At 51.0% G+C, this 70,212-nt stretch overlaps 1 protein-coding gene and 1 long non-coding RNA gene across 4 annotated transcripts; one reads left to right on the top strand and one right to left on the bottom strand.

The window, feature by feature from the left end:
* Positions 1 to 23,362: 23,362 nt before the first annotated feature.
* LOC112449375 (uncharacterized) lies at positions 23,363 to 24,750 on the bottom strand. Its single transcript, XR_003037951.2, has 3 exons — positions 24,659 to 24,750; positions 23,897 to 24,067; positions 23,363 to 23,520 (listed from the first exon to the last, which is right to left on the bottom strand). It is a non-coding gene; the product is annotated as an uncharacterized lncRNA (long non-coding RNA).
* ACSS1 (acyl-CoA synthetase short chain family member 1) lies at positions 24,407 to 69,415 on the top strand. 3 transcript variants are annotated; one of them, NM_174746.2, is given in 14 exon segments: positions 24,440 to 24,731; positions 33,552 to 33,648; positions 48,327 to 48,526; positions 54,189 to 54,364; positions 54,732 to 54,884; positions 58,669 to 58,816; positions 59,774 to 59,911; positions 62,121 to 62,213; positions 63,092 to 63,204; positions 63,412 to 63,538; positions 64,076 to 64,203; positions 64,279 to 64,342; positions 66,567 to 66,685; positions 67,948 to 68,681. In NM_174746.2, coding segments are annotated over 14 exon segments (2,028 nt in total). In that variant the 3' UTR covers positions 68,128 to 68,681.
* The last annotated feature ends 797 nt before the right edge of the window (positions 69,416 to 70,212 follow it).

The raw sequence follows: 70,212 nt of genomic DNA, 5'->3' as shown, positions 1-70,212 counted from the left end.
TGTATCCATTCTCCCCCAAAGTCCCCTCCCATCCAGGCTGCCATGTAACATTGAGCAGAGTTTCCTGTGCCATAGAGTAGGACCTTGTTGGTTATCCATTTTTAAATATAGCAGTGTGTACATGTTGATCTCAATCCACCTGCAATGCAGGAGACCACCTGCAATGCAGAGACACAGGTTTGATCCCTGGGTGGGGAAGATCCCTTGGAGAAGGAACTGGCACCCCACTCCAGTATTCTTGCCTGGGAAATCCGGTGGAGAGAGGGGGTCGCAAGAGTTGGACACAACTTAATGACTAAACTACCTTCACCACATGTCAATCTCAAATTCCTTAACTATCCCCTTCCCTCCAGTCCTTTCTGAGTTCAGAGTCCAGAGAGAGCTTGCAGCTCACTGATGGGGAAGCTGAAGGGGAAAACGTGCCCCCCAGCCCCCCGAAGAGGCAGAGAGGAAGGAGGGTGGGGACCTTCTACAGATGACTTCCCCCCAGGAATGGGTGCAGCACCCCTCAGGCTGGACATGGCTCTTTAGTCTCTGCAGATGAGAAAACAGAGCCTCTTCCCTGTGGCCTCTTTTCTCATGCTGAGCTTCTCCCAGACTACTGTGGAAATTAAATGTCACCTATCCTTATGGTCGCAGCAGCAAACCACAAGCACCACTTTCTCTCATTCATTCTGGCACCTGGAGATCTCGCTTGAAGCCTGGGCCTGATGGTGGGAGGGCTGATGTGAGGAGAATCTGGAAGTTGATTTCTCTGCCTCCCACTGGACTCACAGAGCAGGCCCCAAGTGACACGGCCACACTTAATCCATTCCGTCTCCTGCCTCCAGCCAGCTCTCGGATTCTTGCCTCCATCTCCTCCTAGTTATCCAGAATTGAGTTTGAGGGAGAGAGCTAGTAACCTGTGCAATTTATATATATCCCACTCATAAAATATTATGCAGCCACTAAAAATAATAACAAGGCATATTTCTGTGGAAACATGTTCATGAAATGTTACTGAGTGGAAAAACTCCTAAATGAATCCCCCAAAGGATACAAGTAGAAAAAAATAGGTAAAGCAGAATAAAAATGCAATAAAGAAACTTAACTGGCATAAAAACGATACAGATAGTAGACAAATTTCTAGGCAAAATTACCTAAAGGAGGAGAAGGCAGGTAGAAGCAAAAGAGAAAGGTCCTAGAGACAGTAATAGAGGCCATTTAAAAAGTATATAAGAACACCGGTGTCGCAGTTTTTTTCAGTCATGGAATGGGAATCATAATAGAACACCCTCGTTCCCGAAGAGAACGGAAAGATGTGAATAAAGTGCGTACCTCCATTTCCAGCATGGCAGAGAAAGAGAAAAATAAATATTGACTATTGTTGCCACTGTTACTGGCACTCCTCTTAGTCTTCAAGGCTCAAGGAAAATACTTGTCATCATCATTAGGTAACAACATGGGACCCAATAAATAAATAATTGGGATACAGGTCAGAGCACCGTGCAAACAGCTGTTTAAGAGCCCCAGGGGCAACGGCTTAACTCCACTCAGTGTCTGCGGGCGCAGGAGAGGGACGTGCCCAACACGGAGAAACGTGCCTTGCCTGGTGAACTTGAACCTGGGCTGGGCCTTCCAGCAGCTGGAGGACGCAGGCACGGTCTGTCCTGACTCCTTCGCCTTTCCTCCTGGCTTGCCCCCCTCCAGAAAGCCACCGGGCACTCCGCAGGCCTCCTCACTTCCCATTGGTCAGAATTACTGTCACTCTTAGGTCTAAACCAATCGTGAGTCAAAGGGACAGAATTCCTTCTTTGGCTTAGGCCAGAAATTCACTGCTGGAGAAGGACATGGCAACTCACTCTAGTACTCTTGCCTGGAAAATCCCATGGACGGAGGGGCCTGGTAGGCTGCAGTCCATGGGGTCGCGAAGAGCCGGACACGACTGAGCGACTTCACTTCATTTTTCACTTTCACTTTTCACTTTCATGCATTGGAGCAGGAAATGGCAACCTACTCCAGTATTCTTGCCTGGAGAATCCCAGGGACAGAGGAGCCTGGTGGCTGCTGTCTATGGGGTCGAACAGAGTCGGACACGACTGCAGTGATTTAGCAGCAGCAGCAGAAATTCACTGCAAGGAGATCCAACCAGTCCATCCTAAAGGAAATCAGTCCTGAATATTCACTGGAAGGACTGATGCTGAAGCTGAAGCTCCAATGCTTTGGCCACCTGATGTGAAGAACTGCCTCACTGGAAAAGACCCTGATGCGGGGAATTATTGAAGGTGGGGGAAGAAGGGGACAGAGGATGAGATGGTTGGATGGCATCACTGACTCAATGGACATGAGTTTGAGTAAACTCTGGGAGTTGGTGATAGACAGGGAGGCCTGGTGTGCTGTAGTCCATGGGGTTGCAGAGTCAGACATGACTGAGCAACTGAACTGAACTGAACTGAAAAATTCATCTGTGGTCCCCAGGCTCCTCTTGCCCTGAAACTAAGTATCCTAGGCTTCTCCCAGCAAAGAAGAAAAAGGAGTGGCCACTGACCAGCCAAGGGTCAGGCTGGCCACAGGCAGGATGTGAAATAATGTAAGTGACACTTAAAAAAGAAAGCAGATGAAAATCCTTTGAAATGTTCAGAGCGTTTATCTTTGGATCGTGCGTTAATGGATACTTCTTCTTTTCATATTTTCTATGTTTTGTAAACTTATGTAAAAATAAAACAGTTAAGATGAATAATATTAAAATGCTAATTCCTCTTTCTTGATTTAGGGCTAAGTATACACAGGACAAGAATCTCATTTAAAAAAACAGCGAAAACATTTTATGATACAGAGTCCATATTTTGCCTGCATCTCTTGTTGGGTCGATACAAGTGCCAAGTTAATAGGAAACACATGGTCCCTTTAAACCCTCATTCAAATCATGCAGCCAATGGGAATCTGACCACTGACAGTAGGAAGGAATTGTTCCCAGCTTTCAAAATTGCTTGCCAGCTGAAATTTTGGCTGTAAAAGCCTAAAAAGGAGATTTTAAAAAATTATAATTTTAGCAAGGTCAATTTGGACGGATTCCTACTATGAACCGGTGTCACCCTGGCTGCCTTTTGGTGACAGGAGCAGTCCATCAGTGCATAAGAAATATGTATGACCCCAGGAGATATTTTCAGAAATGACGGAAGAACAAGATATGGCAATCAGCGTTATTTCTGTGGGTTCACCAGTATAAATACAATAAACTATTGTTCTCGGTGGTCTACAAATCATGTCCGTATTGTCTTTTTTGATTCCCACAACAGGTGAGAAACTGAGCTGCAGAAAAATTAAGTGAACTTGCTAAGCTGATTCTCAATTTCTAGGGCTCAGGGACAGAAGAGCTAAGTCACCCTTAAAGCAGACGGAGGTGGTGATTTGCTTAGCCACACATGAGCCCTGCCTGAGGCTGTTTGCTCAAGCCGGAGAGCAGACAGACTGAAGAGCAGGGAGAACAAACGTGTGCAGATACAGAGGTGGCAAGGAAAGCAGTCACTTTATGTTTTAAAATAGTTATTTGGCTACACCAGGTCTCAGTTGTGGCATGTGGGGTCTAGTTCCTTGACCAAGGATTGAAGTTCAGAGTCTTAGCCACTGAACCACCAGGAAAGCCCTGAAAGCGTTTACTTTTTGATACATTATTGGGACAATTGTTTATCCAAACGGGGGAAAAATGAAATGGACCTAAGTTTCATGCCTTATAGGAAAATATGTCCAGATGAATCAGACAAACATGAAAGGCAGAACTATGGAGCTTTTAGAGGTCTGGGTGTAGAAGATGCTTCAGTTGCCCCAAAGCGGTGGTTGAAAACAACAACTTTATTTTGCTCACAGTTTCATGGGTCTTTTTACAGCATGAGGCTTACCAAGCCTCAGCTTCTCTTTCCATCCATCTATCATTTCATCTCTCTGTCCACACATTAGATACATTTTTCTGAACCATTTGAGAGGAAGCTGTTATCTCTGTTTTTCCAGCATTTATTGAGATATAATTGACATATACCATTGTGTAAGTTTGAGGTATACAATATGATGATTTGATACACATGTAACTTGTGAAATGTATTAGTTAAACCATCCACGTGGTTACTATTTTGTTGTTGTTATGAACATTAAACCTCTAGTCTCATAGCATCTTTGAGATATACAACACAACACTGTTACCTATAGTCACTGTGCTATAGTCATTAGAGCCCCAGAATATATTGATCTTGGAACTAAAAGTCTGTAAGCTTTGACTAACATCTTCCTATTTCCCCCATTTCTCTGCCACCTGTCCACTACCATCCTACTCTCCATTTCTGTAAGTTTGATATTTTTAGATTCTGCACAAGCCAAATCATACCTTGTCCCACCTTCTCTGTCTGACTTGTTTCACTTAGCAAAATTCCTTCAAGGTCCATCCATGTTGTTGCAGATAGTAAGATTTCTTTTCTTTCTTTCTTTGGGCTGCAACGAGTGGCACGTGGGATCTTACTTAGTTCCCTGACCAGGGATTGAACCAGAACTCTCTGCAATGGAAGTGTGGAGTGTTAACCACTGGAGGACTGCCAGGGAAGTTCCTGGATTTTCTTACTTTTTAATAGTGACTAGCATTCCACTGCACACACACACACACTACACACACTACATCTTTACCCATTCACCTGCCAGTGGACACTTACATTGTTTTCATACCTTGACTCTTGCGGATGAGGCTGCAGTGAACATGGGAGGTGTGGATAACTTTTCCAGACAGTGAGTTTTATCTCCTTTGGATAAATATCCAGAATTGGAATTGCCTGATCATATGGTAGTTCCATTTTTAATTTTTTTGAAGACCTCCCCATGTTGTTTTCCATAGTGGCTATTCAGTTCAGTTCAGTTCAGTTCAGTTCAATCACTCAGTCATGTCCTAATCTTTTTGACCCCATGGACTGCAGCATGCCAGGCTTCTCTGTCCATTGCCAATTCCTGGAGTTTACTCAAACTCATGTCCATGGAGTTGGTGATGCCTTCCAACCATCTCATCCTCTGTTATCCCCTTTTATTCCTGCCTTCAATCATTCCCAGAATCAGGGTCTTTTCAAATGAGTCAGTTCTTCGCATCAGGTGACCAAAGTATTGGAGTTTCAGCTTTAGCATCAGTCCTTCCAATAAATATTCAGGACTGATCTCCTTTAGGATGGACTGGCTGGATATCCTTGCAGTCCAAGGGACTCTCAAGAGTCTTCTTCAATACCACAGTTCAAAAGCATCAATTCTTCGGAGCTCCGCTTTCTTTGTACCTACCCCTTTATCTCTTGATACTGTGTGTATTTTTTAAGAATAAGGACATTCTCTTACATAACCTGAGTAGTTATCAACTTCAGAAAACTTGAGTACAATACTTGAAATCTCAATACAAAATTCTAAACCTGAGTAGAATACAGTATTCTGAATACAACACTTTTATCCAACACAAATACAGAGTTAATTAGATACAATAACAAATACTGGATTAAATACAGTGCTCTCATTTGAATACGAAGCTATTATTTAGTGCCTTTATCTAGTATTGATTACAATATTCTAAATCTGAATACAAGACTTTTATCCACCTCTTTGCTCACATTCCAGTTCTGCCAACTGACAACAATGGCCTCCACAGATCCTTTCTTTTCCATCCAGGATCCAGTCCGGAGTCTCACATTGCATCTAACCATCATGTCCTTCATGACAAGATGTCCTTCTGCAGCCTTTTTTTGTCTTTTGTGACATAGATATTTTTTAAAAGAGATTATTTATTTGACTGCACCAGGTCTTGGTTGTGGCATGTAAGAACTACTTCTCTGACCATGGATCAAACCCCGGCCCCCTGCATTGGGTTTTTGGAGTCTTAGCTACTGGACCACCAGGGAAGTCCCAGCATTGATATTTTTGAAGAACACGGATCAATTATTTTACAGGATATCCCCTCAATCTAGGTCTGCCTAATGTTCCTTCATGATGAGATTTCAGGTTATCCATTTTTGGTGGGAACAGCACTGAAGTGAGCATCTTCAAGGACTGAAAGGCTGACTCTGAGCAGAGAGTGAGAGACAGGAAGCCAGGGACTCCCAAGTTACCTTCTGGACAGCTTCCCGTGTGATTGAATTTTTAATAGGGACATATCGAGCTTCCCTGCCAATTCAGGAGATGTAAGAGATGCAAGGTCGATCCCTGGATTGGGAAGATCCCCTGGAGGAGGGCATGGCAATCCACTCCAGTATTCTTGCCTGGAGAATCCCATGGACAAAGGAGCCTCCCAGGCTACAGTCCATAGGAACGCAGAGTCAGACATGACTGAAGCAACTTAGCACACATCATCGATGCAGTTTTTTAGCGTAAGAGAAAGGTACTACCGGAGGGCACCTAGCTTGGAGGTAAGTGTTGGGGGCCAGAGTGACTTTACGGGGGGCTGTCCCCCACCACCTCTTTCAGAGAAGGAGTTAACTTAGAGCTCCAGTTAATAATAATTCCTAGGCGTGATAAGAGTGTTTTAACCTACAAACTCCTCTGAAGGTTCTCTAGCCTGCCTGACAGGCTTGTCCGGCCACATGTGATTGCTCACAGCCTCCCAACCGTGAGAGGCACGAGATGCTTTAAACCTTCTAAAAACAGGTTCCTTAGAAAAGTTAGAAAACTATTAGTATAAGTATAATGGGCTGATTAGAAATTGTATTGGTGAAGGGTTTTTCATTTGTTGAGCCAATGTTTGTTGCTAAGTCTCCACATCCCCTGCCCTTACACACATTAATGAATATATAGAAGAAATAAGTATTAACCTTTGATATTAATCACGTTAGACCTTAGGCTAAGTAAATTCTTTCCTTAACTAAAACCCACTACACCCTCACCCTATAGGAATGTAACTTTATTTGAGTGGCGTCTGTTTTAAGAATAATCACCCCTGGAGAAATAAGTGTCCTGGTTGACTGACCGCTGTCACAAGGAGAGGGTCATAAATTGTCAGCAGGCCCCCCCCCCCCCCCGCCAGAAGATGATGTAACACCCCTAAGACCTCTGTATACATTTGTATGAAGCACCTGACTTTAATAAAAGTCAGGACTGCTGTCCCCACGTGACTTTTGTATAACATCTCAGTGTATAAAAACAGACTTTGGAAAATAAAGAATTGGGATCAGTTCCTCGAAATACTGGTCTCCCCATGTCGCTCTCTCTCTCACTCTGGCTGAGTCTCCCTCTGGAGCGCGGAACCCGCCACGCTTACTAATTATGCCTGGGCTTCTAAGATCTGACCGGGGAGGCCTCAGTGTCTCCTCTCCTTCGGGAGAACGGAAGGACGCCTGCGGCCTACGTAAGTGGTGCAAACTTCTTGTCTTGAAGTTTTATTGGTCTCCCGCGTAAACCAAGCTACTCAGCCTCTTTTCTCCACTGAATTTTCCTACTGAGCTATCCTCATCCTATTACTCTTTATATCTTTGATAAAATATTTAAATAAATAGGTCGCCGACGCCGTCCCCGCTTCGAATACCCTGGATCAGCCGGGGCAGGACCCCGGCAGGTGGCGCCCGAGACAGGGACGATTCGAAAGTAGGTCCCCAACACTTTCCCCCAGTGTTGAATTTTAGGGACGGATAGGACCCCACTCAGGGTGCCGTGGACCCCCCTGTAGGATAGACAGGGCGAGTAGGAGTGGGAAGTGTTGAAAGTGTTAAAGAGTTAGAGTTAGAGAGAAAAAATGGTTTCTGAAGTTAAAAGGCCAAAGAAAAGCCTGATCTTTTGAAAGCTAAAAGCTTTATCTTCTATTATATTTAACTTTCTGACATGGATAACACTGAAACTAAGAATGGCAACTCTTTATACAAGTAATCTTGAAACTGTTAAAGAGGCTACTGTTAATTTAGATACTTGGGTGAAGGTAAAAAAAACAACTAAACACTTATCCTATAAAAATGATTAAAAATGTTCTGGATCCTCGTCATGAGGCTGTGGGATAGCCTATGGGAGAGGCTATAGCGGTGGATGGTAGTGGGTCTCCACCTTCTGCGCAGATCATATTTTCTGCCATTGACTAGGAAAAGGAGGGACACTGTGCTCTACCTCCCGAGGAGTGAGAGGGCTTACAGGATGCTGCGGCCGGGCGCCCTGGCGAGCCCCCTCTCCCTCTACACTTTAAAACTTTAAACAACAATTTCTGATTTTAGGCGACTACTCCACCTCCACTTGCATCTCCCAGGGCCTAAGAATTCCCCGGTTTACATCCAAAGCCTCCCAGAACATTGCCTAAGGCTGAAAAAGATAAAAAAAGTTTTATTTTTAAACATAGCAGCTTTTAAAGAATACACAATATACAGAGCCTGCTCCTTGCAGAAAACCCCCTCTGGGGGGGCCTCACCCAAGCAAAAAAAGAGAGAAAAATAAAAAGAAAAAAGAAAAAAAAAGTGAAAAAGAAAAAAGGAAAGAAAATAGAGAAAGATCTAAAGATAGAAAAAGAACTAAAGAGTGAAAAGGAGAGAGGAACGGAGGAGGAAGGAAGCAGGGAATGCAGCAAGATAGAAAAAGGAAAAAAGGAAGTTAGAAAAAGAGACACAGAGAGAAAGAGAGGGAGGAGGAAAGAAAAAGAGAGAAAGAGGGTAAAGGAAAAGAAACGAAAGAAAGAGAAGACAGTAAGAAGGAAGAAGGGAGAATGAAAGAGGGAAACAAGAAGGAAATGATAGAAAGTAAAAGAGAAGAGGAAGGAAAAAAGATAGAGTGAGGGAAAGAAAACCTGAGAAAGATTTAAAGAGAAGAAGGAAGAAAAAATCAGCAGAGGAGAGAGGAGAGGACTTACAGGACACTGTGGCCAGACGCCCTGGCGAGCTACCTCCCCCTCTGCGCAAACTTTAAAAAAAAACTTATCCACCACTTTCTGATTTAAGACGATTGCTGCCGCCTCCTTTTGCGCCTTCCAGGGCCCAGGAGTTCCCCACTTTGCCCTCAAAGCCTCTCAAAGTGTTGCCAAAGCCTGAAAAAGATAAAAAGTTTTTTAAACAGTGGAGCTTTTAAAACAGACTGCGTACACAATATGCAGAGCATGCTCCTTGGAGAAAACCCCCTCAGGGGGGTCTCACCCAGGCTAAGAGAAAAACAAAATGGTAAGGGGATTTAGCAACAATATTAACCCCTGACAAGCCGGTTACTCCAATTCCAACGGGAGTGGCTGGCCCCCTACCTGAGGGCATTGTAGGACTTGTGCTAGGGCGTAGCTCGCTTTCTTAAAAAAAAAAAAAAAAGAAAGAAAAAAAATGAATAAATAAAAAGAAAAAGAAAATTTCGGTGGTGCATGGTGTAGTAGATTCTGATTATGTTGAGAAATTAAAGTTTTGACCTCACTGCCTACTAAAACTGTGCAAATTAATAAAGGTCAAAGAGTAACACAGCTTTTGCTTTTACCTTAGTATCAGACAGGAAAAAACTTGACTTCTTAGGCTAGGAGCCACAGAGTATTTGGATTTAGTGATCTAGCCTTTTGGGTGCAGAAAATTACAGCTCCAAGGCCTTTAAAAGATCTTTTAATTCAAGAAAATAAAATGTCAGGGCTATTAGACACAAGAACAGACGTCTCTTAACATTGCTGGGAAAGACTGGCCCAGTTCCTGGCCCACGCATACTACTGAAAATGAGTTGGTGGGATTAGAGAAAGTGGTATGCGGGGTGGGAATGCTGTGGAGAAAAAGGTAAAGCAAAGTTTAAAACCTTGAAGAGTAGTGAGTTCTCCATTGCTGGAGGTATTCAAGCAAAGATTAGATGGTTGCTTGTCATCTAAAAGGCTATAGACCAGATTTAGGTTACAAAACAATAACTGGAGAAGCTTATAAAGATGTTGTGCAACACCTCTTTACTTGCTTCTCATATTTAGGTGCCAAAAGTTTTGAAAACTGACAATGCCCCTTTGAAGCTGCGGAGAGATTGTTTACTAACTTTAAATGATTTCCAAAAATTATTAGGGGACATTAATTGGATATGCCCACATTTAAAACTGACTACTGCAGATTTAAAGCCTTTGTTTGATTGCTTAAAAATTGATCCTAATTCCAGTTCTAAGAGAAAGTTGACTAATGAGACAGAGTTAGCTCTTGTTAAAGTAGATGAGACTTTAAATGATCAGTTAATTAGGATTAATATTACCAAAAGATGAGATTAAATTATTCTTGCCACAAAACATACACCTACAGGGTGCTTGTGACAAAAAGGCCCATTGGTTCCATCTACCAGTGACCCCAAGAAAAATAGTTTTATCTTATCCCAGCTTGGTGGCACAATTAATTATAAAAGGAGGAAAAAAGAAGTGTGGAACTTTTTAGAAAAGAAGTAGCAAACATAGTAATTCCATTCAATAAGGATTGGCAAGTTGCCCTGATAGATTTCAGGGGTCAAATTTTGTTTCATTTGCCCTCAAGCCCCCATAGTAGTTAAAAGTTCAAAAATGTTAGATTGGCAGTTTGAAGATACCTGTGGAACTTTCCAACCCTACATAGTTCCTACGCTCCCCTTTACCCTATGGGGGAGGGACGTGCTGTCTCAAATAGGAGATACTCAGAGAAGGGTTTTCTCAATTTCTTAGTTATCAACAGGCGGTACAATTAACAATACTATATATATTATTATAAATACATAATATAAATATATTTGCCTAATTGCAGTTTGCCTAATTAGATATGGGTATAAATAAAATATAATAAAGGTATACCTAATTCTATTTATAGATCTATACTTAATTAATTTGTATATAATTAATATGTATAGTATATATGCATATTATACATATACTGTATAATTAAATGTATATTGCAGTAATATAATGTGTGTGGCTGATATTAATTGGTATGGTTTGATGTGCTGTGATGATATATGTTCTATATACTGTATAATTATATATGTGTGACATGTATTATTGCAGTACATTGGTTTGTGTTGGTATTGGCTGTGTACGTGTTGTATTGCTGTAATATATATTAATATATTAATTATAAAGATTGATTCAAGTATATTGATTTATATATATTATATGTCAATAAGTTTATACTTGTTGCCATATATAAATACATATATAAATACATTTTGCATTTAGGTATATTTGTTTACCAAAATGAGATAAGGAGGTTATACATTTATTATTTAAATTTATACAGAGACCTAAACTAAACATTAGACCTAAATTAACATATCCCTAAATTTATGTTGTTAAAATGTAAATTTTAAAAATTAAAAAAATTAAATTGACAACTGCTTGACAATTCCTTTGCCATAGAACCCCCATAGGTGTAATTGGGGTAGCCAGACAAAAAATTGGTTTTATGGCAAAACAGCCCCCCATAAATACTGAGAATAAAAATACTGAGGATAAAAAGCGATCTGCCTTTAGTCTTCCGGCAGAAAATCTTAAACAGCCTTATTTATGGTTTCAAAGGAAGGTTTTGCCTCAAGGAATGAAAAATAGCCCACCCTATGTCAAAAGTTCGTTAGTGCTGCTTTAGAAGATGTTAGAAGTAAATATGAACAAGTCTATATGATCCATTATATGGATGACATCTTAATTGCCCACCCTGATAGGGCTCATTTACAAACTGTCCTCCAGGATTTGACCCAGGCATTAACAGACAGAGGCTAAAAAATTGCCCCAGAGAAAATTCAAGTCAATCTGCCCATAACCTACTTAGGACGGGTTATCAGTTCAGAAACTGTAACTCATGTCCCATTAAAATTGAGAAAAGATCACCTTGTTACTTTAAATGATTATCAAAAACTTTTAGGAGATATTAATTGGATCAGACCTTATTTAAAATTAGCCACTGCTGAATTAAAGCCTCTTTTTAATATTTTATGTGGGGATCCTGACCCAACTTCTAAAAGACAATTAACTGCTGAAGCTCAGGAAGCTTTAGACAAAGTAGAAGCAGCCCTATCTGATAGCTATGTAAAAAGAGTTTATTTACAGACAAACTGGTAATTCCTCTGCTTAGCTACTCCAACTGCGCCTACGGGAGTTTTATGGCAAAACATCCCCCTAGAATGGGTCCATCTCCCCACCCAAGCTAAAAAAACAGTGGCTTCTTATCCAGGACTGATACCTATGTTGATATTAAAAGGGAGAAAATGGAGCATTGAATTGTTCGGTAAAGAATCAGCAGAAATTGTAATTCCATGTAATAAAGAACAACTTGATGCTCTTCTAATGTTTGATGAGGACTGGCAGATTGCCGTAGGAAATTATTGTGGTCAAATTCTGCATTATTTACCTTCGCATGTTTTGCTGAATTTTATATCCAGACATCCAGTTATTTTTCCTGTCAGATGTAAACAATCTCCTGTTCCAAATACGCAAATAGTTTTTACTGACGGGTCAACAAATGGTAAAGCCTCCATAGTTACTAAAAATCACCAAAAGGTTTTAGAAACACGGGAAACTTCAGCTCAAAGAGCTGAAATAACAGCAGTCATAGAGGCTTTTGCTATGTTTGCAGATGAGGAATTTAACCTTTATTCTGATTCTCAGTATATTGTCAGGTTGTTTCCACACATTGAAACTGTGGTTTTTGTCTGACAATAAAACTACCGTATTTCATTTGTTAAGTAATTTACAGCAACAAATTTGGAAAAGAAGTAAAATATTTTTCATTGGACACATTCGGGCTCATTCTGGATTGCCTGGCCCTTTAAATGCCTTTAATGATTTGGCTGACTTGTTAACCAGAAATACAGTGGCTACTGTGATTGAGGAGGCCAGAGCCCCTCACTCACTTCATCATCAATATGCTACTGCCTTAAGATATCAATTCCAAATTCCCAGAGAAACTGCTAGGGAGATTGTGCGTTCTTACTTACACTGCCCCACTGTTTATAATAGTCTACCTACGGGAGTTAATCCTCATGGTCTCAAACCTAATGTACTCTGGCAGACGGATGTAACTCATGTCTCTTCATTTGGAAAACTGTCTTTTGTTCATGTAACTATAGATACTTTTTATCACGTTATTATTACAACTGCTCGTACCGGAGAGGCAGTTAAAGATGTGATACAACATCTCTTTACTTGTTTTTCATATTTGGGCCTACCAAAAGCTCTGAAAACTGACAATGCTCCTGCTTACACTTCTAAGTCTTTTCAGGAATTTTGTATAAAGTTTCAAATTAAACATAATACAGGCATCCGTTATAATCCCCGGGGACAAGCCATTGTGGAAAGAGCACATCAAACATTAAAGCTTCAAATTCAAAAATTAAAAGAAGGGGAGTTTAAGTATAGTTCTCCCCATCAAATCTTGCAACATGCTCTTTTCGTAATAAATATTCTAAATACTGATCTGGCTGGAACTACGTCAATGCTTCGTCATTGGTGCCTGGAGCAATTAAATGCAAAACCATTAGTCAAATGGAAGGACCTCCTCTCAGGACAATGGAAGGGTCCTGACCCATTATTAACTAGTGGTCGAGGATGTGCTTGTATTTTTCCACAGGATGCAAATTCTCCAATTTAGATCTGGGACAGGTTGATTCGCCATGTTGCAGACCCCCAGACATCCAGTTCCCCCATTGCTTCGATCACAAAAGAGGAGCCCGCCGGCAGGGGAGACAAGATAAACATCGAGATCCCGGCGAGACTGACAGGGCTGCTGCAGCGTGAACTCCAACCAGAAAATAATTCTACTTATTCTGTTTTAGCTTATCCACCCTCGCCTTATGTTTTCCTTTTTACTAATGACTCCAACAAACTTAATGTAGGCATGAATTATTCAGGTGGACCTAAGGTAGTGACTTGTGAACGATGTATGCTTTCATCTTGTTTAAACCCTCAATGTAATGTTTGCTCCTTTGTAGTGTTACAACGTCCACCTTATTTTATGATGTAACCACTTATTGATATGTTAATTATGGTCTCGCTGTGTTACAACAAGTACAGGATTTAATGTGATCCTGCCGGTTTGTGGGCCTACTTATTTTAGGAATATCAGCTTTGATAGCAACAATTACTTCTGTTACTGTGGCAGCAATATCATTGACTCAACAAGTGCATACTGCCCAATATGTTGATACCATGTCTAAAATTGTTTCTTTAACTCTAGCAACTCAGGAAGCTATAGATAGGAAATTAGAGATGAGAGTAGATGCCTTAGAAGAAGCAGTTATGCATATTGGGACTGAGTTACAGGCTTTAAAGGTAAAGATGGCTTTGACATGCCACGCTGATTACAGGTGGATATGCGTGACATCTTTGAAGGTAAACGAGACAGATTATGAATGGGAAAAGATTAAAAATCATATCTCAGGTGTTTGGAACAGTTCTGATATTGGCCTGGACTTAGGGAAACTTCATAATCAAATACAGACCTTGGAACACTCTCGACTGGATTTTACTGCCACTGGAGAAGCTAATGATTTTTTTAACACCTTCTCTAATTTTATTTCTGGAAAAAATATTCTGTCTAATATCCCTAGTCTCTAATCCTACTTCTCATAATCATTCTTCCTTGTATTGTCAGGATTCTTCAGCAGAGCATTCGGAAGCTCGCGACTGAGCTGCATCCGGCTGTTTTAACAAATAAAAAAGGGGGAGATGTTGGAGGCCAGAGTGAGGTACTCCGCCCGTGGCAAAGGTCATGAGGAAGGAGGCTCGACATACGCAAAGGTGGGATCGAGCCTCAGGAGTCGCCCTGGAACTCCTCGAGCATCTACCCCCATAACCAGAGCCTGCCTACTTTACTACTTTGTGCTCACCTACACCTCTGACTTTACGGGGGGCTGTCCCCCACCACCTCTTTCAGAGAAGGAGTTAACTTAGAGCTCCAGTTAATAATAATTCCTGGGCGTGATAAGAATGTTTTAACCTACAAACTCCTCTGAAGGTTCTCTAGCCTGCCTGACAGGCTTGTCCGGCCTCGTGTGATTGCTCACAGCCTCCCAACCATGAGAGGCACGAGATGCTTTAAACCTTCTAAAAACAGGTTCCTTAGAAAAGTTAGAAAACTATTAGTATAATGGGCTGATTAGAAACTGTATTGGTGAAGGGTTTTTCATTTGTTGAGCCAATGTTTGTTGCTAAGTCTCCACATCCCCTGCCCTTACACACATTAATGAATATATAGAAGAAATAAGTATTAACCTTTGATATTAATCACGTTAGACCTCAGGCTAAGTAAATTCTTTCCTTAACTAAAACCCACTACACCCTCACCCTATAGGAATGTAACTTTATTTGGGTGGCGTCTGTTTTAAGAATAATCACCCCTGGAGAAATAAGTGTCCTGGTTGACTGACCGCTGTCACAAGGAGAGGGTCATAAATTGTCAGCAGGCCCCCCCTGGCCAGAAGATGATGTAACACCCCTAAGACCTCTGTATACATTTGTATGAAGCACCTGACTTTAATAAAAGTCAGGACTGCTGTCCCCACGTGACTTTTGTATAACATCTCAGTGTATAAAAACAGACTTTGGAAAATAAAGAATTGGGATCAGTTTCTCGAAATACTGGTCTCCCCATGTCGCTCTCTCTCTCACTCTGGCTGAGTCTCCATCTGGAGCGCGGAACCCACCACACTTACTAATTATGCCTGGGCTTCTAAGATCTGACCGGGGAGGCCTCAGTGTCTCCTCTCCTTCGGGAGAACGGAAGGACGCCTGCGGCCTACGTAAGTGGTGCAAACTTCTTGTCTTGAAGTTTTATTGGTCTCCCGCATAAACCAAGCTACTCAGCCTCTTTTCTCCACTGAATTTTCCTACTGAGCTATCCTCATCCTATTACTCTTTATATCTTTGATAAAATATTTAAATAAATAGGTCGCCAACGCCGTCCCCGCTTCGAATACCCTGGATCAGCCGGGGCTGGACCCCGGCAGGTAGGCAGGCAGGCTAATCATCTTCTGAATCCTTTGAGTAGGCCAAGACTCAGTATTTAGGAAACCTTCCTTTCTGCCCAGTAGAGAAAGCCACTCTCCTCCCTCACCCCTGGCATTTACAGACTCTTGCAGCTGCTGTCCTGGGAGCCTGCTAAATGCTCAGAAGACCCCAGAAGGTCGAGAGTCCTGCCTTCTGTCTGCTCTGTTTTTCTATATTCCTGCTGGGCATGTAACGGCAGCCAGCAAACCAAGGGCTGTGGATCTGATCTTGCTTTGGGTATTCTTAGGGCCTCACTGTGGAAGCTAAGCTGGGGCTGCAAAGGTTTCAGAATCCTGGGAATGGGCTCAAGGATTTTGTCCTGTGTACAACCCTAGGGTGACCTCTCTCAGAGAATTACTGGGAAACTCTTTGTTTTCCAATCTTAACTTCTGCTTACCCAGACCCTATTCACGGGATTTTATCAGGGAGCCCACCTGGAGAAGGGCACGGCAACCCACTCCAGTATTCTTGCCTGGAGAACACCCATGGGCAGAGGAGGCTGGCCGGCTACAGTCCGAGGAGTCGCAAAGAGTCGAACACGACTTAGGGACTAACACGCACCAGAGCACCCACAGGGTGTTCCAAACCCTGTTTGGGTGAAGATCACCTTCAGCCACACCCTCTAATGCTGTGAAAGTTTTCTCCTCTGGGGAATTTCTCATGCAGCTGTATTCAGCCCAAACAAGCATGCCATGTACTGGTCACCACTCACAGTCCCTGTTAGTGGTCACCCCATGCTCGTGTAGGGCTCCCTGATGACACAAAGAGTGCAACAACTTCCAGAGAGAATGCACTGAAGAGTGTGTTGTGCTCTTTCCCATACCTGTAACCTGGCTGGGGAGAGCAGAACTGCACCCATGACATCCGAGCTCAAGGCCCAGATGCAAGACTTCTCTTCCAGGAGCATCTTACATTAAGGCTTCCTCTGGAGTTATCTTGGAGAAGGCAATGGCACCCCACTCCAGTACTCTTGCCTGGAAAATCCCATGGATGGAGGGGCCTGGTAGGCTGCAGTCCATGGGGTCGCTGGGAGTCAGACACGACTGAGCGACTTCCCTTTCACTTTTTCCCTTTCATGCATTGGAGAAGGAAATGGCAACCCACTCCAGTGTTCTTGCCTGGAGAATCCCAGGGATGGGGGAGCCTGGTGGGCTGCCGTCTCTGGGGTGGCACAGAGTCGGACACGACTGCAGTGACTTAGCACTGGAGTTATCTGTCAACAGGGAACTGTAGGGACCCATGGCTTTGTTCTGACTTCTTTGGACCCTCTCCACTTAAAAATTCATCCAAGGCTGACTGCCTTCTTGCTCTTTCCATCAAAATGAATGGGTAAAGAAATCCTCACAGGAGCTTCCCTGGTGGTCCAGTGGCTAAGACTCCGCACTTCCAACGCAGGGGGCCCGGGTTTGATCCCTACTCAGGGAGCTAGATCCCACATCACGAATAACACGGTGGTGCCACATGTTGGCAGGACTGTGGCTGTGCTTGGGCCTGAGTCGAGAGTCTGACTCCGTTTTGTCAGACAACCCGCTGCCCCCAGCCCACCCTCGGGCTGCACAGTGTAGGAAGGGGGAATCCTAGTTCCCCCAGCCAGGCATCCAAGCAGTGCCTTCTGTGTTGGGACCCCTGTGTTGGGACCACGGAGTCTTAACCCTTGGACTGCTAGGGAAGTCCCACAAGTCTGATCCATCTAAATGCACAGGTTGAACACATCTGTGTAGAGAAATTTCTGTTTTTCTATCCCCTTCCTTCCAACCCACCTACCGCTGTGGGCGTCTCCCTTTTGAAATATCTTCAGTCACATAATTGTCCTGTTAGCCACCTGTTGCTGTGGTTAAGTGCCCAATTTATGGTATTTTGTTATAGGACTCAGACAAAAACCCTCTTCTTTTCTCAATTTATGGTCATTTAAAATAAAGAACCCATCTGCCAATGCAGGAGACATAAGAGACCCGGATTCGATTGCTGGATCAGGAAGATCCCCTGGAGGAGGATATGGCAACCCACTCCAGTATTCTGGCATGGAGAATCTCATGGACACAGGAACCTGGTGGGCTACAGTCCAAAGAGACGGACACGACTGAAGTGACCTAACTGCAATTCCCATTATTCCCTCTGCCCAGTTGGTCTACCACCTTGATCTCTGATGGCTGTGTACAGTAGATCTCTTCCCTCCTTTCCCATTCCCAAGTTCAAGGCTGCCCTGGGCACAGTCAACCTTTGCTGACCAGTTCCTAGAGAGATGAGGACTGTTTAGAAGGCCTTGTTCAGGAGATGCTCCTGGACTTCCTTGATAGAGATGTGGCTTCAAGACCCCTGCTGTGTTCTGCCTGGTCCTGAAGCAGCTTAGTTAAAGGTAGAATCCATCACTTCCCTGGGCTTCCCTGGCATCTCAGACAGTAAAGAATCTGCCTGCAGTTCGAGCCACCTGGGTTCGATCCCTTGGTCCAGAAGATCCCATGGAGGAGGGCATGGCGACCCACTCCAGTATTCTTGCCTAGAGAATCCCCACAGATAGAGGAGCCTGGTGGGCTGCAGTTCATGGGGTCGCAAACAGTCGGACACGATTGAGTGACTAAGCACAGCACACAGAATCCATCGCCAGGTGGCAGTGTTGTCCAGCTTTAAAATTTGTCAAACTCTGCAAGCCTAGAAATGTAAGCTATCCCTCGCCTTCTCATTAAATCGGTCCATAATCTGTCAATCCAGATTCCTAGGGCCCTGACTCAATCCACACATAACCCTCCTGGGTCCTCAGCTGGCACCTGCAGGGTTGGGCTCTGTTTATTCTGGGGCCCCCAGGGGCTGACCCCAGAGGAAGTGATGTTCACGCTAGGAGGTCAGCACAGGTTTGCTGCTGACCCTTCCCTGTTGTGGGCTTTGTCTCCAAGTCATGGTCCTATCGTAAACCTCCACATTTGGGGTGGTTGAGCCGAGAGGCAGGGGAGCCCCAGAGACTGGTGGTGAAGTGGTTTCAGCTACCTTTGCTGTCTTGGACAGGAAAAGGAACTTTACTTCTTAGATCAGCCCAGAGGCTGCTCCCCGGTTTCACTCTGTTCCTCTCATCCCCGTCTTATCCTGAGGAGCCTAGCATCCAGAGTGATCACTGCCAAACAAGCGTCTAAGTAAGGATATCCCCTGGCCTGAGACCTGGAGGGGGCAGGGTGGCCACTGTCATCCCGACCCACCCCTCCCCTTGCCCTTGGCAGTAGAGCCATCCTTCCCCCACCCCACCTGCCTGCTGCTCATGGTTGGGTCTCAAAGGAAACCCCGAGACTCAGCAGAGGGCATCCTCCCCAGTTGCCCAGCCCCTGAATGTTAATTTTAAGCATCTTAAAATACAAACCTTCCTAGCCCAAACTGCAAGCTGCACTTCTCAGAAGCTACTGGACCAAAATCTGTCAGTTGGTCTACCCCTGATTATATTTGAGTTCAGTATGGAGTTGGTTCCAGGGGAACTGACTTCAACAGGAAACTAGAAGTGATGAGTTGGGGGGTGGAAGGGCGTGCTGATATGGCTACTGGAGTCCTGAAGTGGGAAGAGAAACAGCGGCTGCAGACTGGGGGTGGGACAGCACCTCTCGAGCTGGGATGATGGCAGTCTGCTGAGTTGGGAGCCAAAGAAAGACAGGGAAGGGGTAGGGAGGGTGTAAGGTACGCAGAACTGAAGCCCCTCAGCCCTAAAATAAGTCTGTGCAGCCCCCACACCTCAGAAGCTATGATTTTACATAAATCGAAAAAGCCAGCACATCCTTATTGCGAGGAACTCACCACTAGACATCTGAGAGCTGAAGGGTTCAGGATCTCTCTCCCATTCATTCATTTTGCAAATGACAACACTGAGGTGCTTGCCTTACACATGGTGGGCTGGGGGCAGTGAAAAGGCCTGGTGCAGGGCTTTTGGCTCCTCCACAGTGCCCTCTGTCTACCTGGCTTCCTTGAGGTGGGCGGAAAAGGAAGCCAGGGCTTGGTCCACGGTGACAGCGGTCATGGCTCACAGTTGTTAGAGATTGGCCCTGAGCAGGACCTCCTGTGTCCTGTGGTTGCCCCTGGCTTGCTGTCACAGCAAGTGTCCACGCAGAGAGGCAGGGAGAGCCGTGGGTGTGAGGTCCCTGTGGGCCTGGGCAGTGAGAGAACTGGTTCCTTCAGGTACCAGTGACACTTCACAGGCAAAGCCACTGTCTTCTCTGATGATGCTCTTGACCACTGTGGGCTGTAGGGGGTGTCTCCTGGGGGCCACAGAGAACCCCAAGGCCAAAATCCTTTCTGTGCTGTGTGGGTGGTTGACACCCCTGTCTTTCCTGCTCACAGGGGGCTGGAGAGAGTTAAAGGCTTCCAGGGTCTGGTGTTATCGGCATTTAGGGAATTCACTGAGGGAGTTGCTTGAGAACAGACCTACCCGGAGGTCTGGTGGCTCCTCAGATGGGGGTCCCTGGCTCTGGGCAGACACCACTGCCAGCCCTGAGCCACCTGGAGTTCTCTCTGGTTTTCACCTGTGGCCTCTCCCACTCTTTGGTGGTGAACCCTCTCACCCTGGGGCCACTGTGTTCACCCTCCCTCCCGGGGGTCCAGTGTGCATGTTATGGGGCACTGCATGGGGGTCGTGGAGCCCACCACTGCTGAAGCCATGGAGGCATGTCCCCACTCTCCACTGCTGCCACTGAGGTCATGGGGACATTGGGAAATGGGGACTGGAGGGCAGGAAGCCTGACAGCCTTGTGCGGCCAATCCCAGACCTCCAGTGGCTGCGTCCTTTCCTTCCTCCAACACACTTCAAGGCTCTTAGTGTGGATTTTTCTTTTTGGTTTTGCTTTGTGTTTCAGTCATTTGAGCTGGTGCCTGTCTCCCTGCCGCTCCCTCTCCTTGGGCTCAGGGGGTGTGTCTGGTTCATCCTTGTCCAGCTAACAGCCTCCACACTGGCCCATACACACAGCACGGAGGGACTCCTCAAATCCTGTCATTGAAGGGAGCTGGGGGAGTGATAACAAGGGCTGAGGAGCAAGGGGGTCTGGTGACTCAGTGCTGGGGGTTTCCTGGACCCTTATCTACAAAGCTGCTCCTTAGAAGGGCCCAGTGGCACAGCTCTGAGCAACACGGTAGGTGGGGCTTAAGAAGGCAAACACCTCAAGCTGTGAGCGCTGGAGGCTGAGGCTCCCCACTTGCCAGCCATGAGACCTTGGGTGGGCTTCTCCCCTCTCTGCGTTTGCTAAGTGAGGATCAGAGCATCCTTAGGATTGTGAGGGTTGCTGTCTCCGACTTGAACATCGGGGCTGAGATGTAAAGTGAGCCCCATTTCCCTCTCAGGCCTCCCACGTCTGCACCTGCCAATGTGCTACTTTCTGCAGTGGAGGGCTCTGCTTGTGTTTTAAGGGCTGGGGCTTCTGTGATGCGGGCTGCCTGGAGGGCCGACTGTTCTCAGAACAGTCCAGGCCCCATAGGAAGCTGTTCTGTGGACGTGGCCGGGTGTGGCTCCACCTGCTGTAGTTCCCGGAGGAGAGCCGCTTCCAGGAGGCAGTCTTGGCCTTGGCCTCCGTGACCTCACCTTAGGTAACCTGGGCCGCAGGGCATGCAGTTCTGTACCACCTGGTTGGCTCTGCAGTGTTTTCTGTACACACAATAACTTCTCTTTATCCAGCCTGAAGGAAAGCCAGCTTCATACTTCTTGAGAGTCAATTCCATGTACTTTCCCTATTGTTCTTGCAGTAGGGGCGGGCAGGGGGCTGGGCAGGGCTGGCCAGCCGCTCTTATCACTCCGCAGCGGCAGTTAGAGGCCCTGCTGCTCCACCAACAGTCAGCTTGCAGCTGTCCCGGGTGGTACAGAGCACAGTGAGAGGTGGATTGTGGCCTTCTTCCCTGGGCCCTCCTGGCCTTCCAGTCTCGTGGTGGTGGGTTAAGCCTGGGGCCATAGGGACGGACTGAGAACTGTGTCTGGCAGAGTCCTCACCTCGGCTGCCCACCACCGATCCCAGGCTCTAAGCGGCAGCAAACCTCTCCCCCATCCCACCTCCAAGACCTGATGGCAGCAGCTGTCTCCATGGGTCGCCATTTGTGGAACCCCGCCCCACTATGGGTGGCTTGAGGAGCCTGAGTTGCCATCTGGGGCTGGGTGGGATCTAGGGACCAGGCTGTGAGGGGCTGCCTGCTGAGATCTGTCTCTTCAGTACACCATGCACCGATGAGAGGACCCAAACTGGATGCTGGACAATTGCTCCTAGGCAGGGTAACTGGCCTGCACAGGGACCCCTCCTCTTACCAAGGACCTGGGCCTCGCAGGGCAAAAGCTGAGCCTTGGGACCTCGAACCCGTAAAATGAGGGGTAATCATGTTGTTTTGCTTAAGAGGTTTGTTATGTGTTAACAGCTGCAAGGAGGCATGGAGACAGAATTAAATGACTCCCCTTCCCTTTCTGGTCAGAACAGATACTAACGTTTGTTTTGGTGGAGGTTTATAGGAACATCATGACTTGACCATGAGCTGACCTCAAGAACAAAGGCTCTGACAACATGAAGTCTGCAACAGCTACCCCACCCCCCCGTCTACCTTTCCAAGAAAATGGCTTTGCTGAAAAGTTTTGGGGAGTTCAGGGTTTTTAAGGCATGAGCCTCCTCCCTCCTTGCAGGGCCCTGCAATAATCCTTTCTCTGCTCCAGACTCAGGTGTTTTGGTGTTGGTTGGCCTTATGTGGACTTGTGTTTGGTAACATTCTCTGCAGGGGTCTCTAGGGCCTGCCTCTGTGGCCTCTCAGGGCCTGGGCTGAGTTGGAGCAACACTGCTCATCCTCTTGTGGGGAACAGATCCCTCCTCTTGAGGGGGAGCCTCTCACCTATAGAGCAAATGCCTGGGAGTTTTCACCCACTGCTCCAGCATCTGTAGTCATCTTTGAGACCCCCGGCAACACTTAACGGTCTTTCTCTATTTTAGTTTTATTATTTATTCTATTAAAAATGGTGATTCAGGGAATTTCCTGGCAGTCCAGTGGTTAGGAATCTGTGCTCTCACTGCATAGGACCCAGGTTCAATCCCTGATTGGGGAACTAAAATCCTGCTGGCTGTGTGGCGAGGCTTAAAAAAAAAAAAAAGTGATTCAGGCCAAGTGGTGAAGCAGAAATTGAGGTGGGAGTGGGGTTGCTGCCCAGCATGTGTTTATTTCTTAGGGCTCAGCATCCTCATATGTTCCACTTGGGAGCTGAGAGTGGGCAGGACTTGATAGCACCAGATAATTTTTAAATTAAGTAGAAAAATGCAGGTCAAGCACTTGGCACAGAGCAGTGCCCATGTGTAAGTGCTAACTCTTCTCATTGGATCCCAGCCCCCCCAGCCTTAAAAAGCAGGTACCACGTGCAAGCAGGCAAGTGCACGCAGGCGCACAGGAGAGGGGGCACACACACACACACACACACACACACACTGGGGCTAACAGCAGAAGTTCCTCTTACAGCTAATGGGATGGAACTCAACCAACCAACTTTCAGAATTCCCCTTTCCCTTCTGTTTATCTTATTTATTATGTGTTTAGTTTGTGGGTGTTGTGATATTCGAGTCTGGCTGAGGCAAGTTTCTGTGGCTTCCCTTCTATCTTTCCTGGCTTGATAACTGGGACACAGCCTCCATTCCAGGGCTCCCTGGGTACAGCTGGGAGAGACAGATATCATGCGTTTCCCTCCCCCCAGGGCTGCACGAGAATAAATGAGTTGGTGTCTGAAACTTGCAGCCTGCGAGGGACACCCAGGGAGCTCAGTAGCCGGGCTGGTGTAGGCACAGAGACGTTTAAGGAACTCACCGGAGGTCAGAGAGCTAGAAACGCCAGGTTTTGAACCCAGGACACAGAAGCTGCAGCAGCGGGCCAAAAACCCCGGGCGTTTGCTTCGCTGCCACAGGAATGCGGCGGACCCTAGACCACCACCCTGGGTACCCCCACAGCCTCTTGGGCAGAGGATCCCACTTAGTCCACGGAGCGGGGGTGCTGCTTGTGTGTGTATATTTTGGCGGGGGTCCGGTGCAGGCAGACCTGCGGGTTCCTTCTCCAGGGCGCACGAAGAAAAGAATGCCTTCGGCCTCTGAGATGCTGAATGGACCTAACTGGTGGTTCCCCGGCTCTGCGGTCGCTCCCGCGCCCGGGAGAGCCTGCGTCCCCGGGTTCCCAGTCTTTGCGGTTCCCCGCGCCGCGAAGCCGTCGGAGCTGGAAGACGCACCGGTTGAAACGCCGGCAGCCCGCCCCGGGACCCCGTACCCCGGGCTCCGGGAGGCCCCCCTTCCCCAGCTGCTCCCCTTCCCTTGGCGCCCGGCTCTGGAGCCCGAGGGGAGGAATTGGGAGGGGCGGGGCGGGGGCAGGGCCTGAGGGCGGGCCCGGGGCGTTGGCCGGAGGGGCGGGGCGTTGGCGGAGTCAGGGAGGGGCGCGACCGCGCGAGGACCGGGAGCGGGAGCGGGATTGGGCGAGGGCCGGGGCGGTGGCATGGGGGCGGGGCCTTTGGCGGGGCGGGACCGGGGCGGGGCGTGGGCACGCGGGCGCCCGGTTGCCACAGGGCTCTGAGGCGCGGGACTCTGAGGCGCGATGGCGGCGCGCTGCTTGGGCCGCGGCGTCGGGCGGCTACTGGGCGGCCTCCGCGGGGTTGGGGTGCGGGCGCTGGCGGCCCCCCGGCTCTGGAGCAGCGCCTCCGCCTCCGTAGCGCCACCCAGCTCCTACCAAGAGCGAATCGCGCTTGCAGCTCGCGAGCCCGCCGCCTTCTGGGGGCCACTGGCGCGGGACGCTCTCGTGTGGGACACCCCTTACCACACGGTGAGCGACTGCGACTTCCGCAGCGGCAGGATCAGCTGGTTCCTGGGAGGCCAGTTAAACGTGTCTGGTGAGTGGGCCTGGGGACCGGGGCGCCCCAGCTCGCGCGGCCGGGGGACCCCGAGCCCAGCATGCGGTGGCTCCACACGCCCCCTCCTCGGCGCTCCGGCGTCGCTCCCCGGCAAGCGACGCGGCCACCCCGCCCCAACCCCTCCGGCCCGGCCCCGACTCCTCGGTCGTGGCTCGGGCTCCCCGGCGCCCCCCCGAGTCTAACGGTGGCCCCCACTGGCCCTAACACCGAGCGTGCCGCTCGTGGGGTGGAAGGCAAGGGGCGCGCCAGGAGCAGGACTTCCCGCCCGCGGGGCCGGCCGGCGACAGAACCGAAAAGCTTCTGGCCGTTGTCACCGCCAGGTGCCGGCCGGCGACCCGCCTGGGGAGCAGCCCTGCCCGTGTAAACAAACGGAGCCGCGCCGGGTGGCGGGGAGGAGGAAGCCGCGCCGGCAGCCGGAGTCAGCCCGCGGGCGGGCGGGCGGGCGGGAAGGAAGCAGTAGTGGGACCTCCCCTCTCTCAGTTTCACCTTCGCCCCGAAGACCCAGGGGCCCGGTCTTCCGAGGTCTCAGAAGCCAGCTGCATCCCCAGTCTGTCCTCTCTGGCCCCTACTGGAGATTGAATCCCCTACGGTTCTGTCCAGACTTGGGACTGGGGTTCACACTGCCAGCCATGCCCCCGGTCCGCCAGGGGCAGAAGGCCCAGCAACTGAGGGAAGGAGGAGGCAGGCTAGGTCTAGGGTGTGAGCAGCCAGATGGGGCGCGGTCAGAGGGGCTCAAGGAGGAAGGGGGTAATGGGATAGATGGGAGTCTAGGGGCTGTTTAAGGAAAGGTCTTCCTGACCAAGGCCTGAACTGGGTAGCGGGGTCTAAGTCTCCAGGTTCCACTTCTTTACTGGTCCAGTTTTTCTGTTCCTCTGAGTCTCAGCATCCTCCTGTGTAGACTGCTGCTACTGCTGCTGCTGCTAAGTTGCTTCAGTTGTGTCCGACTCTGTGCGACCCCATAGATGGCAGCCCACCAGGCTCCCCCATCCCTGGGATTCTCCAGGCAAGAACACTGGAGTGGGTTGCCATTTCCTTCTCCAATGCATGAAAGTGAAAAGTGAAAGTGAAGTCGCTCAGTCGTGTCCAACTCTTAGCGACCCCATGGACTGCATGCAGCCCACCAGGCTCCTCCGTCCATGGGATTTTCCAGGCAAGAGTACTGGAGTGGGGTGCCATTGCCTTCTCTGCCTGTGTAGACTAGAGGTCGCAATACCCACCTGAGGGGCTGGTTGTGATGACCAGGCACACAGGGTATGGAACAGACCCAGCACTTACTAGTGAGCAATAAGTGGTAGTGATTTTGACTTGTGAAATTTAGAAGTAGCCAGAGTTACAGGTAGTTTCTTGCAGTTATTTTTCAAGCAAAGATATTTAAGGGAACTTTGGACCAGACTTTTTTTTTATATATTGTATATTGCTTTGCTGATTTAATAAAAATGACTCAGTAGATAAGTGTCTTCTTTAGAATTGAGTCAGCAGAAAGTGTCCTTGGATTAGTGGGAGAAAAACTAAACCCTTAGGTTTGCAGGGTTGGTGGAATGCACCCTGGATTGAGAGAGCTGCGTGCAGGGGGAAGGGGTAGAAGGTTGCAGTTCCTTTAGAAGCTGCCTTGGACTTGGGCGACCTGAGGCTGCCAGGGACATTCAAGGTGAACTCGTGCCACCTTTCACTCTCAGATAAGAAGTGGGGAGTGGTGGTGGTGGTGTAATGACAGATCCAGTGCGACGGGCAGCCAGGGCCTTGTGAGCCCTACTCGGTCAGGTTCAAGGTCAGGGTTAGGGTGTGCAACAAGACACTCCTCTGCCTCTTTTTCTTCATTTATTTCTCCTTTATGGTTACCTTAGCCAGAAACTGAACTTCAGAAAACTGCCTTGTAGAAAAACAGCATTTCAGCCACATTCTCTCATCAAATGTGTATGTGACCCACTCATCTGTCAGAAATATCTCTGATGGTCACCAGTGTCTGTAAATCAGAGGTGATCATATGAAAAAGGACCAGACCAAGTCATGGCTATCCTGGGAGCCACTAGAAAAGTTGTGGGCTGGGGTGGGAGGGGGTGTGTTTTGGCATGCTCTGTCTGTGTGATGGTCGTGCGATGATGGCTTATTTCAAAGGAGCGTCACTTAAAACTCAGTTTGCCCCTTCAGGAAGGTCTGTACGTACAGTTTTCAAAGTGTGGTCCCTGGATCAGCAGCATCAGCAAGACCTGTGAACTTTGTAGAAACATCCTAGATGCCAGAGCCAGGAACCTGGGGGTGGATCCTCCAGGTGATCCTGATACACACTTAAGGTTGAGAACCACTGATCTGTGTCCAACCAGGGCAGGTGGGGCACCACTAAATGGGTGGGTTGGGATGAATGCCAATCTGTCTCTCTCAAACAAACAAAGAGTCCTTGGGTGGTACCGTACACTTCAGTGGTGCTGGGTGTGTCTTTGGAATCATCAGATCAGATCAGATCAGTCGCTCAGTCGTGTCCGACTCTGGGTTTGAATCCTTGTTTTCCCCTGACCATTTTTTTTTTCTATCTAAAGTCTTGCCAAGTGCTTAATTTTTTTAAATTCATTTTTTTAGTTGGAGTATAGTTGATTTACAATTGTGTTAGCTACACAGCAAAGTGAGTCAAGTATATATATACATATATCCACTCTTTCAGATTCTATTCCCATATAGGTCATTACAGAGTACTGAATAAAGTTCCCTGTGCTCTACAGTAGGTTCTTATTAGTTTACACTATTTTATGTATAGTAGTGTGTCTGTGTCAATCCCACTCTCCCAATTTACTCCTCCTGCCCTTCCCTGACTGTTCTTTGGTGCGTCTCCTCATTTGTAACGTGAGAACAGTGCGTAACTGAAATTCTGTTCCAGTTCCTATCCGTGCCATTTTCTTAGTCTCTCGGATTCCGTGGGTCAGGACTTTGGACAGGGCCTGACGGGAGTGGCTTGCCTCTGCTCCCCGCTTGTGGGACTCTAGTCATCTACCTTGCTCACTCCCAAGTCTGCGGCCTGGCCTGCAGGCAGGGCTTAGCTGGAGCTGTGGCCCGGAGCACCCACAAGGAGCTTCTCACAAGGTGGTGACTAGACCCAGGGCTGTTGGCTACCAGAGGTCCCAGAGACCAAGGCAGAAGCTGCTAGGCTTCTGACCAGCGGCAGGTGACCTGGGACTGCGTGTTAGCATTGAATGTGAAAATGCTTGTGAAGCACTCTGCACTGTCTTCAGAACATTCCTTGCACCCAATCACTGGCCTTTGTTATTTATTAATGAATCCTGGGAGGAGGCTGTAACCTTGAACCTGCTCTTCTGCCGTGTTGCTTTGCCTCTGAATGGGACCACACAGGTTTTCCATCTGACCAGCCTATTCTGGGAAGCAGGCTGAGGAGGGCACGCAGGTGGCTGACGTGGCTCTGAAAGCCCTCCTGGACCATGGGAGAGCCAGGCCGGTGGGGGGTTGTGGTGTCAGAGGGCCCTGGGAGGGGTGGGGTAGGGGTGGGGAGGTAGACCTGACACCCCCTGCAGTGACTGGTTTGCATGAAACCCGAAGCTCTTTAGAAAGCCACGTTCTGATAAAAACTCCAGCTTTTGAAGTTTGGCTCTTTCCCTCGCAGGGCTCAACAGATGTGTTTGCTCCGTGGGTATAAACTTGAGACATCAGGAAGCTGCAGATGCAGAACTGGAGGGTAGTGACGTGTTGCTTTCAGAATACAAAACGAAACTCTATTTTGAGTCTGAATTTGAAACACACGTATGTGTATTCTTACTTTCAAGCTTGGGGATAGACTGTTTATAACTAGCATTGAACACAGAGATTCCTTGGACACTTTTTGGAACATTCCTTGTAGCAGTGGAAACCATTTCGCTGTAGCTCTCTCCTCTTCATGACATGTCTCAAATAATTCAGACGGCAGAAACGTTGAGATGGCGAGAGCCTGCCTCCGAGGCTGCATTTCCTCCCAGTGGCTGAAGTAGCTCACTCAGGTCTTTCAAGGAACTCTCAGTGAACACATGACCTCAGGTCTTAGGAGGAGGGACCCTCGGAAAGCTCTGAATCCTCCCCAGTTGTTAGAGACATGACTTACTTTAAATAGCAGATGTTTCTGGAAAGTTGGCAAATACAGTTTTTGTGATTGACGTAATACCTCAAATTATGCCAGGGAGGTTTTCTATTTAAAGAAAACCTATTGTGACTCCTCTTGTGAATATTAACTCCCTCATCTCTTTGGATTAAAATTAAATTTTTGTAAAGGGAGGAGGGGCAGGGATGCATTTAAACAACCAACAAGTTTGTTGGATGGAAATGCCTGCATTCGTGTGTACATGTTTATGATGAAACTGATGACCCCCTGGTCACCTTTTCTTTTTTTAATAATATCTTAATTATTTTTTTATGTGGGCCATCTTTTAAAAGTTTTTATTGAATTTATTACAACATTGCTTCTGTTTTATGTTTTGATTTGTTTGGCCTCAAGGCTTGTGGGATCTTACCCTCCTGACCAGGGGTCAAACCCACACCCCTGCATTGTAAGGCGAAGTCTTAACCACTGGATTGGCAGGGAAGTCCCTCATCACCTCTTCTTAAAAAGAAACCCAAACTCACCACACACACCCGCTTACCTGCTTGCAGAGCCATATCAGGCCCGGGTGCAGACTTGCCCTTAGGTGAACTTTGTGATGCCTCATCTCATGACATCCTTGTGACACCAATTTGAAGTGTCTGGAGGCCCCATTGTACAGATGTGGATGTAAGGGCTCTAGCTCGTGTTTGGTGGGGATCATGCATAAAATGCCCCAGTGCCTTGGAGCCTGCATTCTGATGAGGAGAAGGACCACAGATCAGTAAAGGAGCAGGTTCACACTGGTGATAGTGCTCAAGGTTTTACAGCTGCTAAGGGGAGAATTAGGAAGTTTGTCCCTTCATCCCCTGCCCCCTGCCGAGGTGAAGGAATCTTAGGGAAGTGGTCCCTGCACATAGGGACCTTGTGACCCAGATGGAGGTGGATTTAGCAGAGCTGATGTTGTGTCAGAATGGGGGCTGCTGGGAAGATGAGTCAGTGACGAATGGGGTTGTGGGAGGAGAGATCACTGTGTGCTGGGAAGTTTGGAAAAGGATCGAAATAAGAGGTCGGGTTTGAGCCAAACCTTAAGTTGCTCTATCTCCTTGCCCAACTTTTCTTGGAAATACTTGGAAATGAAATTCCGTTGTCTTGCTGCCCAGTTCTTTGGTGGAGGCTGTTTTTAAAAAATGAGAGATGTAAGGGTTTCCTTCTCTTCCTCCTTTTTTTTTTCTCCCCTCTGCACTTGAGGCAACAGCAGGAGCAATGCAGATGTGTTAAAAGTCAACACACACATGGCATCATACAGCCACGCCACCTCAGACTGGCCCTGTGCTTTCTCTGGACACTGTCATCTGAGGGTTGTCCGTGGCAGCTGTGAACTCAGTTTCCTTTGGGGACACAGTCGCACCCCATGGCAGGAAAACTCCAGTGGCATCTAATTACTACCATGCCTCCTAGAGTCCGGAACCATTACCACCACCAGTTAGAGAGTAAGATTTAGAGGTGGTGTTTAGAGATAAATAGACGAGTCTATGGTTAGTGAGTGGTTGGACAGTGGCCTGACTCTACGGTGTGATTTTAACCGTGACCCCAGGCTGCCATCCAGTGAGGGCATGGCCGGATGTCTTGCAGAGATGGCAAGGGTCTTTAATTACTCCTATCCAGGAGTCAGACACAACTTAGTGACTAAACTGCCACCACCACCACTGGAAAAAGAAAGCTGCCCGGGACTCTGGACTGTACATACCAGGAGACTACATCCGCCTGTGTGAAAGAGGTCCTGGACCTGCAGTCACAGCATCAAGTTGGATCCTGGTAGAAGTGAAATCCTCAAGTCCACCCAGACCTGTTCAGTCAGAGACTCAGGGTGGGGCCTCAAAACTTAACATGCTCACAAGTCATCTGGGATCCTGGGGAAGTCAGAAGCCTTGATGTAGGCCCCAAAAGGAAACTTCTTGAGGGACAAAGCCAGGAAGATGAGAAGAGGTCTGTTCCCTCTCCCAGGCACGCACCCAGCCTGGTGTCAGCTGGACCCCACATCATCCTCTAACTTGAGGACTTGGCAGGTCCATCCATCATGCAGAACTTAGGGCTTCCTGTGCTCGGAGCCCTGGGTCAGGCTGCAGGTGTCCAAAGAGGAACCGGGCATGTGACCCCTGCCCACAAAGGGGCAGCAGGCTGGAAACACCACAGTGGGTGTTAGAGTCTGGGAGGCATAAGGTCCCGGGGAAGAGTGGTGCTCCATAGCGGAGTGAGGACGTGTTGGCTGAGACCTGGGGGAGGCTGGGTACCAGATGGTGTGCAGCAGTGGGGAGAGGGGGACGATGTCCCCCAGGCAGGGAGAAACTGTGCAAAGGCCCCGAGGCAGGACCTGAGCAGACTGGGCGTGGCTAGCAAGGGGGGTGACAGGCCCACCCCTGCTGAGAGTGGCCACCACTCAGCTGCCAGGTGTGGTATGGCCTCAGCTGCTGACTGTTCAAGAGGAGTCAGAAACCTGTGGTCTTAGTGTGAAAACTCTTCTGAAGTTTGGACCAGGGCTTCCCTGGTGCTCCAGTGGTTAGGAGTCTGCCTGCCAGTGCAGGGGACTCAGATTCGATCCCTGGTCCAGGAACTAGGGTCCCACGTGCCATGGGACAACTGGGCCTGTGTGTCACAATTACTGAGCCCACGAGCCCCAACCACTGAAGCCTATGTCCCTAGAGCCTGTGCTTCTCAACAAGAGAAGCCAGCATGATGGAAGGCCCACACACCACAACTAGAGAGTAGCCCCTGGCTTTCTGCAACTAGAGAAAGCCTGTGCATGGCAATGAAGACCCAGAACAGCCAAACATAAATAAATATTTAAAAAATGAACTTTGGACCAGACCGACATACACATGACTGATGTCAGGTTTATTGTATAAATCCAAGTTTTGCCACCAAGCCCCTTCTCAGTTTGTCTTTCTGCTTTTGTCTCTTATTTTGTTTTTGGGGGGGGTGGGGGAGGGGGGAGGATTTGTTCTCTTCTGTTTTTCTAGTAATTCAAAGAACTTTCCTGTGACAGTAAGTAGGAATTTTCCCCATGACATCCACCCTTCATTTATCAAGTTTGTGAGGTATAGCTTATATACCTGTTAGAAACTTGAAATTTTTAAAAAAATTTATTTTTAATTGAAGGATAATTGCTTTATAATATTGCGTTGGTCTCTGTCATACATTAACAGGAATCAGCCATAGGTTTACGTATGTCCCTCCCTCTTGAACTTCCCTCCCACCTCCCAGAGTAAGTGATAGATAAAATATCCTGCTGCTGCTGCTGCTGCTGCTGCTAAGTCGCTTCAGTCGTGTCCGACTCTGTGTGACCCCATAGATGGCAGCCCACCAAGCTCCCCTGTCCCTGGGATTCTCCAGGCAAGAACACTGGAGTGGGTTGCAATTTCCTTCTCCAATGCATGAAAGTGAAAAGTGAAAGAAGTCGCTCAGTCGTGTCTGACTCCCAGCGACCCTATGGACTATAGCCCACCAGGCTCCTCCATCCATGGGATTTTCAGGCAAGAGTACTGGAGTGGGGTGCCATTGCCTTCTCTGAAAATATCCTGAGAGGGAAAAAATGGGATTCATATGCACACAGGCACACACAGATGCAAGCTAAAGTTTGTAAATGTTTCCATGGGAGTTCACCCTCTCGAGGATTATGGGTTTGTTATGGGGAGAGTCTCCCATAACTTCTGTCAGAATGGTTTTCCATCAGGAAATATTTGTAGGAACTCCCAGCAGGGTGATTATTGGGTGGTGACTGACCTCGTATTCTTGTAACCTCTCAGGATTGCTTTCCATCTGATTCTGACCCAGCCCTGTGAGTTAGACTTGGCAAAGGGTACATCTCCCATTTCTGTAGAAGAAGATTAGTTAGGGAGAAGATAAATAACTGCCCCAAAAGACAGGAAAGGAAAAAATTATATACCTCGACATGAGGGTGACCCTGAAGACCAGGTGGGCAGTGGCTGCTGATCCCAAAGCTGTTTTTAGGTATTTATTTCCCTGCTGATGGGGAGGTGAGGAATGAAGACAGGCCACGAGGGCTGGCTGGAAGGGGCTCTGGCAAAAACCGGCCAGAGCCAAGCTCACCTTGAAGTCCAGTCAGTGGTGGTGAACAGGAAGTTAGCAATGAACATGATCCTAATGATCTTCAGGTTGACAGTAAACCACCACCACCGACCTGTTTTTGTGGGCAGTCATATGACCTGAGCTTCGGTAACAGAGGGGGAGGGGAGCGAGCCTCCTGGAAAACTAGCGAGAGATTTCCCTCGTCAGTGCATCGCTTCTGGGAGCTGGGTGCTGGCTGGATACCTGAGAAGGGATGTGGGGCCTTGTCCGGGATTGCACCCCTACCCCACAAGCACCCTCCACATGCACTGCATGGAATCAGGCCATCCTGTTTGCATCGAGTCTTCTTTCCTGCAGCCCGGGGCTGCAGTGCTCAGCCCTGGCCGTGTCAGAATCGCCAGGGAGCCTTGAAAACCACAGGGCCAGTTGGGTCAGGTCACTGGTGGGGGGTGGGGGGGGTGGGGGCGGGGAATGAGGCTGGGGATTGGGACTTGGGGAGTGCTCCACACATGAAGCACTTCTTTAGAATTCCCAGTGGTCACCTGCACCTGAGAGGTCTCTCAACCTAGGGAGAATGGCGCAAACCAGGCCAACTGGACCCTCCCCATTCTGACTCCAGTGGCACCAAGTGTAACGTCCGTGCTCCTGTTTTTGTGCAGTCAACTGCTTGGATCAGCACGTTCAGAAGTCCCCAGAGAGCATCGCTTTGATCTGGGAGCGAGATGAGCCTGGAACTGAAGTGAAGATCACCTACAGGTATGGTGTGTCCCCTGATGGTAGGTGCCTCTGCATGTGCATGTGGGCACTGGTGCCAAACACTGCTGCCAAGCTGTGGATGGGAGGAGGCCTGGCATGCTCATCCACCTGGGCAGTACTTGGTGTCTTTAGATTCTGCTGGAGAGAACAGGGTCCTCAGAAACAAGTATGATGAATGTTCGAGGCACAGGGTCACTCTTGGTCAAGCAGTTCCATGTGCCTGTGACCAGTTCTGGGCACGGCATTATATCAGGGGGCATTTCCACTTTGGAAATGTTCTCTGGTCTCAGGAAAAGTGGATATGAACATGAGCTGAATCACATACACGCTGGGGTAACTAAAATCAGCCCCTCTTAGTGCGTCATGATAGTGGCACAACAGTAAACCCAAGATTTTGAAATGGGGCTAAAATAAAACAAGGGCCATGATATTTAAGGGATCAGAGGGTATCTGTGATCACGTATTCTGTACACCAAGTGTGTGCACTGGGGGGTTTGAGCAGACCTGGCATCGGGAGCAGGTACTTGTCTTCCTGAAGCCCTGCTCCTTCCCGGGACTGTCTTGCTCAGAGGTGTCTGGTCTGTGGCCACATCCTCGTGGGAAAACCCCTTGGCTCAAGCTTCAGTTCACCTTTACAGGGCTATTGCAGGCCTACTGGGAGCCTAGGTTGTGGTCCCTTAGTACCCCAGGTAGTTGTGGGCATGATTACCCTCCTGGTGGGTAGCTCAGGGCTTCTTGGCCAACCATTCAACAGGTGTCACTGAGTGCCACTGTAGCAGTCACGGCAGGCTGGGGTGCATTACGGTAATGAACATCCCCAAGCCCATGGCCCCAGTGTGGGCCAGTGACCCAGTGAAGGTCGCTTTACATGACCTTCAAGCTGAGGTGCTGCTGACAAGGAGCAGCCTCAGGAAGATGGTGCAGCCTGAGGAAGATGGAGAGAGAACGTCCAGTCCTAGCCCAGGGATCCCAGGAACAGAGAGAAGGTGCAGGTGTGCTTGGCTGATGGGGAGGGGAGGAAAGGGACACAGCAGGAGGAGAGTTCAGAGTTCCAGGCCCCAGGGACCCCTGGTTTCCTGCTTGTTTCTCAGACTCAGGTTTTATCACAGATCAAGTGCACCAGGCCTGGTAAAGCTGTGTTCAGGTGGACTCCTGCAGAAGCAGCAAAGTGACGTTTGTTAATCTGCCGTGGCTCCTAGCGGGCCCTGCCCTGCTTATCCCTCCCCCTGCACCCAATACCCTCAGCTGTCACAGTCCCTTTCAGCCTTTACTGCCCATCACTGCACTGAGCTGGGTCCCCTGGACAGATACCCTCCGAACCCCATGTGGCTTGGGAGCCCCGGGCTCTGCGCACTGGAGTCAGGGGCGCTGCTCTAACAGGTGAGCTGCTCCAGAGTTCTTCACCCTTACTGGCCCAACTTGATCTATGTGTGATTGTTCGGTAGAAGATGAAGGCTCTTTGATGGGGGTGGAGGAGGTGAAGGGGGTCCAGCTATGGACTAATTTCCTCCTGTCCTCCTGTGGACCCGGACCATGAGCTGGTGTTGGGCCATGTCGGGCCTCTGAGGGCCTCTGGGCGAGCCTCTGAGTGTGTGGTTGTCACTGTGGGAGAGTCTCAGGAAGATTGCCAGCTCGTTAAACAAAGAACAACTTCATTTCCATTGCAAAGCTGCCCTGAGCAGGTATAAACCTATAAGTGCAGGCAAAGAATTTATTATTCTCTCTAAAAATAAACAGACTCAGCCTAACAAAATGGTTTTACAAACTTCAGCTAGTCTTAATGCCCCGTGACTGTTGCTATTTACTGTTTGAGGGAAAAGAGAAGCGTGTGACTGGGTTGTCTGTAATGGCAGCTAGTTTTTGAGGGACCTGGATTAATCATTTTCCTGGTCATGTTAGGTTTTCAATGTGAGGTTTTCTCCCTCCTGTCTCAGAAGAGAGCTGCCTACACTTGGTGCTGGTTGTCCTGCCAGCATATAAACTGCCACTAAACTGAAGTGCACTCCTGCCAAGTGTCTCACGTGGTGGCACCCAAGGTGCCCCAGGACGGTCACAGGCCTTGGTGGCCTGAAGACAAAAGTTCCAGACCCGTGACCTGAGAGCCCTTGAAGGAGGCTGTGTGGGGCTGAGGTTCTCAGGGACCAGGGTGCCGAGGGCAATGTGCTTTCCTGGGACCCCACCTGCCTCGTCTGTCTGAAGCTCGGGGGACCCGTCTTGTTGCTCAGGGGCATAGGCCTGTCCTTTCTGAGTCTGCCAAGTTCTTCTGAGGAAGTGCATCTGAAGAATCAGCAGAGAGCTTGTAACATGAACCCCCTTCTGCCCCAAATACTAGTGACACATGGGTCCACATGTGCGCACACACCCTTGCACACATACCCGAAACGTGCACGTATCTACAGCCTGCTCTCCATGTCCAAGGATCCTCCTTGGACTGCTCTCCTGGGTTGCAGAGACACCGCCCTGCTCCTACTCTGGGAGTTGGGCCATTGCCTGGGGGTGGGGTCTACGCTGCCTTCAGGTTCTCAGTGCTGTTGGCATGTATTTCCAACTGTGCCTCCCTAGGGTGCGGGAGGTCTGGTAGGACCTGCTTTGGGAACCCTGGGGCAGCCCAGTGTCCCCATCCTGTCCTACGGCTGTCTGCAGCGCTGGCTGTGCCAGTTCCCGGGCGCCTCCTGCCTGCCGGGCCGAGGCACGGAGGCCACTAGGCAGCGCGGTGGGCCTTGTGTGGTGCTGGCCGCGTGGCTCTGGGAGAAGGACAGCCTCTTTGGCTGGGGTTCTGTCCTCCAGACACGCTTCCTTCTTCAGGCGTGGTACTCACTTCCTGATGGGAAGTAAAGGGGCAGGGATCAGCCTGGGATGGCCGGCAAGCATCTCCCGGGGAGGAGGGGCAGCCTGTGACCTGAGGCCGGAGCCCGGGCCACAGGGCCGCCCAGCTGATTTCCAGCCTGCCTCTGCACAGAGGTGTGTCTGAACCCGTCTGAGGGAGCCAGCAGGCCGGCAATCCTGGGCCCTCTGGCACTGCCTGAGGTCTGTAACGCCAGGCAGGCACAGATAACTTGGGTGTCTCCCTGAGGGGGTTCAGCCAGATAGCACTGGCTGCTGCTCCTTCCAGCCGTCCACGTACCTATTTCACAAGCTGGTCCTTCATGGTCTGTTCAAGCAGACAGATTCTAGAGATGCTTGGGGGTGGGGATGTGCACAAACACAAATCCCTTTCCCCTAGACAGGTGGGGGACAGTTCAAGACCACTGCCTGCCTGGAGCCTGGAGTCTGGGCCAAGGATTTCCAAGTGGGGAATGGACAGAGGGCGGGGAGCAGAGTGGACAGCTGTGGCTGGCCCCTGTGTACTGCACTCGAGGCCTCTCAGCAGGGGGTGCCTCTGAGCCTGGTGCCCAGTCAGAGCAGAGAGTGGGCTGAGAGTCTTCACCAGGCCCTGACCCAGGATCTCCCATCTGAGGCTCTCTGAGGAGGGGTCCAGACATGAGCCCTTTACAGTTTTTTTAAAACTTTATTTTATTGAAGTATAGTTGATTTACAATGTTGTGTTACTTTCTGCTGTACAGTAAAGTGATTCGGTTATGCATATATGTATATAAATATTCTTTTTCACATCGCTTTCCATTATGGTTTATCACAGGATATTGAATATAGTTCCCTGTGCTCTACAGTAGAACCTTGTCACTTATCCAAGACGTGACCTTTTAAAAAAGCTGGAGCAGATTTTAGCCCTGGCTTGGCCTTCCGCTGTGAATGTGGGTTACTGTGAGGGCAGTGCGGCTGCGGTCGCGGGCAAGCTGTGCAGCTGAGCTGGGTGGCTGGGCTGCAGTGAGGAGAGCAGGCCTTGTCCCCCCCGCCCCCCATGTGCCCACACGTGAGCTGAGTGGAGTTTCCATTGTGGCTTCAGCCCTGGAGGGGGTGATTTCTGTGGTGGTTCCGGCTGGGCTTTCTTATATAGAGGGTGCACAGTGAGGAGCCCCTGTGGAGGCGCAAAGCAGACACATGCCCGCCCCCCCGCCCCGGCCCCATGGAGGGCACCTCCTCCCTGGGGCAGCCAGCATTGAGCATTACTGGCCCCAGTGCAGAGGGGCCACTGGGAACACAGGATGGTCCCCAGGCTCTGAGGCGCCCCTCTGTCTGCGGCAGCCAGACAGCAGCCCTGGGCAGAGGGGGCGGCGAGGTCTGAAGCCTGGAGGTACCTCCTCAGAGGCTGGCTTGTGTCCCGGTTGTGGCCACTTGTTACTGTCACAGAAGGGCCACCTGGGCTCTGGCAGGAGGAAGCAGGAAGTCTCGCTGGGACGTGGCTGGAGACGACGTTGAGGAAGTCCTGGGAGTGAGTTTTGAGAGGCCAGGAGGGTTTCACAGGCCAGTGCGCTGAGGGGCGGGGCAGCCGGGTAGGTGCCCTGTGTTCCCACCCACTTTATCCCCGACTGTGGGCGACCTAGAGAACATTTCTGGCTCACGGAGCCTGTTTTCTCCTCCCCTGGGTGCTGGGTGCTGAGCAGCCCAGGGAAATGAAAGCCCAGGCCAGGATCTGGGAGGATACAAGCCTCATTTAGCTGTAGGTCCGGGCCAGGCGAAGGGATGCCAGGAAAGGATTTCAGATTTGATGAGGGGAAGGGCTGGTGGCCCTGCTGCTGCTGGTGCTGGGAGGGGTGGGTGGGTTTTCCAGGAAGAGGACCTCACCTTGGGAGAATAATTTAGGGTCTGCTAAAAGGCAGCACTTTTGCTCCTCCCAGCCCCCAACCTTGCACCTGGCGCTTCTCACCCGCAGATGAATTACAGTTTGCAGCGAGCAAACTCCTGTATTAACAAATTAGGGCAACTGAAGGGGAGGATTATTAACTGGTATAGGGTGGTGGAGAGGTGGGGTGCTTTGGGATGAACCAGCGCCATTTACCGTGAGGCACCAGAACAGGGGCACCTGTCAGGCAGGGGAAGTGGGTTTGTGAGGGTGGGCTCCTCTGGGCTGGGGCACAAGAGGCCAAGGGCCGCCAGGCTTGTGTGCGGTGTCCCCTGCCTGCCTCTGAGTAACTCTGACTGCAGAACTCGGTCAGGAATCCCCATGCAGTCTCCCAGAATCCGGCAGGACTCCTGAGTTACTTGGATCAAGCTGGTTTTAAACCAATATTTAAGTTTCCTTGAGACTTTAGTTTGAAGCTGGCAAATGCTTTGAATTCTACTCTACAAGATACTGTTTTTCCCTCTTCTTTTGAGCAAGCTCTTGGAATCTCACATTTTAGAATGGCCCTATTTTGGCACCGTAGTGGGAATGTCCTCCACGAGAGTAGACCTTCTTGACGGGGCCTTTCTGGGAAGCCCCTGGCTGACGTCCAGTGTGAATAACAATCGCCTGCCTTGGCACTGGCCCCCTGTTTCTGTGAGCCCCCTTCGGCTGTGCGAAATGTGGGAGGGCCTCGCCTTGTGGGAGGACGAGCAGCCTGCCGAGGGGAGGGGCGGAGCGCAGGCACCCGGGGGTGGGTAAAGGGAGGGGCGAAGGCCTCCGCCTGGCCCCTTGGGACCAGCCTTCCGGGAGGGGAGGGGCTTCTATTCCAGCTGTGTGGTTGGGCTTCTGGCGGCTGCAGACCCGGTGTGCTGGGGGTGTCGGGGCCAGAGCTGTGCCTGGGCGGTGTGGAGGCCGTACCGGCCACGCTCCTCCGCCACCCTCCCCGCCCCCTCCTTGGCCACTTCGAGACTCCAGGAGGTAGAAAATCAAGGCCCCCTGGAGGGAACGGCCCAGGGGGCTGGCAGCCCTGAGATCCCACAGGGCCACCTCGAGGCTCAGCAGACATGCAGCCCCCAGTGTCCATGGTGCCAGACCCTTCCATCTGCTGCCCGAGACCTGCTGCCTGGAGGGTTCCCTATAACCAGCCAGGGGCCTGCTGTCCTGGCCTTGACCCTAGGCCTGGGCAGCCTCTGCTGTGTGGGTGGCTGACGCCTACAGTCTTCACTGGGATTCGCAGTCGTCCTCAGTTGTAAAGCATGAGACCTGACGCCCAGCTGGCCTCGAGGACTCTCAGGCTCCCCGAGCTGGAAAGGCCAGAAAGGGGGTCAGACAATGCAATGTCTGCTCTGTGGGTTGTGCTCTGGAGTTTTGGAAGTGGTAAAGGTGTGAACAGTGGGGCTGCCGGGTGGCCAAACCTGGTGACAGGCCTGCACGCCTGTGTGCAGACAACACATCCCTTCACCAACAAGGGCCGTGTGTTCCTGGCCCCCCGCGCCCACCCCAGGACAAAGTTAACCATGAATACTGACTGGAGAGGTCAGCGCCAGAGAGCTCCAGGTGGCCTTCAGGAGGGACAAGGGATGGCTACAGAGCAGGTGGGCCTGAGGGCGGTGGAGTCCTGGTGTGGCTGTGGGCTGAGGTACAGAAAATGCAGGTGCTGGAGTGGCTGGGGGGCCGGGCTTGGGGCTCTCAGGCTTTTAGAGGCAGGAGGGGTCACTGTAGGTACCAGGGGAGGGGTGATGGCCTGGGGAGGGAGGAGGGGCTGCCTGGCCCTTCATTTTCTCTGCTGGCCGCCTGTGACTGTTTTGGACCTCATCCGAACCTGGGAAGGCGGGGCGGTCCAGATCGGGGAGGCTTGACAATTTCCCATCAGCAAATACAGTCAGTGTCCTCTGGGAAGCTGGCGCAAGGTTTCTGGGCCATAGGGAGGGTGAATTCCTTTGCTCGGTCTGGGCTGACAGCCCCATCCTCCCTGCTGGTTATGGTTGGACTGGGGCCGCAGACTTCTCTCGCCTGGGGCTGGCAGGAACCTCAGGGGTTCTTAGTGGGTTGGTGCTGGCTCCCTCTTTGTGAGTGAGGCTCTGAGTCTGGAAAGGAAAGAACTCCTTTTCCAGAGACAAAACTTGGGCTGAAGGCCTGTGCTGAGGTCCAAGGGAAATCAGGCGTGAATTAGGGAAGAAGTCTGACCTGTCACTTCTGTGCCACAGGGTGGTGTCTGGGTGGGAAAGACTTAGATTGAGCGAGAGACAGACCCTGGGGCAGGTGGTTCTGAATGTGGGGCCAAACACTGAATCATGAAGTAAATCCACCCCCCACCCCATTCTCCTCCATCCTGCTGCTGCTGCTGCTCCTGTTGCTAAGTCGCTTCAGTCGTGTCCGACTCTGTGCGACCCCATAGACGGCAGCCAATCGATTAGGCTCAATTCAACTACTGTGAGTGGCCTGGAACACTTCTCTTGCTAATTTGAACCAACCCAAGTAGAAATGTTGGTCTTCCCTGGTGGCTCAGTGGTAAAGAATCCACCTGCAGTGCAGGATACCCAGGTTTGATCCCTGGGTCAGGAAGATCCTCTGCAAAAGGAAATGGCAACCCACTCCAGTACTCTTGCCTGAAGAGTCCCATGGATGCAGGAGCCTGGCAGGCTACTGTCCATGGGGTGGCAAAGAGTCGGACATGACTTAATAACTAAACAACAACAACAAAGAAAAACTGTTACACTGGACTTGGCCAATGGCAAAATTGTCAAGTCTGGGAGCCTTTATAATAGGATTCAAGTTGTTCTGAAGCTGTGGGTTTTGAGAGCAGCCCTTGGGGCCAGACTGGGTTTTAATCTTGACCTGATTCTTGACCCTTTCAGCTGAATAGCCTTGAGAAGTCACTTAAGTCCTCTGTGCCTCAGTTTCCTCATCTGGAAAATGGAATGGGTGATGGTAACTTCCAACCCTTGGGCTGTTGTGAGGCTCCATGGATGTGCCTAGGATTCAGAGCAGTGCTGGGCACAGGACATCTGCTCAGTAGCTGTTGTCACTGAAGGAACTGTGAATGGGAGTGGGGTGGGGAGGGTAGGAGGAGAGTGCTCTGGGCAGTGAACCCTCAGGGGCCTGGGGGTGGCTGAGGCTGCCTGGATGGCAGGGTCCTTGTGCTCACAGTGGGTGGTGAGCATGGCTGGAGAAGATGGGGCAGCTGGTGGAGGTGGGGGGGAGACACGACAGGTGGTAGAGGGGCAGGGGGCACCTGCCTTCCCCCAGCCTCTCAGAACCCCGGGCTGTGGCTGAGTACCTAGAACCTGCTGCTGACAGCGGCCTCGATTGTGGGTGATGTATCCTTCTCAGACGCCTCCCACCTCAAGCAAGGGCTTCCCATCAGTACCCACTGCAGGGCACGGGGCTGCAGGGGAGGGCTTCTGTAACTGTATTCAGATACAGCGGTGACCCTTATTCACCCTGAGCCAATGACGCAGCTGCCTGCAATTCACACAAAAGTAAACTGACATCCTCACTCTCCTTCCTGCTGTTAAGGAACCACCCATTGTCACCCATTTTCTTTTTCTGCCTTTTTTTGCAGTAATTATAGCTACTGTTTATAGGATGCTCTTATATGTGCCTAGAACTTCAGATTTGGTCCTGTCCTTTATTTTTATTGGAGTATAGTTGCTTTACAACATTGTGTTTTTTGGCTGTACAGACCCTGTAGGTCTGTTTGGACTGCTGTAACAAAATGCCACTGACAGAGGGGGCTGAGAAATAATGGAGACTTATTTCCCACAGTTGTGGAGGCTGGAAGCCCAAGATCAAGGTGCCAGCATGGTCGTCTGCTGGTTGGGTTCTCCTGGTCATAGCCAGTGCCTTCCCTCTGTGTCCTTACCTAGTGGAAGGAAAAAGGGAGCTCCATGGGGTCTCCCTTGCTGCTGCTGCTAAGTTGCTTCAGTCGTGTCCAACTCTGTGCGACCCCAGAGACGGCAGCCCACCAGGCTCCCCCATCCCTGGGATTCTCCCTTATAAGGGCGCTAATCCCATCATGGCGCTCCACCCTCATGACCTAATTTCCCCCTCGTGCTACCCTCTTTGGGGGTAAGGACTGTGCAAACATTCAGAGCACAGGAGTCCTGGAGACCGCCTTAGAAGTACTCCTATTATTGGACCGTACTATGGTTGGGTCAGTCAGGACCCAGGTGTATGGGGAGTTGAGGGTAGGGGGGAGCCCCACCTCTAATCAGATGTCCTTCACTGAGACACTCTCCTGAGAGGGAAATTCTCTGAGTTCATAACTTTCCACAGAGTATAGCAAAGCCTCAAGAAAAATACATTTACTTTTTGTAAGGAATTTAGAAAACATGCAGCTTCAGTGAGCCTCAGTTCACTGGCTGGCCTAGGGTCAGCAGTGGTGTTTCATCTCTTGTTTGCTTCGAACCCTGAGCGTGTCTGGGGCTTCGTTGGCAAGGGCAGCTTGGGCGTATTCGTGTTGACATGTGGCAGTGGCTTTACAGTTCCCTGCAGCTTACCTTTGCTCAAGGTCATGGTCACGAGATCGAATCATGACGTGAGAGGAATTTCATACTTGGGTTATGAGCCCGCTCAGCTGAATTTCCTGGGCTTCTGTTCTCTGGTGGCAGTAAGTAGCAGAGTAAGCACATGGCCTCACATTAGATCAGATTTAGCGGCTACAGTAATGTCTGGGCCAGAGGAGTTTTGCCAGAGGGAAGGGGATGGTCCCGAGGCCTGGCAAGCCTCTTCCTGTGGGAAGGGGTCCCTTCTGCTGTGCCCCACTTCTCTTGCCAACCTTCGCTTTTCTTACTATCTTCACCTTCCAGAAATGGCTTACTGAAGAGAATAGCAAAGTCTAGAGAAGTAGGTGCTTCCCAGGTCATCCAGTGGTTAAGAATCCGCCTTGTAATGCAGGGAAGGTGGGTCTTACCCCTGGTTGGGGAACTCTGGTCCCACATGTTGCAGAGCAGCTAAGCCTGTGTGCCACACCAAGATCCCGCACGCTGCAACTGAGACCTGGGGCAGCCAAAGAAGTCAAGTCTAGAGAAGCAGACTGAAGGAAGACCTGTCCTGTCCAGTCCTTCATCTGGACCCTGGGCTTGACCCCTCCCGTCAGCACCAGGCTAGGGGAGAGAAGACACTGTCGCAGGCCTCCACACACCCAGTGACACCATTCCCTGGGCTCCTTCCCTTTCCGCAGAAGGAAGCGTAGACAGAGGAGTAGCCATGGGCTGGCCTAACAGTGGGGTTGTCCTGCCCATTGCACTCTCTGAGGGGCAGGATGTTTTCTCCAATGTGACCCTCTCTCAGTGCAGGAGGCTGGGAGGCATCTGCAGGTGGACCAGCGCTCACGGTTAGACCCCAGGCTCCAGTCACCCTGTGCCTGCCTGGGCTCTTTCAGGCTTACCTGCTGGTCTCTTCCATTCCACAGACATCTGTCACACACCTTATTCTGCACTAGGTCCGGTTCTGGATACTGGGAGGAAGGCAGTGAACAAATCCCTGCTGAAGGGAAGCTGATACTCAGTGGGGCAAGTGGACAATGAAGGAGGTAGCCTCTTAGCTAGTGAACACAAGAGCCACAGTAATTGTAGCAAGTAAGCAAGTTGTGTGTTCCACATTAGTTTCTTAGATACAGCAGCAGTGCGTGTGCGCGCACACACACGTGCACGTGCACACACACACACACACACACACACACACACACACACCCCGCTTATCTTAATTCCCCTGGTCTGTCCAGCTGTGTCCTGTTTTTATTGAGCTGGACCAGAGATGGCTTTCTTCTCTCTGTGTTCAGGCAGGTATTGTGTTGATTTCACATACTTGTGGTTGGATTAGCGTTGGATGGACGTTCCTCCCAGCTGAAGCTTAGAGTTGGCTGTGAAAGGTCTCCTTTCTTCCCCAAGGCCAGGCAGCCTTTTGCTGTTCAGCACCCTGAAGGCGAGGCAATTCTGTGTATTTGTGCCTGTCATTTTTGTGCCTCCACATGGAAGGCGTGGCCCTGAGGCGTCTCCTGGCAGACAAACGTAGATAGCTTGTTCAGAACCTGATTGACGAATAATGTATTGCTCCTCGCACTGGAAAATAGAACTCAAACTTATTTTGTTAGGTGATTTCTCAGAAAGCTGCATGTCACTGTCCCTTGGAAAAACCCCACAGGCAAGGAGGAAGCAGTGTTTCCTGCAGGGACAGCCCAGAGCACTGGTCACTGAGTGACTGCACTATCTATTTGATATAGAAGCAGCATATCGGTTTGTGAAAGTCTGAGAAGTCATGAATATCCAAGGACAGCTTTTGGATGATTTTTGAGTACCCTGGAGTAAATTTTTAAGTACCTGGAGGATCACTTGCATAACATGTACATTTTCGTGATTTGAAGATCTAGGTTTGCTGACCTTATTCTCCAGTGGTGTAAGTCTGGAGGAAATTGTTAACAAAAATCCAAGTTTTAAAAAAATAATGGGTGCGCTGGAAAGATGAGTAGAAATTGAGGTGGAATTAAATAGGGACAAATAGATAGTCTGGAAAGTCCGATTTTGAGAATTAATTCCCTGATTGTGATAGGGCAAAGCCCTGGTTAGTCCTGTTCTGGGTGTGGTGATAGTTAGTGGGTTAGTGACCTCATGTTGAATTGGGGCCACCTGTGTTAAGCATTAAAAATAAATGTGTTCTTCATTTACATGGTTAAATATAAAATTGGGGTCAAGGGTCTGGGTTTCCTTATTCTGACCCGAGCAGACACCATGGGAGTGCTGGGGTCTGTTTTGTGACCTGGAAGTTTCTAGGGTGTGAGAGTCGGTTCCTGGAGGGCTGGGGGAGAGAAGCTGGGAGAGAAAGGCTTTGTGGGATGGTGGAGGGAGTGTTCCAGGAATCTTAAGGGCTGTTATTGCATGACAGAGTTATTCTGGACATCTTTAAAGGCCTGAACTGGACCAAGGGCTGGAAATGGAACAGCCACAAATCTTGGCCTGATTCTAGGAAGACTGTTTCTCTATTGAAGTAGCAAAGAAAGAGGGAGTGCTGTGTGAGGTGACTCCCAGCCCCTGTTTAAGCAGAGGCTGGACTGATGGGGCCAGGAACCCCAAGGAGGTTTTAAGGATTTCTTCGACCCTGAGTTTTATGGCCTTGGTGGAGAGGACAGGAAGGGCAGTGAACTCAAGAGCTTTACCCAGATCAGATTCTTTATCAGAAACTTCTCTGGAGGCAGCAGCAAGAGTGCGGGACCCAGGCTTCCCAGGTGGCTCAGTGGTAAAGAATCTGCCTGCCAATGCAGGAGACACGGGTTCCATCCCTGGTCCCGGAAGATCTCACATGCATGGAGCAACTAAGTCCGTGTGCCTAGAACCCGTGCTCCACAGCAAGAGAAGCTACCACAAAGAGAAGCCTGCACACTGCAACTAGAGAGGAGCCCCCACTTGCCACAATGAGAGAAAAACCTGCACAGCAACGAAAACCCAACACAACCAAAAATAAATAAATATAAAAAAAGAGTGCGGGACCTAGCGGACTCAGTGGCAGGGCCCGTGGGGAGGCCCCTTGATCCTCCAGGGAACACCTTGGCTACTGTCGCTTGGTCTCCGCACCTTCCCAGGGCCACACAGGTCGGTTGTCCAGCTCTGGTCGCCAGGCAGCTTCTGGCCGGAAGGAATCCTCTCCCTTCTGCTGCCTTCCTCCTCCTCCCCACCGCTGACCTTTCCCGAAAGTTCTCCCTGCTGCCCTCAGCAATCGTACCCTAAACTGAGGCGGTGAACGCCCTTCACCCTCTCATGTGCCTTCACTTCCCCATCAGAGCTGGGCTGCCAGAGGACACTTTCCTCTCATTTCCTTGGTCTGGTGCCCAGCTTGCCCTCATGGTACCGAGAACAGAATTTTTAACATCTTATGAATTCACCAAAGTGAATGAGTTGATTTTAGTACTTTTAAAAGTAATTTCAAACAAAGATGCCTGATGGTAGAGATAATCTCTACTGAATGTTTGGCAGGGTCCTGAGTGGGTGATGCTTCTCGGTCACACGTGTGACAGTCCAACAAGGTGGAGGGGTTGTTTCTCAGGTGCTGTTTCTCAGGTGATCTTGTGCCGGCTGTGAAAGCTGAGCTCCCATGCCTGTCCAGCTACTGTAGTGAGTAACCCAGGCCACTCTGTCTGGGCCATTCTGTTCCTTCTTTCACTTCAAAATGCTGCCTTCCATCCTTCTGTCTGTAGAAAAAGGACAGGATTTCATCACCACTGATCTCTGACACAGTTGAGCCTCCATCTCCTCAGCACCAACTGCATAAATCTTCAGGGCTGTTAAAAACAGCATGTGGGCTGCGCTTAAGTCACCTTCTGGGTGACTGACCATGACTGCCTCTTCAGTGCTGTCACATACAGGAGGCATGTTTCTGGGCCCTGGTTCTGGGGCTTTTGCTGTTGGGGGCGCTCTGGGTGCTCTTTCTTTCATCACAAGCTCAGGTGCAGGGTGGATGGGGCGCCAGTGAGTGGTGCTTTTGTCCTACAGCCTTAAGAGAGGGGACGGGGCCTGTGCCAGTCTGGGCAGGAGTCAGGAGAGAGTGTAGGCCGCACTTGTGTTACCAAACCAGACTTGAGTCACTCCGCTCACCCGTGCACAGTAGAGCCAGCCTGCTGACAGCAGGTTGTGGTGAAGGAAAGTGCAGCGTTTATTGCAGGGTGCCAAGCAGGTGTCCAGGGTAGCTGGCGCTCAAAACACCTGGACTCCCCGATGGGTTTTGGAAAGCCTGTTAAAGTCCAGGTGAGGGAGGGGAGTCCCAGGGTATGTGAACAGCTTGTGCACAGTTCTCTGATTGGTTGATGGTGAGGTAACCGGGCTGTTAACATGATCAGTCCTCAGGCTCCAGTAGGTCCAGAGGCTGCAAGTAGTTCATTTCTTCCATTTGGTGGGGGTTTTAGCATCTGTAAGAGGACTCAGGAACGTGTATGAGATACGGTTATCTGAGTGTTTCAGAGAGGAGCTAAAGCGGAGTATATGGGGAGCGGCGTCCTACAAGGTCCTGCTTGGTTATGCTGGTGATCTGCTCTCATCTGGGCTCCCCCAAAGCCTATCACCACCCCCCCTTTGTTTCCTGGTGGCCCTTGCCAGGCTGCCCCTTTCTGGGTCTCTGAGCATGGGGCAACCACAAACACTCCTGGGTCCTGGCCACAAGGGTGGAGCCATGTGTGGGACGAACTTACTCTGCCCTTCCATGCCAGCTCTTTCTGTTAAATAACAAATACAATAAAACAAAAGCAGCAAAAATGGGGAACTTCCCTTCCTGTGGGAAGTGAGGTTCAGCAGGACCACTTGGGAAATAGAGTTGAACTCATTGTGCAGCTGCTTCTGCCCGCCTGTACTTCCCCCACCCCTAGTTCTGCTGCAGACCCCTGGTTTCTGGGGGAATGTCATCCTCCCAGGGTTGGGTTGGGTCATACACAAACCTCAGGCCAATCAATCAGCTTGTTCAGGGGGATGCTGCACTCTGATCGGCTAGCCGAGCCTAAGACTGGGAGTGGAGGCAGGGGCCTCGTGGGTGTGTGAGGTGAGGGCATGGTGTTCAGCATCCCCATCCCTCACCCCCGCAGTCCTGCCACAGGCCCATGGGCTTCCTTCCTCCCCAAAGTTCTGTGGCTTCACAGAATTGGGGGTGCCCTGCTCAGCAAGGCCTGTGTTGACCCAGAGAACTGGGGCCTCTCAGGGTGGATGTGTCAGGAGCCTCGGGGACCAGATATCCCAGGTCTGAGAAGCCCTGTTCTCTGTGGACGAGGGGCAGGTGATTTTCCTCAGCAGTGTGATCGTGAATCCATGTCAGTACCAGCCTACAAAGTTATAATGTTTTCTGAAAAGATTGTCCCATGTACCAGGTGTTCCAGCGGCTGCCCTCTTCAGGCTGGTTGGGGTTGCAGTGCCTGCAGTTTGCAGAACTGTTCCAGCCCTCCCCCTTCTCTGACGGCCCTCCCTCCCTTGTGCTGCAGGGAGCTACTGGAGACCACGTGCCGCCTGGCCAACACACTCAAGAGGTATGGAGTCCGCCGAGGGGACCGAGTGGCCATCTACATGCCTGTCTCCCCACTGGCTGTGGCTGCCATGCTGGCCTGTGCCAGGATCGGAGCCATCCACAATGTCATCTTTGCTGGCTTCAGTGTGGGGTCCTTGGCTGGGAGGATCAACGATGGTGAGCATGTGGGCAGTGGGATGGAGGGAGAAATCTGGGTCTCCCTTGGCCTTCAGGGACTCAGGGTGGTGGCAGACATCACTGAAAGTCACAGAGACAGATGACAGGCACTGCCAAGCACAGTGTGTGGCTGAATGAGCGTTTGCTCTATGAGCTGAGATCCAAGTGCACTGGATTGAACCACATGAAGAAGGAAGATTCCAGGTGGAGGGAACGGCATAGGTATCCGCTGGAGGAGGCTATGTGGCTGCAGTGGAGGCAGGAAGAAACGTAGGGTGAAAGGAGGCTGGGGAGGCATAGGGAAGGTTCCATCAGTCAACAGATGAAAGCCTTTGTGGTGAGGAATGATGGAGTCAGATATGGGCCTTGTGGTGTATCTTTGACTTTCTGTGTGCAGGTAGGTCAGAGGCTCCCAGACAGGTGTGTAGAGCAATATCGTCTCCTTTTTTTTTTCTGGTGTCAGAGGGCAGAGTGTCTGCATGGTGGCCCCTTGTTTGTACAGCCAGATCCCTGCTCCCTTGAGATCCTGGAGGGCTTGCTGAGCTGGCTCCCCCAGGAGGGTGCCAAGTTCTGGGGGCCGTTGGGAATTCTTTGTGTCTCACAGAAGACTTGCCTTTGGGTAGTGGACAGAGCTGAAGGGCAGAGTTCTCAGACCTCTGCTGACCACCCTCTTTAGGAAAGACTTGGGAGCCTTTCTGCTTCCTTCCAACATTTCCTGTTGCTTTCAGGGTTGGTGCTGCCATTCCCTTCTCTTTCTCTCAACTTTAGCACCTACTGTGTGCCAGGCTCTGTCTAAGCAATCTGTGAAGGTCATCTCCTATAATTTTAATTTAGTCTTCATAAATACCATATGAGATAAGACTTTTGCCATTTCCACCCTCTCCTTTTTCCTGATACCATTGCATCACTTTAAAGTGTACAATTCAGAGACATTAAGCACATTCACAGTGTCGTGCAACCATCATCACTATTCCAGAATTTTCCATCCCTCAAATGGACATCTCATATCCATAAAGCAGGCATTCACCATTTCCCCTCATCCAGCCCCTGGCAACCACCGATCTGCTTTCTCTTTCTGTGATTTGTCTGTTCTGGATGTTTTGTAAAAACGGACTCCTACAATGTGTGGCACTCTGTGTCCCACTTCTTTCACCAAGCATGGTGTTTTCAAGATGGGCCTGTGTTGTAGTGTGAATCAGTATTTCATTTATTTTTGTAGTTGAATAATATCTCACTGTATGGATAGATTACATTTTGTCTATCCATTTATCTGTTTATGGGCATTTTGACTTGTTTCTAATTTTTGGCTATTGTGAATAGAGCTGCTATGAACGTTTATGTACAAGAACACCTTCTTTCTATTGTTTTGGGTGTATACCTAGGAATGGAATTGCTGGCACATGTGGTAAATCTATTTTAACTTACTGACGAACTGCAAAACTTTTCCAATGGAACTGCTCTGTGTTCCATGTCCACTAGCAATGTGTGAGGGTTCCAATTTCCCCAAATCCTCATCAACACTTATTTTCCTTTTAAAATAATTATAGCCGTCCCAGTGGGTCGGAAGTGGTATCTCATTGTAGTTTTGATTTGCATTTTCCAAATGACTAATATCACTGGATATCTTTTTATGTGCTTGTTGTCCATTTGTGTCTTCTTCAGAGAAATGTCTGCTTAAGTCCTTGGCTCTTTTTCTAACTGGTCATTTGTCTTTTTTGTTGTTGTTGAGTTGTGAGTTCTCTATATATTGTAGATACTGTACCTTTATCAGATATATGATTCACAATTATCTCATTCCCTGTGTTGTCTTTTTGCTTTCTCAATATTGACCTTTTATGCACAAAAATTTTTAATTGTGATAAAGTCCAGTTCATCTATTTCCTTTTGTTGTTTGTATTTCTGGTGTATTATTTAAGATTCAGTTGCTGAATACAACGTTATGAAGATTGGTCTCTGTGTTTTCTTCTAAGAGTGTTTTTAATAGCCTTAGCTTTTTCATTTAGGTCTTTGATGCATTTGGAGTTAGTTTTTGTATATGGTGGGAGGTAAGGGTCCAACTTCGTTTTTTTTAATCTGTGCATATCCAGCAATAACAGAACCATTTGTTGAAGAAACGATTTTTCCCACGTTGAATGGTCTTGGCATCCTTGTCAAAACTAACTTGACTGTATATTTGAGGGCTCTTTTCTGAGTTCTCTATTATGCTCCACTGATATATATCTATCCTTGATTTTCGTATGTTGAACCATCCTTGCGTTCCAGGAATAAATCCCTCTTAGTCATGATATATTGGAGAAGGCAATGGTACCCCACTCCAGTACTCTTGCCTGGAAAATCCCATGGAGCCTGGTGGGCTGCAGTCCATGGGGTCGCTAAAAGTCAGACACGACTGAGCGACTTCACTTTCACTTTTCACTTTCATGCACTGGAGAAGGAAATGGCAACCCCCTCCGGTGTTCTTGCCTGGAGAATCCCAGGGATGGGGGAGCCTTTTGGGCTGCCGTCTATGGGGTCGCACAGAGTCGGACACGACTGAAGTGACTTAGCAGCAGTTATGATATATAACCTTATTGCTATGCTACTGGATACAGTCTGTTAGCATTTGGTTGAGAATTTTTGCATCAGTGTTTATAAGGGATATTGGTCTGTAGTTTTCTTTTCTTGTGATGTGTTTGTCTGATTTTGGTATCAGGGTAATGCTAGCCACATAGAATGAGTGAGAAAGCATTTCCACCTCTGCAATTTTTAGGATGAGTTTGAGAACGATTGATGTTAGTTTATTTTTATTTGGTAGAATTCTCCAGTGAAGCCATGTGGTCCTGGGGACCAAGGCACAGAGAAGTGAAGTCACTTGCCCGGGATCATACTGCTGTTTAGTGACAGACGCAGGGTTTGAACCCAGGCATCCTGCTGCTGCTGTTAACATTACATTAGGCTGCTCCTTTTCTGTTTTGCTGATGTGGTCATAGTTACCAAATGTTTCTGTTAAGATTCTCTGAAATAAGAAAAAGCAGCTGATTCTGGGGAATTGGTAACTGGATGCAGGGCAACTCCTAGACCTCGGGAATCCTAAACAGCCAGGCCATGGGAAGGCAGGGCCCAGTCAGCTCCAAGAGGCTCAGTAGGGAAAACTCCTATAGCTTTTCTCCAGAACTTTGCCATTAAGCAACTCTTCCCCAACACCCTACACCTCCATTCAGATGTCAGTTTCCTGGGGGTAAGACCCTATTGGGACAAATGTCTGTGTTCTCTTGGGTCAGTGAGGGTAGTATTTTGGTTATCTGTTGCTGTATTACAAGCTACTCCAAAAGTTAGTACTTAGAATAGTATACTTTCTTATTATATTTCATGATTCTGTGGGGCAGGAGTCAGGTGGGCATAGTGGGAATGGCTTCACCATGCTCTGTGGTATCTGGGACATCAGCTGGGTTGGCTTGGATGGTTGGAGGGGCCAGGGGTCTCTTCCTCTTCATGTGGCCTTGCACATGATTGATGTAAGCTCCCTCATAGCAAAGGCTGTGGGGCAGAATAGTGGCCCGAGCGATTGCCAGTGCCCAAATCCCCAGTAGCTGTGAATATGTCCCTTCCGTGGCAGATGACCTCTGCAGGTGTGATGGGGTGCTAAGGTGGGGGATGATGCGGGTTGTCCCAATCTGACCACCCAAGTCCTTAAAAACAGAGAACTCTCTTTGGCTGAAGCTGTGGCAGAGAGGAAGGTCAGAGAGATTCAAAGTGGGGCAAGGACTTGGCCTGCCTTTGCTGGCTTTGAGGATGAGGAGGTGTTGCCCCAGGGGGGTGTAGTGGTTCTAAAAGCTGAGGGCAACCCCTGACTGACTGTCAGCAAGGTGGGGACCTCAGTCCTGCAGTCACATGGAACTGAGTTCTGCCAACACCTGAATAGCCTGGAAGCAGATTCTACCCCGAGCTTCAGGTGAGATCCCCAACCCCTGACCCCTTGATACTGGCTGTGAAACTCTAAGCAGAGAACCCTGCCGAGCTCACCCAGGCTACAGAACCATAAGCTAAAAAAACAAAATGGGTGTTCTGAGACACTAAATTTGTGGTAATTGGCCATGGGAGCAATTAAAAACAAATATAAGACTCCCCTGGTGGTCCAGTGGTTGGGAAATCTGTCTGCCAATGCTGGGGACATGGGTTTGATCCCTGGTCCCAGAAGATTCCACGTTGCCACAGGGCAACTACCTTATGTGCCACAACCACTGAGCCTGCGAGCTGCAACTCGAGAAGCCCTCATGTCTAAGAGCCATGCTCTGCAACAAGAGAAGCCACGCAATGAGAAGCCCACACATGGCAACTCGAGAGTAGCCTCTGCTCATTGCATCTAGAGAAAGCCCATGCATAGCAATGAGGACCCAGCATAGAGGAAAATAACTAAATATTAAAACAAACAAACACAGACAAATACAGATGCTGAGATCTGGTAAAAAAGAAAAAAACTAGGGTGAAAGCAAATTCCCACAAAGTGTCTGTGGTCCCACCTGTGCTGATGCACTTGCTGCGGCCCTGCTGCCCGTCCTCAGGGGCCTCAGGGAGTGGAGGCTCCCCAAGCACCTCCTGGGGACTGGATCTGCCAGGGCCTGGAGGTTCCAGTCCTGGAGGACCACTCAGGCAGGGAGGCCTTGCACAGGTGGGCACCAGGAGTAAGGCCTGCATCACGGAGGCCGGGGTCCCAGCACCCAGGATGGGCAGGGGCTGCTGTCTCCTCCAGGGGATCCTGAGCATCCTGCCTCATATGTCCTTTCCCTCGGCTGGCCCGTCTCCCTTCCTGCCCGATGCAGAGCTTCCCTGGACAGTCCCGCCCAGGGAGACGGGCCTGGAGAATCTCAGGCAGGCTCTGTCCACCTGTCTCAGGTGGCCAGGAGGGCTGTGCCACCTCCAGGGTTCTTGCTTGGGAGGAAGAGAGGCTGTGAGCATGCCTTTCGAAAGTGCATCTCAGACCGCGAAGCTGAGGGAGACTAGTGCCTCGGGTAGGGCCCCAGGAGCTGGTCCTGGAGTGAGAATTCAAGTGCAGGCAGTTCACTGGGGAGGGGGTCCTGGGAGGCACTGTGGGCTGTGGGGTGTGAGGCTGGGGACCTGCCCCCATGGGTGGCCAGGTCTCAGACCGCATGGGAATCCTGAAGGCTATGGGGCCCCATGCATCAGCATGACCCCCAAGGGGCGAGGAACCTGGTTGAGGGCTGCTGAGTGGGGTGGTTCCCCAGCATCTCTGCCCATGGCTCCGAATCAGGCCTCTGTGCCCACACCACAGGTTGAGGGCCATGTGTGGTCGTCAGCAGGGCAGCTGGATGTTTGTTCCAGGCTCTTCCTCAGGGGCCAGTTGTACAGTAGCCCACCTTAGCCCTGATCCCTTCAGTTTATTCCAGGTTTGGGTGTTGTGGGTGGAGGGTGGGTGGTGGAGGGTCCCCCCAGAGCAGGTGGGAGTGGGAATCTGGAAGAGTTGAGCTTCCAGTGGCTTCTCTCCATTATACCCACTCCTCCCAGGTTCTGAGCACGAAGTTCCCAGAGCAGATGGAACTTCACATTTGCTCAAGGATGGACTTTCTCCATCACACCCTTAAGCCTGGGACGTGTGGTGGTCTGGGCTGTGAGAGTCAGAGTGGGGAGGAAACTGACCAGAAATTCCTGCATTTGACTCCGATAGCCCAATGCAAGGTGGTTATTACCTTCAACCAAGGACTCCGGGGAGGGCGCGTGGTGCAGCTGAAGAAGATCGTGGACGAAGCCATAAAGGTCTGCCCATCCGTCCAGCATGTCCTGGTGGCTCACAGGACAGACAACAAGGTCCACATGGGGCATCTGGATGTTTCCCTTGAGCAGGTGAGTCTATCTTTTTTTGTATAGTTTGAGCAGAAGAGGTTGCCATTGGATTAACTGGGTCTTATTAGAGTGTAGTTCTCAATCTGGGTCCCCCAGAGGTGCCCAGTGTTCCTTTGTGTTATCTGATGGGCTTCCATCCTGGTGGGGAAGATGGAACTCAAAGTCCACAAACAGAGGGAAACACGTCACATAACGAAATGATAGGATCCATCCTTTAATCTGGCATTAACTAGGGCGGGCTAGATAAAGTGAACTCTGAGCCTGGTCTTCCAAGTCCTGCGGCTATGGGGGAGAGGAGGTCTCTGGGAGGCTGGGTGTGGGGCAAAGTCTCTATCCTAGATGGGCCATCTGGTCCTCTCCCTCACAGGAGATGGCCAAGGAGGAGCCGGTATGTGCCCCGGAGAGCATGGGCAGTGAGGATATACTCTTCCTCCTGTACACCTCGGGGAGCACCGGGAAGCCCAAGGGGCTCGTCCACACCCAGGCGGGTTACCTGCTCTATGCTGCCCTGACGCACCGGGTAAGGCACAACCCTGGGGTGATCTGGGGGAGGGGCCAAGGGAGGCTGGACTGGGGGGCCACAACTGCTGCTGTGTTCAAGAGCAGGGCCAGGAGTGCTGGCATCAGCGTGGTTGGAGGGGTGGGCTTATGGGGCAGTGTCTGTGCCTGTCAGAAGGGCCTGGGTCCCGCACGCATGTCTCCTGCTTGTCCTTAGCCCATCACATGTGTGCTGAGCCTTTGTGGGGCTTGCCATGCTGCTGGCACAGCTGCTTTCCGGCACTGGATGCCCTGGACACTCCAGCTTTCCTGGGCCCTTCTCCCATATGACTGCATTGGTGTAAGGATGAGTACATTGCTATTATTTTTTAAAATGCTTTCTTCTGTTTAAGAGATCTTTTGGATCTGATTTTAAAAGAAAGTAAAACATTTTCATGGGCCTCTAAAGTACTGTGGCCTCTAGGCTCTGCTTACTGGGGCCTCAATTTAAAAGGAAAAAATTTTTTTAAAGATTTGCTTTTATGAGGAAACTTAAATTTAGTCCATGGAGATTGCATCCAGAGGGCCGTCCTTTAAGGATTATGAAGCAAATTATCTGAAACAGCTTTATTCCAGTAAATGCATTTAAAAATCAGTACTCATTTAAATATGAGTGGGTTGGTGGGGGGTTCTGGTTACTGTGCATCCCTGGTTGCCTTGGGGAGGAGCTGACCCTTTCAAGGGGTCAGGGACGAGCTCTCAGGATACTATCTGTGGACCTGACTTTCTCTGGCCAGAGGCAGAACTCAGCCCCTATCAGCGTGAGCAGCAGTGGAGCAGACTGGCCAGGTGACCCGGAAGCCCAGGTCTGTCCAAGCAAGGCTTGGACACTGAGAGCACCCACAGTCTGGCTGAGGTCCAGGGCCCTGTCCCTTCAGTCACTGGGGGGCTTGGGGGAGTGCTATGCTGATCAGCCAGGTCAGTCACTTGGAGGCGGACCTCATGGATGAGTGTGGACTAGGAGCCAGTGCTGGAAGGCAGAGATGCGGCCTGTGAGTGCTGGCCACTCGTGGGCAGCTCTGAGGTTGTGGAAGTGAGGCAGAATAATAGATATGGCTAGAACCAGGCCAGGCAGATGAGGTATTACGTTTGACACTATCCATGTTAAAGCCCCTGTTGTCTGGCTGCTGGGTGACCGTGATCATCACGGAGCCGTTCTTATCTGAAAGTCCCTTGCTCAGCTCTGGGGAGCGTGTTGCAAAGACTGAAACGTTGGGTAAGTCAGAACACTTTGGAAAATGCAACTACTGAGACTGAACACTAAGAAGTCGAAGAATGAGTCAAAGTGTTTCCCTATTTCCCTAATGCTAACGAAATTAGCACTAGGGGTTCCCTGGTGGCTCAGATCGGAGAAGGCAATGGCACCCCACTCCAGTACTCTTGCCTGGAAAATCCCATGGATGGAGGAGCCTGGTAGGCTGTGGTCCATGGGGTCCCGAAGAGTCGGACACGACTTCACTTTCACTTTTCACTTTCATGCATTGGAGAAGGAAATGGCAACCCATTCCAGTGTTCTTGCCTGGAGAATCCCAGAGATGGGGGAGCCTGGTGGGCTGTCGTCTATGGGGTCACATAGAGTTGGACACGACTGAAGTGACTTAGCAGTAGCAGGTGGCTCAGATGGAAAAGAATCTGAACGTGGGAGACCTGGGTTCAATTCCTGGGAAGATCCCCCTGGAGAGGGGAATGGTAACCCACTCCATTATTCTTGCCTGGAGAATTCCATGGACAGAGGAGTGTGGTGGGGTCTACGGGGTCACAAAGAATCGGATACAACTGAGCATGAACACGACTAACACACACACAGCATTAGGGAAGCTGTCAATGTGGTGAAATAGTCTTCATTTGTTTTCAAGCGTTACTAGGGCACTGTCTGCATGAGCAGAAGCAATGGGGATGCAAGGGCGGGACCATCTTTTGAATTTCTCTTCAGTTCAGTGAGGGCATTTTAAAGCATTAGGAATAGAAACTTTCAGCCTTTTGTATGTAAGCGTGTGTCTGTGAGTGTGCACATATGTGTGTGTCCGTGCATGTGCTGAAGGTGTTAGGACTGTTGGTTTCTTCAGGGAAAGGGAAGTTGAGTCTGCAAGGGTGGCGGGGATGTGAGCAGGCTTCAGGGATGTGAGTGGTGGTGTCGGGGTGCCTTGCTGGTCCCGGGCACCTGCTGTCCTTCCAAGAACGGCAAGGAGACAGAACACCAGTCTCTTGAAAGACGTGGCATGGTGGGTATGCATTGTATTAAAACCCTCTCAGTCTCAGGATGCTGTGGGCTTTGGGGTGTGGGTGTCCTGCTTCACTGGTGGAGCAGGAGTGCTGTTTCCTTGAGATTCAGCCTCTGCTCACAGCTCCGCAGGGTCCTGGCCAACTTGGGACCGCTGTGCTGTCTGGGAACTGCTGGGGGACCTCAGGGTGTGTCTGTGGCAGCAGGAGATGGGACTGCTCATCCAAAGGTTAAAAACCACCTTTACTGCAAAAGAGAACACAGACACAGGGACTTCTCTGGCGGTCCAGCAGTTCAGACTCCATGCTCCCAATGCAAGGGGTCCAGATTCAATCCCTGGTCAGGGAACGAGATCCTGTATGCCACAGCTAAAGATCCTGCAGTGAAGACTAAAGATCCTGCTTGCCACAACTAACACCTGGCCCAGCTAAATAAAACAAAAACACAGATACAGAAAACCGTCAAAATGAAATGTGTGATTTCACAAATGATTGCTCAACAAACCCACTTCAGTCAAAAACCGGAATACCTCCGCCTGACATGGAAGCCCCTTCCTGGCCCACCTGATCAGAGTCCCCCATTGCCCCTCGACATGCATCCTGGGTTTTATAGTGTCCCTGCCCTGGTTTCCTAGTTTTGTCACCCTAACGTGCATCCCTAGATACTGTAGCTTACTGTTGCCCACTGATTGTTGTTCAGTCACTCAGCTGTGTCCAACTTTGTGACCCCACGGACTGCAGCATGCCAGGCTCCCCGTCCTTCACTGTCTCCCGCACACTGGTAGTTGCGGGTAAGCCATGTTTACAGGTGGATTTTCCTCCATCCCTTCACTGCCTTAAACATTGTCCATCGTAGCGCCCGGCCCTGTGTCGCTCTTTCCCTTTGTCTCCTACAAACGGGCAGGTGGACCTGCAGACTGAGTCAGGCTCAGGTTTGACCCTTTGGCAAGAATAAGGAGATGGCCATATCTCAGGTTCTTAAAAGCTGATGATGCTTGATATGTTTCTCGGTCAATTTGGCTTTTGTTTTTTTGCCCTTTTTAAAAGATTTTTAAAAATTATGGTGTAACTTAATACAGAAGAAAATGGCAACCCACTCCGGTAATCTTGATTGGGAAATCCCATGGACAAAGGAGCCTGGTGGGCTACAGTCCATGGGGTCGCAAAAGTCAGATATGACTTAGCGACTAAACCACTAAAGGCAGAGGTGCCCTTATCTTAGACACAGGACTGGATGGAGTTCGCCTGTGGGTACACATGTGGCTCCCACCTGTGTTAGGACACAGGCTTCTCCGGCTCCCCCAAGGCCCTGACTTCTGCCCCCCAACCCCACCTCAGGACCAGTGCTGGGTGGCTCCTGGCACATGGGTGGGCTTTGTGCTGGGCTCCTGGAGTGTCCTCTCTGGAGTCTGGCTCTCTCTGCTGTCCCCAGTGGCCGGATCCTCGCCGTGGCTGCTCTGCCACAGCTGGGCTCGGTGACAGGACACGCCCAGTGACGTGCAGGAACTGCTGCCAAGCTCCTGATAGCCCCTCCCCTGTCTCTGCAGCTTGTGTTTGACTACCGGCCAGGTGACGTCTTCGGCTGCGTGGCTGATATCGGCTGGATCACGGGACACAGCTATGTGGTGTACGGGCCCCTCTGCAATGGAGCGACCAGTGTCCTTTTTGAGAGCACTCCGGTTTACCCTGATGCGGGTGCGGGCTGCAGGAGGGGCCGGAAGAAGGAGCAGAGGTTTGGGGGGGTGTGGGGCGAGTGGTGGAGAGTCCCGATGACAAAGCTGCCGGGCCAGGCCAGGTGTGCAGAGGGGTCACACGAGCAGTGGAGAGGGTCTGACCTCTGAAGGCTTCAAGAGACCACCCACCCTAACGTCCCTCTCACCTCTGCGGCCACCTGACTGGATCCTGCCCTTCCTCGAAGCCCAGGCCAGTGGCCAGCCTCCTGGGTCCCCTGCTGCCTGTCCTTCGGGCCACTCGGGCAGTGTGACCTGGAGCCGCTGCCATGGAGTGGCATTCCTTTGAGGACCCCCGTCTTGCTCTCCTGGCATCTCCCTCCCTCATGCCACCGCGTCCTCCAGCATCTGTTCAAATGTGACTGGATGTTGGAAGTTGTACCGAGGCTGTCGCCCAGGCAGTCCACGGCAATGATAGCTCTGTGCCCAGAACTTTGGTCCCTTGCCTGGGTCCTCTCCAGCCTCCTGCAGAGGCCAGCTGAGCTCCTGGAAGACATGCAGGGGGCCTGGCTAGGGATGGGAGGCACGTCTCAGGTGGCCTCAGTGAGTTGGGGGTGATAGGGCCCGTGCGTCCTGTGTGTCACCGCTGCTCCAGGGAGCACTGGTCACCTCTGGAGGCTGTGTATGTCCTCCTGGATGTGGGTTCTGCATTGGTGCTATTTCACCGTAACATCCCTTTGACTGCTTCCTTGCTGTGTCATGTGGGTCAGGACGTGGGCTGGCAGGCCCAGGGCCAGGCGATGGCTCCAGTCCCCCATGTGGGGTGTGCGGAGGTGGCGCACAGGGAGCCCCTCCCCTTCCAGCAGTGGTACAGAGTGGGTTTCGTGGACACTGCAGGTGTTTGCATACATCCAGCACATGGTAACGTGGGTCACCTCTGAGTGAGGCTCACGGAGGTGACATGACCCGGGGCCTCTCATAGGTCGGTACTGGGAGACGGTGCAGAGGCTGAAGATCAATCAGTTCTATGGCGCCCCGACAGCCTACCGGCTGCTGCTGAAGTTCGAGGACTCCTGGGTGAAGAAGTATGACCGCTCTTCTCTGCGGACCCTGGGCTCAGGTGAGCGGCTGCAGGCGCATGTGTGTTGGAGCTGCGTAGGCCTCTGGATGCTTCATCATGATGGCCGTGTCTGCGCTGAGTCCACTTGATGTGGCCACAGCCAGTAGAAAGCAGATGTCCTCCCTGGAAGCCCTTTCCTGGAGCCCACAGCCATGGAGGGACTGGAGCTCAGCATTGCGACCTTGTCTGTGCTCCATCTTCATTATGAAAACTCAGCAGTGTGGGAAGGTCAGGCCGGCCTGGTTCCCCGCGGCTGCCCGGGATTTTACCCGCTCTGTTCCTAGCACTGGCATCCGTGCCGTTCTGCCCTTGGGTGCGTTTCTCCAGGCAGGGACAGTGTTTCGAGATTAGAGGTTACCTTCGCTTGTATGGTAATTTGGATCCATGTCGCCAGGTCACGTGAGGGTGTTTTGGAAAGGTGACCTAGGTGACCTTGAGTTGAGGTGGTCCTGGGAGGGGGAAGGTTTCAGGCCTGTTCTCCCGTAGGGGATTTAGTTGCTAAGGAAGCAGTATCAGGTAATGAGGGAGATGTTGTTTGAGGGTCTGTGTGTCTCCCAGGCCTGGCAGACTCCTGTGGGCCTCACTCTCTAAAGCCTGTGACCAGAGCCACTCTCTTGGACAAGGAGTGTGCTGAAACCCCCTGCCCCAGGGAGCCCTCACAGGCTAGCCGGGCCTCTAACAGGGGGCAGCTCAGCTGCATAACCAGTGCCAATAGCAGAGGCTTGTGTGGTATTCTGAGACCAGGGTATTGTCGAGGAAAATAGTCAGTAACCAGTGTATAATAAGAATTGTTGTTTAGTCACTCAGTCGTGTCCGACTCTTTGCGAGCGACTAATAAGAATAGAAGAGAGTTTTATTCAAGCCAAGCTGAGGAGGCTAGATCTGAGGAGCTGCTCCAGAGAAGTATGTTGTTGTTGCTAAGTCGCTTCAGTCATGTCCGACTCTGTGCGACCCCATAGACAGCAACCCACCAGGCTCCCCCGTCCCTGGGATTCTCCAGGCAAGAACACTGGAGTGGGTTGCCATTTCCTTCTCCAATGCATGAAAGTAAAAAGTGAAAGTGAAGTCGCTCAGTCGTGTCCAACTCTTAGCGACCCCATGGACTGCAGCCTCCCAGGCTCCTCCATCCATGGGATTTTCCAGGCAAGAGTACTGGAGTGGGGTGCCATTGCTTTCTCTGCCAGAGAAGTATGGTTTTTAGCAATTCTGTCTTATCAGAACAAAGTACATCAAACAAGTCAGGGATACATGCCTTCAAGGTTCTGAAGAAGCCTATCAGCACGTACACAGAGTCAATACAGCTGTGGCCCTGGGAGAAGAGTCTTATCATCAAAGGAGTCCCAGCGTCGGCATCCCAGGCAGGAGGCATTTATCTCTATCTCCTAAATTTCTGGTCAGTGATGCCCTTTCCCCTTTTCTTTAATGACTAAAGGAGATTACAGGGTCTGTTTGACAGGCCACAGACGGGCTGTCGTCAGCCTAAGTCCAAGTTAAATGGAATGTGAGCCAGAACGACTTTCCTGCACCTCGACATGTGGCCGCACTGGCAGAGGGGTGACCAGCACAGCGGCTCCTGCGCTGGGTCCGCTCCGTGCTTTGGCCGGTGCTGGTCCATCAGGAAAGTGCCATGATTCACTTTGCCATTCTCTGCTCCATGGACCGTTTTTAGCTCCAGGCTGCAGGAACATCCTTGTCCATGTTTCCTTCTGGGGCTGGGCACTGGGAGTGGCCTTCTCATCACAGAATGAGTGTGTGTGTGGCTTTACTGGATTCTGCCAGCAGCAGGCCCCTAAAGCAGTTGCAGCAGGAGTGTCACTTCTAAACAGGAAGAGAGGGATTTCCCTAGTGGTCCTGTAGTTAGGACTCTGAGCTTCCACTGCAGGGGCATGGGTTCGGTCCCCTGTTGGGATGACCATAAACAAACAGGAAGAGAAATGCCTGCATCGCTCCTAAGCTGCACTCAGGTGGTGTATGTGCTGGTGTTTCCTCCACACTCTTGCCAGCCTCTTGGTTTTTGACCCTCTGATGGTGAAAATATCTCACTGTCATTTGTATTCTTCAGTGGCCATAAATAGGATGATCTCGCTGCTTTCTCAAGTCTCCTGTGTGCCTTTCAGGACAACTAACAGAGCTGTTTTCCTCATGAAATTCGCTCCTTTGGTTTCAGCCCTGTTGAGTCTCTTAACACTTCTGTCTTGTGCGGTTGCAGTGGGAGAGCCGATCAACCACGAGGCCTGGGAATGGCTGCACAGGGTGGTGGGGGACAGCCGGTGCACGCTGGTAGACACCTGGTGGCAGACAGGTGAGCCTGTCCGTGGGGGGAGGCTCAGCCCCATGGGCGCCTGGCGTTTGGGGAGAGGAGCTTGGGGTTGCTGCTGCTCTGCAGCTCTGACACCTGAGTGTGAAGGCTTCCCTGAGCCTCCTTTCCTCGTCTGTAAGGTGGGGTCTGGGTGGGCGTGGAGGGGGCGACACAGGAGCCCACGAGGGTCCTGTCCATGGCAGCCCACCTCCTGAACCCGGCACAACCCAGCCTGGGGCCTGCTGTTTAAGGGACCTTGAGTCTAGGATTAGATGCCAGTGGGAAAAGAAGTTTTATTTGCATTGTTTTGCTTTGATTTGCCCCTCTCTTCTGGGGTGTCTGACTTATCAGAATTTGGGGGCCAAGAGACCCCCACTGAAGTGGCTGAAGTCTCATCCTTCAAGAAGCCAGAAGGAGATGTTCCTGGTGGTGCAGGCCTCGTGGTTCAGAAAGGCCCTGGGTGTTCCCTGCAGCGGAGCCCCGGTGTGCCTTCCCCTGCAGGCTGATGGATCCAGAGAAATGACCAGGGGCAGAACCCAGGCTGCTCTTCTCCACTCTGGGGTCCTTGCCCTGAGCACTTCTTTCCCTCTGTCCTCCTTTCCACTGCCCCCCTGTCCCCATGACACGGGCTGGGGACCTCAGCTCCTGGGGCTGCCCCAGGTGCGCGCGTTTCCACAGTGGAGGCACTGGCACTCCAGCCTGGTTTCTCCTCAGACAGAGGTCCTTTTGTCACTGGGGCCATTTCCTCGCCCCGGATGGCAGGTCCTCGCCTCCCTCTCTGGAGTGCACCCTTGTGTGCAGTGCAGACGCAGTGCCCATGTGATCTGGACACACGTGTCAGTAGCCCCAGGCCCACCGGCGTTTCTTCTCACCCCCTGCAGAAACGGGGGGCATCTGCATCTCTCCACGGCCCTCAGAGGAGGGGGCAGAGATCCTGCCCTGCATGGCGATGAGGCCCCTGTTTGGCATTGTTCCCGTTCTCATGGATGAGAAGGTGAATCACCCCGTCCATGCGCCCTGCCCAACCCCACTGCTTGTCCTGCCTCCCTGGCCCCCGCTGCCCTCTCCCCCTCACAGGGCACCCACGCAGGGTCTCCTCTTAGAGGGGAAAGCTCCTCTAGGGTGCCTGTCCTGTTCTGCGTTGGGCCCAGCAGTTTGGAGAACAGGAGATGGTGACTCCTTCTGTCTCCTGGGTGTGCAGGGAAATGTCCTGGAGGGCGGAGACGTGTCTGGGGCTCTGTGCCTGTCCCAGGCCTGGCCGGGCATGGCCCGGACCATCTACGGAGACCACCAGCGATTCCTGGACGCCTACTTCGAGACCTACCCTGGTGAGCCTTTCCCTGCTGCTAGACAGTCTCAGAACTGTTTCCGAGGGGCCGGAGCTTATGTGAACTGTCCCTGTTTTCCCTCCCTCTGAGCTGGAAGTGGCCCCGCTCAGGGTCCTCCTGGAGGCTCAGGCTGTAGGCTCCCAGGAGAAGCACAAGGACGCCACCCTGGCAATGACGGTGGTGGCCCCAGGCCTTCCCTGTCTCCCTGTTGTCCTCCTGACTTGTGTAGTGTGGTTGGGCGGAAGTTTGCAATCACGTGTGCCGGTGGCAACTGATGCCCAGCAGTGGCAAGACGGTCAGAGACACTAATGGGGAAGCTGGAATGGGCTCCTTGCAGCTCCTGCTTCCAGGTTCAGCCTCCAGCCGTCTGGCAGCCGTTCTGCCCTTTACTGGCACCAGCGGGGCAGCACCTGGGGGGTGTCTCCCTGTGGGAGTCTGCTGGGAGGGTTTTGGCACTTCCTCCTGTCCCTCGTGGAATGACGGGACCCCTACCGCTCCTGGCTGGGAGCTGGGGCCGACTCCCGCGCTGTGGTGCAGGCTACTACTTCACAGGAGACGGGGCTTACAGAACAGAGGAGGGCTACTACGAGATCACTGGGCGCATTGACGACGTTATCAACATCAGCGGCCACCGGCTGGGGACCGCGGAGATCGAGGACGCCATGGTGAGCACGGCCGCCGCTGGTCTGGGGGCTGAGTCTGAGTCAGTGCCTCACCTCTGCGTGTTTTGTCCTGCCCAGGCTGACCACCCCTCGGTGCCCGAGACCGCTGTCATTGGCTACCCGCATGACATCAAGGGAGAAGGTGCGTCCTCCACCCTCCGGCCCTGGGGGCGGGGCCTCTAGGAGGCGCGGACTCGTGGGCGGGGCCAGGGCTTTCTCTGGGGTCAGGCTGCTAGCTCACCCCTCCTTCAAGCTGGGGTTTGCGGGAGGGGGCCGAACAGCACGAATGGTAGAAAAAAGTCCGGATTCTGCAGCACCGCAGCTCCGCTGTCTGAGGGACACTCACTTGTGGCGAGCAGCCCTGACCTGTCGGCCCAGCCGAGCTCAGGGAGCTTCCTCCCGGTCCACAGGCCCCCCTGGCCGCCTTGCTAGGGATATGTGTGCAAGTGCCCCTCGCTGCCCGCATGTGGAAGGCCCAGACTCTCTGGGGGAGTCTGACCTGGGTTCCCCTGCACAGCGGTGGGCCAGGGAAGCGCAGAGCCCCTGACAGGACTGATCCTCACTGACACACTTTGTTTCAAAGCCTGCGGGTTTCTAAGTGGTGGGTCTGGGAAGGGGCAGGCTCATCTGAGTGCTGTAATGCCAGGTGGGCAGTGGCGACACTGGCCTGGCCTGACCAACTCTCCGTGTAGCTCTTCAGGACAGACGGAGCTCTCTGCCTGGAGCAGCCCAGGCACACTTCCTCTTGGGGTCCCAGCATCTCCAGCCTCCTGGCCATGTCTGCATGCTGCTCTTCTATGAGTTACTCACTGTCTCTAAGCCAACCTTTAGGACAACTGAATACTTATTAAGTGCTTTAAAAAAGCGTTTTCAGTTACCATGGAAGGACACACCCGTGAGGCAGTGTGAACACCAGTTCACACCTTGTGAACTGGCTGAGACTCAAGGTGGAGGGTGTCAGGGGTTGAAGGGATGAGACAGAACAAGTCCTCGTGTGTGTGTCTCAGGGCCCTTGGGCCGTGCCACGTTCCACCAGCCTCCTTTGCCTCCTAGTGGCTCTGGGTGTTGCCTGCCAGGCTTTGGGAGAGAATTTGTGTATCGGCTATGGTTATGTGCATTTTCCTGATTTCTAACACATTTGAGCATTTGTCCCCTTGTAAAACATGAACAACAAAAACTGTGGATGTGTATTTTCCCCCACTCTCTCTGCACTTGACCTGATGGAGGGAGCTCCCCAGGTCTCGTGTGATTAGGACACAGACCTAGGGAGTGACCTAAGTCCCTGCCCTATGGGCTCATGTGCTGGAGGGGACCGGGGAGAAGAGAGAGGCAGCTGGATCGGTTCAGTGGGGTTCGTGGGCATCTCGATCAGGGGTGGGCTCGGGGCAGGCATAGGCAGGCCAGCGAGCAATATGGAGGCTGCATGTGAAGGGAGCTGCGGTGGGAGGGGGCAGTGCAGGTTAGACTGTCCAAAGTGACGCTGGGACAGTGACCACTCACACAGAAATGGAGTTGGGTCCGTATGTAACATCGTAGTTAAGGAGACCTCCGGGAGCCCTGATCCTCGCTGGAGTACTGAAAACAAAAGCTGGTGTTTATGCTAAACTACTGGTTGCAATGACAACCCACTCCAGTACTCTTGCCTGGAAAATCCCATGAACAGAGGAGCCTGGTAGGCTACAGTCCATGGGGTCGCTAGGAGTCAGACACGACTGAGCAACTTCACTTTCACTTTTCACTTTCCTGCATTGGAGAAGGAAATGGCAACCCACTCCAGTGTTCTTGCCTGGAGAATCCCAGGGACGGGGGAGCCTGGTGGGCTGCCGTCTATGGGGTCACACAGGGTCGGACAGGACTGAAGCGACTTAGCAGCAGTAGCAGCAGCAGCGCAGCTCAACAGAGCTTCCTGCCGAGCAAGCCATTCATCTGTGTTGTCTGCACAGTGGCTCCCAGCTGCATTTTATACTGAATTTGTGTTTAAATAGCTACGGGTCTGGTGCCCACAGGCTGGACACAGGTCCACAGACAAGTGCCCAGGGAGTGATTCCACGCCCAATGCATATGGTGGAAAGTGAGTCTCTGACAGCCCATGTCACGGCTGTGTCACAGGCGTAAGGATAGAGGTGAGTCACAGCTCCAGGGTCTCTCCACACATGTCCGCCACTCCGGGGCACTCAGAGGAGCCGCTGGAGTCACTTCCACCTTGAATGAAAATGGAAATGCACCTTCAGGGAGGCAGCTGTAGGGACCAGTGGCCATGGGCGCACGGGCCTCTGATCTAAAACCTCTTTGGACTTAACGGCGATTGTGTGAAACACGCTGCCCCGGAAGGTGGTTCGTGGTCTGAACCTCTGCTCTCCTTCCAGCTGCCTTCGCCTTCGTTGTGTTGAAAGATGATGTGGGTGATGTGGACGTGGTGGTGAAGGAGCTCCGGTCAGTGGTGGCCGACAAGATCGCCAAGTACGCAGTGCCCGATCAGGTCCTGGTGAGTGGACGCCTCCCAGGGGCCACTGGGCTGCTGCTTTTCAGCCTCCTTTCTGCTTGCTACCATTGAGAGGGTGGCAGCAGGAGGTGGGTGAGGGGGTGGCTGCTGCATCCTCAGAGTGGGGGAGGAGATACAGTATCACCGTGGACAGCGCCCGGGCACTTAGGCCTGGCTGGGCTGCAGAGGGTCAGGCATTGTAAATAGAGGGGCCTCGGTCCGGACCAGATGTCCCTGGGCTGGTGGGGAGATGCCACCAGAGTCTGCCTGGGAGCCTTTGCTGGGGTGGGTTTTTGGGGAGGACTGGGCCATCTTCTCAGCCCCGCTGGCTTTTCAATCCTTTCAATACCAGCCCACGGCCTTCTTTAGCTGGGAGTTAGGCCTCCGAGGCAGGAGGGCCCAGCCTCACTTGGTGCCATATGAGTCACACTGTGGGCCTGGTGACCAGAGCTTCACCTCGACTCCCTGTCGATGAACAAGTTTCTTTCTAAGGACCGGCCACTGTTATAGGCCCTTCATGTATTGCCCTTCATGTATTGCCTTGACATTGAATGCCTGTGGTTGGATAATGTCAAATGCTAAATTTCAAACACTGAGCAAGATGACATTTTCCTCTCAAGCAGCTCCTACATCTTATGTTAGAAAAGCCAATTATGGTCCCAGCCAGGGGAGGAGACAAGGTGCCCCTCGAACACCTGGTTCTACTGTCACCCGAGAGCCCTCCCAGCTTAACTGGCGGGAGGAATGGGTGTCGGCAGTGAGGTCCACCAGGTATGGGTAGAGCCTCCACGGTAAAGATTCAGCTAACCCCCTGGCAGTGGATGGTTTCAGCTTTAGGTCCAGATGGAGGAGAACAAGGGCTTCCCAGGTAGAGCTAGTGATAAAGAACCCACGTGCCAATGCAGGAGATGTAACAGATGCGGGTTCGATTCCTGAGTTGGGAAGATCCCCTGGAGGAGGGCACAGCAACCCACTCCAGTATTCTTGCCTGGAGCATCCCATGGACAGAGGAGCCTGGCGGGCTGTAGTCCATGGGGTCGCAAAGAGTCAAACACGACTAAAGTAACTTAGGATGCACACTTGGAGAATAAAACCGGAGGCCACAGCCCCGCCACTCTCTGTATGGGGGGGCTGAACCTCAGCCATTCCTATTGGGTCCTCAGGGAGGGGTGTCTTCCTCCAGGACACCCTCATCTCAGTACAGCTGGACACTGGCTGGGAGTCTGAGCACCACCTAAAGGCTAATGCTGCACCTTCCCTGCCAGGTAGTGAAGCGTCTTCCAAAAACTCGGTCTGGAAAAGTCATGCGGAGGCTCCTGAGGAAGATTGTCATGGGCCGAGCTCAGGACCTGGGGGACACCACCACCCTGGAGGACCCTGGTGTCATCACGGAGATCCTGAGTGCCTACCAGGAGTACAAAGACAAGCGGGGAGGTGCCAAGTGATGGCTCTGCTGAGACCAGGCCCCTAATGCGTGCTCCTAGAGCACAGCTCCCGAGTCGGCTTGTTCCTAGACACCCCAGCAGAACCCAGGCTGCCCTCCTCGCGAAGCCTGAAGTCCCCGCCTCCCCTCCTGGGGACCCACGACAGGTCCTCGCCCAGGGCGAGCTTCCTCCCGCTTGTCCCGAATCTGGTTTCCTGGTGAAAAGTCCATCCCCCTGTCCCCTTGACAGCACAGGAAGGTGGAGCCCCTGTGTCTGCTCAGGTGGACTGGGAGCAAACAGCAGTCATGTTTCCTCCAGATGTTTCTAGAAACAAAAGGTGAAGATTTTATTTTTATACTTTTATATTTTAGAAGAAACATGGTGCCCACACACGTGCAGTGTATGCTGTACTTGTACACACTCTTCTTAACAGTTATGAAAAGCTCCTTTTTTGCCTCCGCTCGTGGGGAAGTGTGGCGGGCTGGAGGGTGCACTTTGGGTTACTGTTTGGCTTGTTGGAAATTTAAGTTGGAAATGTTTGTGCCTCTGTCTTAACACAGCTATCTTGAAACCTCTCAAGCCCACAGCATCTATTTTTGGTGTGTTTCCACTTCTCTTGGTTTGTGTGTGATGAAACCTAGCTGCTAGAAGCACCTGTGGGGATGAGTTCTGGTCGTGTGTGTGTGTGCAGGCTGTGGTCTGGGATGATTACCCTCCCCTGGCCTGGGACCCTCTTAGCTGCCGGTTGGTGTGCTCCACTCTTGGGGCTCTTCAGGGAAGCTGGGGACTCACTAATGCAACTGAAACTGGGTCCCTGCAAACCGCCCTACCTCCCTGCTCTGAGCCAGTCTTTCCCTTTGCCAATGTGCCTTGAGTCCTCTGGACTTAACAAAATGATGTGGACCGCTAGGCTGCAAAGGGTCTATTTATAGCCAAGTACATGAGGGCCCACTTGTGGATCAAGGGGAGGATGGCCTGCTGAGCTGGGTCCCGGAGAACAGGGAGGGCTGCCCCCACCCGGCCCTGTGCCCCACAGTGGGCGGTGCCCTGCAGGTGTACAGGTGTTCACAGGGCATTGGGTTGCTTAACACCTGCTGTGGCCATGCTGGGTGGCCAGGTGAGGATGGGTGGCCTCGGCTATAGCACATGGCTCTAACAAAACCACACACCTGCATCTGTGGTGTTTCACTGGACTTGGTTCATTATAGTCAGGGCACTACTTAGGAAATGACTTCGCTATAAACTGGGACAGTGACCAGGGCCTCAAAATGATCTGCAGGGCCGTTCAAATAAAGCTTTATTTTGTTCATTCTCTTCTTTTTGTGGTGATGTTTTCTGATTAAAAAAATAAACTGTTATTCTTGGTTGCTGAATATAATCCTTGGAACAAAACTGGAAGAGACCCATTCACTCAAAAAAGAAAACTTAAAAAATTCACTGTCTTCCTGGAGGAAGTACAACTCCAGGAACCTCACCTATCTTAGGCTGTTATCTGGCTAACTTGATGTGTCTCTAGACCACGGTGCTGGCCAATCACTAGTTACACATGTCTAGTTAGATATGTTAAAAAAAAAAACAACTAAAAATGTAGTTTCTTGGTGGCACCAGCCAATAATGCTCAGGTTCCATGTGGCTGGGAGCTACCAGGCTGGATGACACAAATCCCTTGTCAGCTGTGGGGGCTGATCTAGAGCACAGAGCTAGAGGGGGCAGAAGCCCACCCAGGCAGCGCCCCCCACCCCACCCCGCCCTCTGCTGCCCAGAGATGGACAAGAGTTGTTTCCTTCGGTGGATGAGAGGCAGGCTTCAGAGAAAGACACATCGAACGGGTGCCCTGAGAGGTGGGGATGAGAAATGCTTCTCAGAGCTGGAGCCCGGTGGCCCAGGGACAGTGTCCCTCCGGAGCCCCCGGGCGTGGGGAGGAGGCTGGGAGGATGCTGAATTTATGAAGGCGGCTCACCAGGGAAAGACCAGGATCTACCTCTGGCTGCCTGGGAAGTCCCAACCACAGCAGTCTGGCCCCAGGCAGGGCAGTGGGAGAGGGTTACAGGCCAACTTTTAACAAGTCCAGTTGCCCAGCGTCCCCTTCTGGTAAAGCCACCCTGA

Source organism: Bos taurus, chromosome 13, assembly GCF_002263795.3.
Source record: "Bos taurus isolate L1 Dominette 01449 registration number 42190680 breed Hereford chromosome 13, ARS-UCD2.0, whole genome shotgun sequence".
In the NCBI taxonomy this organism is placed as follows: Eukaryota; Metazoa; Chordata; class Mammalia; order Artiodactyla; family Bovidae; genus Bos; species Bos taurus.
Note: the sequence above shows the minus strand (reverse complement) of the source record. Positions and strands in the feature narration are given on the sequence as shown.

Coding starts and splice junctions, on each gene's coding strand:
- ACSS1 (XM_025000326.2), top strand. CDS start 24,440: ATGGCGGCGCGCTGCTTGGGCCGCGGCGTCGGGCGGCTACTGGGCGGC. Junction 24,732..33,551: donor AGGCCAGTTAAACGTGTCTG/GTGAGTGGGCCT, acceptor GTTTTTGTGCAG/TCAACTGCTTGGATCAGCAC. Junction 64,343..66,566: donor GCATGACATCAAGGGAGAAG/GTGCGTCCTCCA, acceptor CTCTCCTTCCAG/CTGCCTTCGCCTTCGTTGTG.